The following is a 72,089-nucleotide window of genomic DNA, read 5'->3' on the forward strand; positions in this document are numbered from 1 at the left end:
GCAACCCCTTAATCTGTTTACAATATAGACAGCAAACTGAACCAATCCACATCAGTGAGAATACAAATGTTATAAAAATCTGTCTTAAGAGTTGCACGTTTGATTTTTGCAGTCTATGTACATTATATCCATTACATTCACACCATAGCAAGCAAACAACATTACTGAGAAGTCATTGTTATGCCATACCATCCAAGTCATGGTTTCATGAAATAAAATGCACACATCCAGAACTGTGCTCAACACATTCATGAAACAAGCAGGAACAAACCTGAGTAAAAAGAAGCTTTTAGAATTGTGAAGAATGAGATTTTTGTGTCAATGCGCTTTTTAGACATGATTTTAATGAATAAGCCACTAATCACAGTATGCAAAACTGAGTCGTCTCTGATTGGCTGTGAGCTAGCAACTAAAACTAACTATAATTGTAGCAAAAATGCCCTTTGTCAATAATATCATATATGAGCTTCCAGGGTTAATTTTAAGTGTATTCATTTATTGGATTGCTGTACATTCATTCAGATGAAGTCAAACTTTGACTATTGTGGTTTACTTTTCTTTATTACACAACACTTAGTGACCTTTATTTTTGTATTGAACTTGACAAATACTCCATATAAAAAATAAATAAAACTAATACTAAAACTAATTAAAAATAAGCATTTTTTTGGGGAGTCAAAGTTAATCTAAAAACTACTGAAAACTACAAAAAATAAAAGTCTTAACATAAGAAAAAATATAATGAAAAACCCTAAACTCTCTTCCATGCTGCTGCTGGCTGCCCTCTGTCCCTGTCGGTCTCTCTCTCTCTCTTCCTCTCTCTCTCTGCTGCCTGCTGAATGGGAGGAGCACTTCATGTGCTCTTTGTATAAGAAGTGTGGAGCGTCCAGCTGAGGGCTTCACACAGCTACTCAGGAGAAACGAAATGATCTGCTCTGGAGCCGCAGCAAAATGCTGGATGGACACCTACTCCTGGGATGGTTATCGTTCACACTGGTAGTCCTCGTCTTCTACTTGCCACCGCCCAGCGCAGCCTATTTTGGGTGAGTGAAGCTGCTGTCACCTTGATTGTTGTTAATTAGTTGGAGTGGCATCAGAGTTGGGCAATTATGTTTGACTAGAAAAATGCCATTTGAAAGTAATGGCAATATTGCTGTCACTGACATGTAAAGAATGACATTTCTTTTTAATAGATACATTGTTTGGTTTCTATGATGAAATAAAATGAATGACATTTCTTTTAATTAAATTTTTTAAAAAAAGCCCTCCTCAATATGGACTCTAGTCGATGTGTCCCTAATTGAATGAAAAACAATTCAATAAATATGAATAAATAACATTTATTTGCCAGGTGTTAGGTACTTGACATATACGGGCACTGAGTGACTTTTTAACCAATCAGCGGTGCTGCTTTCGTAATCAATTTTGGCCCAGTGGCTCAATACCCAGCCAGTAATAAATTTAAAGAGAAACCCAAGTAGCAGAGAGAGGAGTAACGCATGCTGACATGAGTGAAATTGTTAATTTGTCGCAAAAAGTCAAGAGAAATGGCAGTCATCGCAAGGTTACAGTAATGCCTTAAAATATTACTTTACAGAAATAGCTAAGACTGCATGCATGCGATAACATGGCAGCATTAATTGGATAGTCCAGAAAAGTGATCGAAGTATGTTTGATTGAGTGCCGGTTGGGACTTTTTTTGCTCGTAAAAAACAAACCAAACATATCGTCAGTCGAGTGCAAAAAGGTGAGTGTACGTACATACCCGCCTCAAAAGCAACAGCTGGTAACAATAAAGCCATCTGACTGACTGCGCTGGACTGGTGGTGGCCCAAACGTCTGCTGTTGGGCTTGCGCAAAAAAAAAAAAAAAAAAGAGAGAGAGAGAAATCCCCCCTGCCCGCCCACCCAATCCAGCATAAACATCACACACCTCAGGCAGCAGGAACTATTTTCTTTCTCAGCCATCGCTCATATGAATGAAAAATAACACTCACGGAACATTCACGTCAATGTTTCATGAGAGTGGAGGGCAAAGGTGCGTGTCCGAGCATGAGGAAAGTAGGCTGTAAGAATTGTGACCCAGCGTGACCTCTGATTTGGCACTTGTGTGAACTTAAAGCTGCCAAAATAAAAGTATATTGCTGTATTTTAAAGGACTAATCACCAGATTCTGTGATTGTACCATTAGATTTTTGTAGCTCGGAAACACATTAATAAGCAGTGAAGACTGTAAATTGACTTTGCCAAAATCCTGTTAAAATAAATTCTAAAGTCTTAAAAGTGACAAAGAGACATTTGATTTGAAGCATGAGCCGCCATCTAAATGGTTTCAAATACAGTATAAGTGGCTCTGGTTTGATGTGGTCAAAAATAATAATAAAAAAAAAACTCAGATCTGATATAAAACTACCCAAAAACATTTAATCTACAAAATAATCATTTGATTGATCATATTCTTTAATAAATTTAGCACAAAATGGGCCCTGGAAGATTTGAAAAGTTTCCCTACCCCTAATCTATCTCATAGGACTAATCACTGTCTGCGTCTGTTGTTACTTTCTCCCCCGCTAAAAAGTTAGACGTATATTTTAAGTTTGAAAAGACAGCGTTTGAAAATCAGCAACTTAGAAGGTGCAGCTAAAAATGAAATTTCCCCAGAAATAAGTTGCTGGTAAAAGTGTTGTAAATAAAGTAAATTTGACTCTATTTAGAGTGGGACCCAATAGACTCAGTTTTCGAGTAATATTTACACTTGGAAGAGAGTAAAATGAAGAATTGAAAAAACTAAAAGTCACTCAAGGGTTGAGTAACAAACTCACGACCTTCAGCTTGAGAGACAGCCTATCTACTCCCTGAGCCACGCAGCTCCTGCTGTTAGTATATCACTCATGTCAGCTGAAATCCTCCTAACTCCAAGAGACCAAAAACAATGTTTTTCGTCTCCTCTTGGAGATAATAGTAGGAGGGGCATAACTCGGGTGGTAGTGTGGCAGTCTAACAAGCTGAAGTTCATCAGTTAGTTTCTCAACTCTTGAGTGACTTTTATTATTTTTTTCCCAATTCTTTATTTTCTTTTCTTTCAAGTGTAAATATTAGCCTACTCTAAAACGGAGTCTATTGGGTCACACTCAAAATAGAGTCAAATTTGTTCTACAGTCAAATTTACTGTGTATGGTATTGAAAATGGAGGGGTTAGTTAGACTTGTTGGTTTGCTAATGTGCTTTAAAAGCTGACATATTACACAACAAAAAAAAAGCCTTCTGTATGCTCTAGCATAAAAAAACACATAAAAAAAACCACGCATAAATATGTCTTTGGGACACCTAAAACATTTAAAATAGAACGTATTTATACGTTTTTTGGGAGCAAATGAGTTAATAACATAATGACATGCTTTTGTTAAAATACCTCAAAAATCTAATATTGTAGCACACTTTACACACCCTATTTCTTGTCTTGCTGAAATTAGCCAGGGCAGCCCGGTCTCATTCAAGTGAGTCAATGAATTTCGCCCCACTTGGTGGGTGTGACGATCAGTGGTACTTTAACTTTATACTCCGCCGGTGAGTCTAATTTCGAAAGAGGGCGGCGCTGGAGAGGCCCGGTGAGCTTCCTCACCTCTCGACATCTCGCCGGCAAGTGTATTCCAAACAGCGGTCTGAATCTGCATGACTGGACTTTGTCAGTGAGTGTTCATACGAATGCCTTGCAGTCTCCTACTCCGTGTGGCTCAAATGTGCGTTGCAGATGGCTGCCTGCTTGCTTCTAAGCCAACTAAAGCCCTCTTGGAGGCGGCAGTTCATACCCTTCTGGCTTGAAAGCAGGAGTTCTGAGTATTCATAAATTGCGCTCCCCCCACTCCTACCAACCGCCACCCCCCTGGTGCGTCACTGTCTGTAATCCCGCAGACACACAGAAGACACGTGGTATCCCAAATTCCCGTCTTCCTCGCCTGTTGGAAAGTGGAGCTTGGCAGGCCAGCCAGCACTCGCGTCTAATGGCCCTAATGCTCATGTATATTTACTCGCTCTGTTAGCATTTGTTTTCAATTGCCTCTGTGCGTCTGCGAGGGGAAGCGCGTGGTGTTATAGCGCTGGGTTGAATATGAATGAGTTTGAGTGAATGATTGAGCCCCGAAGCTCAGGAACATGACACAGAAGAAAGAGCTGGCGCAGGTGACTCAGACCCCAAAAGTGGCCGACTGCCCAGAAATTCAACACCGGTGTCACACCGGCTCAGTCCGGGACAAACAACACCAGCCTGCTGGAATAAATATTCCTCCACATGGGGGCCTCCCGGGTACTGATTTACTCAAAATAGAGGGTCAACGTTGCATACCCAATTTCCAGAGTGCGGTGGAGCGTAAGTGAAACATAAACACAATCGTCTACCGGCCATGGTCTGCGCGGCCGAGGGCGGGGAGGGATTCCTGGCGTAGTCGGCGCCCGCTTAAATTGTCATCCTTTGCCACAAGAATGCGAGCGCTAGTTTTCTTTCCCCCTGCGCCTGTTGTGGCAGGTGCTGCCTCTCCCACTGAATCCGTTATCATTTGCAATCGGAAAAAGTCTGCGGGGGCTTCAACACTCCGAAGGACGTGAATGGAGCCTTAAAGACGTCTGGTATTGGTTTAAAAGTCCAGAAAGGCATTTTTTTTTCTTGTAAACTGCGCTGGATTGCAAGGAGGCAATGGTTTGTTTTTATTTAGTTCATGTGAGACATGTAGAAAAAAAAATCCACCCACAGCTGGAATCACCAATCACAAGAGAACCACAGTATCCGGCATGAGTAAAAACACAGGTCTCTGTTACTTGCTATTGGATTACCTTTAGTAGATTGACACTGCTTAACGCTATGTAAAAATGTTGTAAATAAAGTTGATTGAGTATTGAGGACAGGGTTTGCTCAAAGATAAAATTTCTACGGTGGGAGAGTATAATTCATCGCTGTTATGTGAAAAACACTTCCGTCCCTTTTTTTTATTTTTTACATTTTTATGTTTTTGCGATGAAACTGAATGCAGACATCCTCAAAACGGAACCATGACGATATTAAATGTTTTCTATAGAAACGAAAATCCTGTGGGGCAAGATGGTGAAATAGTGGTTAGCACGTCTGCCGCACAGTTGAGAGGTCTCAGGTGGTAGACTTTGCATGATATCCATGACGTGCCTGTACAGGTGTTCTCTCGGTGCTCCAGCTTGCCAAAACATGCATGTTAAGTTCTAACAACTCTAAATTGTCCATAGGTGTGAATGTGTGCCGGGATCGTTGTCTATATGTGCCCTGCAATTGGCTAGTGATGAATCCAGGATATGCCTTCAGCTAGGATAGGCTCCAGCTCAACTAAACCCTAATGTGGACAAGCGCCATACAAAATGGATGAAGGAAAAACTGGTTTCAGTGGACCGCATCTTAAAAACACCTGATTGGAGAGTCAAATGAAACAACAGAAAACGTGGCCTAAAAGTGTTGAAAATATTTTTGCTGTTACAATGGCTTGGCAAAAGGACAAGAGCTAGCAAAAGGACAAGAGCTAACAGGGTTAGCATGGTCTTTACCATGCTAACCCTGGATCACCTACTTATGGGCTATTACATTGGTAGTAGTTTGTTAGCACAAGCGTCGCATGAAGTCAAGTTATTTTATAAAACTCTTAATCACAAAAGAGTCTCAAATGGCTTCACAATTCCACAGTTGACAAATATTAGAGGCATCCCCTAGCGTCGATACCAATGAATGTTCCTCATAGTTGTAAGCAGTGTTTTGTAAAACACATTTCAAATGGCATTTATCCAGGTATGACGTTCCAACTCGGATGATATAAAAGTGTACACTCATTAGTTGATGACTGTTGAAACTTGATAATGGCTCTTCAAGCTATTGACGTTTTTTTTTCTTCTTCTTTTCTATTGCTTGTAAAGCAAATACTACCACCCTTTCTAGTACCTGGTCAGCCAGGGTTCTAAGAGTGCCAAGCAGATATTATATGGCTGATGCTAACCACTGCTAGTTGCTTAACGGGCTAGCCAATTCGTTATCTGTCATCCTTGTAACATACAGAGCCAAATATAAACACACATGTTAATGTTAGCTTAGCGGTGGATGCAAACGTATATTGCCGCATAGTTTCCACTTTGTTGAAGCTGTTGTTGTTCTGTCCTAAGCATTGCTAACTAGACTAGTCTAGTCAAGCTAGCTATCTCGAGCTTGATAGTGAGAGATACTTTTATTATTGAGTAGGAAATCCTTCATCCACAATTTTATTTTATTTTTTTAAGCGTCTTGTCTTTGTTTTTCACAATTTTGTTCAAATGTTTTTTTAAAATTAGAGACAAGTGGAGTACACTTAAAAATGTTGGGGTAGTAATTTCTGGACTACAAGCCGCTACTTTTTTCACTTGGATTCCACCCTGCGGCTAATACAAACAGAACGAGAGCGTCCTCATTATGGAAAAGAAAGTAGTGGGAACCCGCTGCGGTAACATCAAAACACCTTCGGCTTGCAGTCGGGTGCGGCTTATATGTGTAACAAACTCAAGTATTCCCCAAATGTAGCTAGCGCGGCTTGTAGTCCAGAAATTACTTTATTTCTTACGAGCGAGTTTGAAAAACATTCTGTCATCACTTTGGGTTTTTTCAATTATGTCCCAAAATAATAAGCTAACAAATAGGTCAGGAGTTGAATCTGTAGTATTTTCATCACTGCTCTAAATCAGTTCCCGCAGTGTTTAAAAGTCGCTGCCATGTTTCACGTTGTCATTTAATAGGCTACATATAAACATTTCCCGAGCCGGGCGTGCATGCTTGCCTGCCGTCCTTTTGCCTTGCAGTGGTTTCGCGGGGAGCTCCTGGATGATTACGGCTCATTAGGAGCAAGCGGTGTTGCCGGGCAGACAGTGGTTGGTGGATGGCGTCTCATTACTGGGGCCTTAAGGGCTGATTAGACCTGACGTGTGGCAAAGGCGGGGAGCGCGGTCGATAGGCAGGGATTTCCCAACTTTATAGGATATCCTGCGGTTTGGGCCCCACCTCAAGGGGTATCGCTTTACACAGCAGATAGGACTCTCTCAGCACTCGTGTGCTGACATCACACCGACACGAGAGCTTTGATAGCTTATGACTTCTTCTTTGACACAACCGGATTCACATTACGCTTTGGATTTGGATATTATCCCAATGGAGTAGCCTACTACGCTACACTGCGCTACTCTACTCCTACTCTGCGAGGTTGTGATGCCATTCAATAGCAAAACGACGGAATATTTACACGATTACATCTTTCTTGTTACTTCCAGCCATGGGACGCATTTGGCCCCTGGACCGGACCCCTGCTTTTGAGTAACACAAGGAGAGTGGGAACCCAAATGAGAAAACAAGGCAGCTAGCTCTTGTGTAAAAGTAATTTGGCCTCAACTTAAGCTTACAAGGCATGAATGTAAGAATGTGAAACATGTCTCACTGTTGACTTTAAAGATTAAGTCAGGAAAAGCACAAAAAATACTACACACCTTAGTTTTTTTAAAATGTGGGTTATAAAGAGGCAATAAATGGCTGTGCTGAATATTTTTGAATATGACATTGCTCGGGAGGGCTTGTAAATGCGTTTGGCCGTGTCACATCAGAGAAAGTCGAGCGTCATCGGCCCACCGTAGAGACTGCGGCAAGGTCTTTAAAAAAAAGGCAGCTCCAGCTGTTGGCGGTGTTTTGCGCCCGTGCAGCGTCACATGACACGGCGAGGAAATTCCCGTTGATGTCAAACTCTCATTGGGATGACGTTTGATGCTGTTTGCAGACCAAGTAGTCACAACTGTTAGAAAATAAGTAATAAAGGCTAAGGATACTTTTAGCACCAGGCTAACAATTTTCTCATTTTTGACCTTCTTTAAGTTGTTTTGCGTACTCCAAATTAAGGTTTTATATATGGAATGTACTCACTAGGGTTATGAGTGAGCTGACGCTTATTGATGATTTACAGTCTTCGATGAACAGAAATAACTTTCAACTTTTTTTATAACTGTTTTTGGAATGTGGGAAGAAGCGAAGTACCTGGAGAAAACCCACACAGAAACAGGGGAAACATCCAAAATCTACATGTTGGAGATGAAGCAGATGTGCTAACCACTAGTGCATCATACTGCGCTAAAACAATTTATTTCAGCTTTGATGCACATATTGATGCATTCCCATAAACAAAATGCAGTGCAGGGTTTTTCTTGAAAAAACAAAACAAAAACAAAACTAAGGCCCTTTGACGCGATCTGTAAAACAAAGTTTACCAACATCAATAGTCAGGATGTAACGATATCCAAACATCACGATACCATATTACCATCAGATTTGAAGCTCCTGATAACAAAAAGGAGGTCACAATATTGTGAAAAAATTTGTTCATACTAAAAAAAAAAAAACACACAACGTTGTGCTTTTGTACATGACAGCAACGCATATAAACAACCTACAATCGCTAATAACATTTATTATTGAGACACTTACTTGCTAATGCACACATTAAGTTCCTCCACACATTGACTCGCTTCACAAGCATATTACGTTCCCCTTCATCTGACGATTACCATGGATTTTAAACATAGAAGGGCCAAAACATGCCTTGTGAAAATTAAACTACACTAGAAAGCCACCAGAGGGTGCTAGAACTGCACAAATGGTAATCAACCTGACTTTTTTTTAACAGATGTGCTGCTTCGTGACACGACGCCGACGATATTGTGGCAGTTTTATTATCGCGATATTACAATATTGCAGCTATCGTTACATCCCTAGTAAAACATCATCTCTCCAATAAACAACGATTCGATACGTACTGTATTCGATACATGGGGTGAATACGATTCAAAGATGGCTCAATCTTACAGATTCAATTTGGTTAGATTCTACAAGACTATGATCTTATTCAATATGGTATGGCTGAGTATCCTGTTGCTATTTACATGCATCTGAATGAACTTATCAGTACTGTAAATGTGGTATTTCCTTCAAAGATATATATATATATATATATGACTTTGTAATGTGGAACGACTCAATTCTAATTAGATTCACTCACATCTTTTTTAAATAATTTTTTGTTACAGCCCTACTCTAAATACTAAAAAGTTGCACCTTAGCTTACTCATATTCAGTATGATGACATGGAGCCATAATTTATAATTATGGTAAAAATTTTAAAAAGAAAAAGCAAACCAGAGAATTAAGAGAATTTCTCTCTAAATGCTCCGAATTCCTGCTTCCATGCCAGCGTCAGACTGAGCAGAATAATATTCATGTCATAGGTCAATCTCACATAGTCAATGCCATGTTCGTCCGATATTGCCTTCCTTAAACAGCTAAATAGTTGTTGAAAGCACTTTTTTTTCTTTGGGATTTGGCAGGTGGAAAACTCTCCTCTTTCAGCCACTGAGGAGTGACTGATTCAAACAGCTGCTGTTTTGTTTTTAATTCTTGTAGTCTTGCCTTTGAAAACGAGAACACGGCGTTCCGATCCGCGTCGTGTTCACTCAGCAAAAAACAGCCCAGTTGGGGAGTCTTCCTTCTGGTGTCGGCGCTGCGGTATGCTTGCGCGCCTGAGGTGCGTCGGTGCGCTGGTACAGGCCTGCCCTGTGCCATGGCGTGGGCTGGAACACATGGAGGGTTTGGGGGGTGGGGGGTCATGAGTCACGGGGGCCGCTGCCGCTCGCCCAATCTGTGCCAGTCACACAGTGACCATAACAGAGCCGCTGACCTTAGAAGCACACAGCACTTAAACCTCTTACTATGCCACACACTCCCATTCCCAAACTACCACGGCTCTGGATTAAACAACCAGCCTCTGCTCTGACTTTAACTACAAAATAACTGAGTTTGCCAGTGCAGGCTCGGGCGTGAGAATTTTTGTATTGAAACAAGAGCTTAGTGGGGGTGGTCTGCCGAGGCCTGAGAGAACCAGTGGGGACAGCAGATGACATAACGTCGGGTCACATCCTGTTAAGTCATACGAGATAGCCGACTTCCACTTTGTCTCACACTATGTCCTGATCATGACTCAACTCATCGTGACACATAAGTTGTCATGCTACTGCACTCTCAGGGGGGGCCAACCTCGGATGGGAACTTCAGGGGTGCTCAGGCTCCACATCGCACCCCAGTAGTGGAAAAACTGTTCACGGATCGCTGAGGGTACATAATGCCTAATAGCTAGTAGTGCAACAGATTTCAAAAGTCACGGTTCGGATCGGACCACGGATTTGAGTCACGGATCGGATCGTTTTTTTGGATCAGCAAAAAAAAAGGATAAATACTACTTTTTATCCAATTATTTTGTAAAAAGCTTTTTCCCATAAAAAAAAAATCAATTCAAAATGTTTAAAATATCCGTTTAGGATTTATTATCTTCATTTATTTTTTAAAACACTTTTTCCCATAAAAAAAAAATATATATCAAAATGTCTAATATAACCGTTTAGGATTTAGGAACACGACTTTTAAGTGCAATATGAGGCAGAAACATTCTTATTTCACACACGGTCCATGTATAAAATAAGGTATTAATGGCTTAAAGCTATGTTTGACATTTTGAGTTGAATGTTTTTCTCTTTTTATTGGGCAAAAGTGTCTAATAAAATAAATAAAGTTCTATTTATCTTTTTTTTTATAATGAAAAGACCTCAATGTGCAATTGAAGGCACATTCCCTTCCTTTAAACATGGAGAGTGAATTACAAAGTAGCCTTGGTCCAGAAAACGAATTAAAGTAAGCCAGGTACCAGCTGTCAAACTCATTTACAGCTACCAGCCAGACACTCGTTGCTAATGCTAACAGCTAGCCGCTAGCCATTTACCCCGGAGACTTCTGCCGTATCGCACAATGACGGCATAATTAATTAGTGGTTTCTTAGCGTCCTTAATTAGCGATCGAATATGAGTACGGGATTCCGTTGTGTTGATGTTGCAATGACGAAGTCAATCAAAACTACGATGAAGAAATCCTAAACGTCTGAAAGGGAAGTCAAGCTAGCCATCACGCCACAGCGTGGGCCAGATTCAAAGTAAAAGTCTACTAAGGCTATTTGCATTATCGTCAATGTATTATTTGGTAAACTTTAATTTAAAGTTAGCCTTAGCGTAGGCGGCGTGTTACGTTGAGTATGTTTCAGCTTCCTTGACATGTCTGAATTGTGTCGACTGAATGTGCACAATGTTTTTGTTTTTTTTTTGTGCGCGATCCGAACCGACCACTGGTTAATGAGAATCCGTTGCACCACTACTAACAGCGCACAACTTTCTTATACACAACAGTCTTTCCTGAACGTTTTAAGCCAAATGGCAGCGTTAATTTACACTTTCAATGACACGCGCCCCCTGGCCCACGTGCAGCATAATGTTGGGGTCTCTGCTTTTGGTTAAAAAGCATTGTCTGTCACCACATTCCTACAAGCTTTGGCATGGCTCGTGCTGCAACACACCAGATGGCACTTGGGTGGGCAGGGTGGTTTGAAGTTCATCCAACATTTTCATGATTTGCGTGCCACCCAAAAGAAGGCAGCAGCGAGAGCCATCTCGAGGTCCGCAAGTTTTTAAACAGGCACAAGCATAAGTGCCTCGGGACACATGTGGACGTCTGTCGTTGTTTTGGCAATGATGGTTTTGTCTGGAGGAGGCTTCGTGTGGAGCCGACAGCTGGGTGGAATGATTGACGTTCGTTTAGAGTAATTGACCAGTGGGAATACAGGGAGAGCTGCGAGGAGGGGGTGGGTGGTGGCATAGAATGAGGAGGAGGAAGAGGTCTGTTCCCTGTGACGAGACCAAGGTGAGTTGATGGAGAAGTTGTCGCCTTTGTGTTCTTAGTTGAGTTTTCTTTGGCAAAGCGCAATCAGACGGTGACTGATTGGCTGTTGATTGAAGGCAGTAAGTGCTAGTGTGTGTATATAAGTGCAAACATAAGCATATTTAGCTCAACATATTTTTTTTAGTCTCCAGCTAAACTACTAAAAAAATACTACCACTAAAAAGTAAAAAATGTATAAAATATCACCCAAAAATATATGGAAAGGTTTTTGATATATTATGTCATTTCCCCCAAATAATATCAAATTTATAATGAATAGGAGTAATGTTTTTAGTTGAACAGTACACATTTGATACATTTTGCGTTTCAAAAATAGTAAATACATAAGTTAATGTTAGATCAAGTATGATTTATTTATTATTTTGTTCTTTATTCTAATAAGATTTCGATTTGAACATGCATTAATTCAGTTATTTATTTTTTTATTTTTCATATTTTGGCTATTAGCCATAGATAGATAGATAGAACTATATGAAGATTGATTGGATGATCAATAGCCATCTAGATTGATTAATAATATATCACACTGCAAATCCGGTCCTTGAGAACCGAGTTTGCCCACCACTGCACTAGATCTATCTAGATTTTTAGATCATCTAGATCTATCTATTGATCTAGATGGATATTGTCTATATAATCCTAGATCATCTAGACATGTCTATAGATAACCTAGATCTTTCAACAGTAGATCTATTTGTCTGGATTGATGGATAATCTGTCTAGATCGATAGATAATCCATCTGTCTAGATCAGAGGTGGGCAATCTCGGTCCTCGAGGGCCGGAGTCCTGCAGGTTTTTGAGGTTTCTCACTTCCAACACAAGCTGATTCCAATCAACAGGATCGTTATCAGGTTTATTTAGAGCTTGCTGATGAGCTGATCATATATCAGCTGTGTTGGAGAAGGGCAACATGCAAAACCTGCAGGACTCCGGCCCTCGATGCCCACCTCTGGTCTAGATCAATAAATAATGTATGTAGATTTATATAATATCTATCTAGAATGATATATTATCCATCTGGATTGATAGATTAGATAGAGTGATAGATAATCTCTCTAGAGAGATAGATTATCTCTCTAGATAGATAGTTTTCTAGACTCTGGAATCTAGACATATTGATAATCTAGATAAAACAATAGATAATCTAGATCTAGAGTTTAGATGGAATCAAGAATCTTGATCTAGGGTGACAGATTCCTAATCTAGATTGATAGATAATAGATAATCTAGATAGTTCGATAGATAATCTAGATCAGGGGTAGGCAACCCAGGTCCTCGAGAGCTGCAGTCCTGTGTGTCCTCCTCCAACACAGGCGAGGATCGTTATCAGGCTTCACCAGAGCTTGCCGATGAGCTGCTCTTTTGAATCACCTGTGATGGAGGAGGGAGACATCTAAAACACGCAGAACGGTGACGAGGACCTGGGTTACCTACCCCTGATCTAGAGAGATAAAATTGATAGATTCTCACTCTAGACAGCTCAATAGATACTCTACCTAGATAATTAGTCTATCTTACCTGCCTACCTTCCTACAAGACATTATATACGGAACATCACTGATATGTAAAAATAAATAAACGGAACCAAATGATGTGGAACAGGCTATGAAACCAGTGGTGCTACCAGAAGTACCAGCCGAGGGTGACTTCCAGAGAAGGAGTGATGATGGCGAAGGTCAATGAGAGGGATGGAAATGGAAAATGTATGTAGAGTAAACGTTAGCTGATGGGAGGTGCTGACATGCCGAGAGAAAGAACTAAACAAACTAGCGAGTGATAGACTGGGGAGGAGGTGCACAAGGAGTCTGTCGAGGCAAGTGTGTGAATGGAAAAACAAAGCTTCACCAACTTTTTTTTCCTTTTTTATACGTCGGTGTTATATTCCATGTGTAACTTCTGTTGCTGGGCCAACACCTCAAACAAAAACACCTGAGGGAAAACGCTCCGGGATGTGAAAACACGGCGAGATGTTCTGAAGATCTTAGCAGGCAGCAGACGCCACTCTGTTCTAATCATGTTAACATGTCTTGATAAGAGGCCGCGTGTGTTTTGAGTTGAATTTAGCTGTCAAACGTGACACGCGGCGGCGTGTTTCGATTCTATTCTGTTTTTCCTCATGACAGGAATGCTAATTGCGGTGAAGATTGTGTAGATTAGAAGAAAAAATGGGCAAATTGCATGTGATAGATGATTGCTACGATGTATAAAATGTTTCTCTTTGGGGAATGCCGTCCCACAGCAGTGTGTGACTAGCATTAACAGAAGGTGTCAGGTTTTTGTGGCCCAAAAAAGTTATATTTGGTAGATGATATCTATTTTGTAAGAATGCTTCTTGTCAATAAATGTATACTGTTGGAAAGACTGTTGGTTTCTCTATGTGGGATACCATCCCACAGAAGACCAAAAAAATTTGACATTTGTGCTTGGTCAATTGTTTCTATGTTCAAAGAAAACTTTGAGTAATTTCAAAACTTTAAGATTTATTTTATTTCTATTTCGAATGCCGTCCCACAATAAATAGTGTCTGACCAGCAGGAGAACTAGTTGATGTCAGAAAATGTAACCTTTCCCCTGCATGAGATGCCAAACTTCTAGGAGCTTTGTAGGGTTCTTCTACACTGCACTCACACTCCTGACTCTTTATTAAAAGAATGGAGCAGAGAGAAAAGCCATACCACAGCAGTGTGTGACTAGGATTAACAGATAACAAAAAGTAATTAGTAGTTTTCTTTGTGAATAAAGTTTAGACATTTGTGCTTGGTAGACTTCTATCCTCAAAAGTAATTTCAAAACTTTTTTATTTTAATTCTGTTTGTTGAATGCCATCCCACAGCAGTGTCTGACCAGGACTAGTTGCCAAGGCTGTTAGAAAATCTAATATTTCACCTGCATGAGGAGGAGATGACAGGCTTTGTTGTAGTTTTGTATGGCTCTTCCACTCTCAGGCCGTCTACAGCAGTGTGTAGCCAGACTGGTCACTTGCATGAGGAGGTGCCAGACTTCTTATAACTGTGTGTATGGTTATTTAACACTGGATTGAGACTCCTGACTCTTTCTTAAAAGGGTGGAGCAGAGTGACAAGCCATCCCGCAGCAGTGTGTGGCCAGACAGGTCACCTGCATGAGCAGTTGGTGTCAAGTTGTCATTGTTCAGTAGACTTCTACTGAGGCTTCTGACTGTTTCATAAAAGATCACTTGTAAATTTGTCTGACAATATGTCTTGTTTCTTCCTTCATGTTGATCTGTCAACTCTAAAATGATGTAGATTCCCAGAAATTTCCAGAAATTCCTAAGGGATCAATAAAGTATCCAAACGCCAATTTCCGAACTTCCGAAGTTTATATATGTGCGCAGCAAGCCAAAGAAGTGTCATCAGAAGAAGACTTCTTTTTTTTCTCAGCGTTACTGCTCATTTGAGCGCCTGCTACCATCATACATGTTTTTCCTCTGTAAGTATGTCGCGAGAGCAGCCGGTGTCAAGACGTAGCTTGCCAGGTTTCCATTTCAAAATCCATAGCTGTCAGACACGTTACAGCAAGGCAAACAGGCGTTGTAAAAAGGAAACCGTTTGACCCAATCCGAAAGCCGATCCCCGATGCCCCGTCCGCTTTCGATTGGGCCGCTCGCATTCCCAGGCATGCAGTGCACACGCAAGCCTTAAGACAATATCGCATAGCATATGGAAGCCATTAAGTCCGTTGGAATGAAAGTGAGGACTCCGGGGGAAACACTTCAGTCGGTTATTTGACTTAATAAAACAAATCTCTTGTTAAAGAACCCTGGTGACTTTCGCCCGAGCGCTGATAGTCTCGTCTGAAGGGCGGTAATGACATTGCAAGTGGATCGGCGTGTTGCTTTGGCATAGTATTTAGGAATAATGTGGTCAAGTCTGTGGCCTGACTTCCTGTTTGCTGGTGTTATGCTTCGCTTCATTTGATGTGTACAGTATGAGGATGGTGTTGTGAATGGTGGTAGAGGTGGCAGATAGGGGGCCACAACAGCAGTTTTATCAGAACAGGACATGTCTGTATTGGATGAATGGCAAATGGAATGGAGGCTTTTTCCTCACCAGAGTCCATTGAGAAGCTTCTTGTTAAGCTTGTTGATCTGATTGGCCCATCACAGATTTGACAGGCAGAAATATTCAGCCAATCTCCAACTTCACTTTTTTCAGAAATCTTTAACTTTTTTGTAATTAGACTGAAAATGTCATCAATTTTTTTTTATCTGTTGTTATGCATGATGTCATTATCACATGAGGCTTATCTCTGACAAATCTGCTTTTGTCATTAAACTTCGAACTATTTTATTATTTTTTTCACTTAAATGTATTTTTCAACTCTATTTTTTTATATAGGGGATCCAAGCCTTTTAGTGGTAGTGCCCCACCAGAAGGCTATTTTTCCATTTTAATTTTGAATCCAGAGCCTTTCAGTTGTGAAATCAATGTGTATATTTAAATACAATTTAAATATTGTTTTTTAAATATTTTGTATACTTAGTGTACTTATTGTACTTATACTATACTGGATATCCATCCATCCATCCAAAATGCCTCAAGGTGCGGTTCTCGTTTACGACGGAAATCAGTTCACATGACGCCAATGTAACCTGAATTTTTATGCAAGTCAGGACATACTGTAGGCTATCACTACCCCACGTTAACAAAGTAATGAAGACACAATTAAAGTTTTTTGTCATAAATATAAAAACAATCAAATGAAAAACAGTAACAATGATGGTGACTTAGTGTGTCTTCTTGTGCTGTACATTCTTAATTTCATACGCCAACTCGTAAACTAGTTAAAAGCATTCATTAGCTCAGTAGATACCATGAGTTGATTTTTTGCTGAGTACATTATCCACTTAGGGGAAAAAATAATTTTTTTTTTTTCCATCAGGACAAAAAACACACATATTTGTCATTAAATGCTTTAAAAAATATATATATTTCTTAACTCTTTGACTGCCAGACGTTTTCAGAAACGGGATGTCGCCAGTGCCAGCCGATTTAAGCATTTTGAGTGATCTTTCAAGGTCCACAGAAAATGTTGTGTTTGGACTATGGAAACACACATACTACCAAATGAAAGATTGAACTCTCATCTTTTATCAGAAAAAAAAGTTTGTTTCTACCTTATTCCGTTCTTCAGTAATCAACAATAGAAAATGGTTAGTTTCACCAAAATGCTCTGTTTTGAAACAAAAAGCGGAGAAAAATAGCTTTTTGTGAAACAATGTTATTTCATGCACTCTAGTGAATTCTACACTTCTTTTTGTCCATGAATGATGCCACAAACACCTAAATAGTGCTTTACTTCTGTAATACACCACCACCAACAATGAAAAAGTGTTTTTAGATTGCAAAATACGTTTATTTCCATTCAACAGTGTAACAATTTGACAAAACAATTTCGCAAACTATTTACAAATGTGTGCAACTGTGGTACTATTTACAATTGTGTGGATGTTTCAAATACAGTTTTTCTTTTTGTAACGCTCCCATGCGTGCCCAAGGAGACGCAGCAGGATTTGCACAACAGATTAGTTTCACTTGCGATGGCTCCTTTCGCGTGCAGATGTTACACTTTCTTGACGGCCTTTTTTTCCGGGGAATAGCAAGTAGCAGACTGTACACACTCCTCCGATGAATATGCATTGGACTCGGGGCACTCTTCGTCGTCCGATTGAACGTCCGCCTGAGCGTGCTCGGTTGTGCTCCGTGTTTTCCGGTGTTGGCATCGCTAGCCGGTGAACCTTTATGACGTCGTCATAGCTGCCGCGTCAACGCTTGCAACTTCAGCGTCAACCTCGGAGTCACCATCATCATCATCGATGATGATCATCGTCGTCATCAATGTGCTCTTTAGCGTTGGTCGATGCTTTTCGTCTTTGAAAAAAACTGCTCGACCGTGAGCTGCTTGCAACCGGTCGCCATGTTTTCTTCCCTTCCCCAGCCATTGTCCCCTCTAGCTCCGCCTCACGTCTTCTACTGACGCTTACCCAATCTTGTCAAAAGAGAGTCATTGCTGCCATCTAGGGGCCAAAAATAGTCATTAGGCTAACTAGATCTGCTTGAAACTTTCACAGCAGCTGGCCAAGGCTTTACTCCACCCGTTTAAAAAAAAAAAATGATGACGTCTTTTAACGTCATTGGCGGCCCGCCGTAGGTTTTTACTTGACGTCTTTTAACGTCCATGGCAGTCAAAGAGTTAATAATTTCCCACTGGGGGAAAAAACAACAACATGAATTGAAAGATAGAGGGACATTTCCCATCCACAAAAGGTGAAAATCTGTGATATAGTCTCACACACTTTAACACATTAAAACGTATTAAAACATCCTTAAACTTATAAATACACACTCTTAAAAACAGTTGGGTCAAAAGTAACCCAATTATGGAACAAAAATGGACCAATCCACTTCATGGGTCAAGAAATGGGTCTTTTAGTGTAAAACAACTCATAAATATTGGTCAAAAAATTGGGTCATTTTGTATAAAACAACCCGGAAAGTTGGGTCAAATTGACCCAAGTAGAAGATCGGTCCATTTTTGACCCAAATGTTTTTAGAGTGTACAGTTTTCTTAAACTCTAAACATACGTATATTAACCCTGGAGAACCCAAGAACCCTTTTCTTCTTTGGAAAATTATGAATTATACATTAAATGACTGCTATAAATTCACTGAACACAAAAATATATGTTTTTTTCAATGTTTTTTTTCAATTTATTCCCTAATTTAGGATTAGGGCGAAATTTGACCCTTTGGGATTTAGGGGTATCATTTCGAAAAATCTGAATAGCAAAAACTGTCAGTAAACTATTTAGAATTTAAGAAAATAATCACTCAAATACACAGCTACATTGAACAATATAATTTTTTTGTTTTATTTGTTGCATTTTAGCCATCTTGTCACCACCACTCTGGCTCATGCAAGTGCAATATTCATCCACTAGATGGCTCCATGCAGGGGTCAGAAGTGGCACTCTGGACTTTTGAAGTTAAATTTGTAAAAAAAAAAAGTCATTGTTATTTGAGTAGCAGAATTTATAGGGGCCAAATTTGACCCCGTAGGTTCTCCAGGGTTAACACACACACACAAAAAAGATTGTAAGCATAAAATGTGTAAAAAACTTTCTATTGTAGGAGTTAAACTGATTAGTCGTCAAGTCAATTGTCAAGTTACACTGTTGAATGGAAATAAACGTATTTTGCAACCAAAAAACACTTTTTCATTGTTGGTGATAGCGTTTTACATAAGTAAAGCACTATTTAGGTGTTCGTGGCATCATTCATGGACAAAAAGAAGTGTACAATTCACTAGAATGCATGAAATAACATCGTTTCACAAAAAAACATGCAGCTATTCTCTAACACACTTTGGACTGCATTAGTTGTCATTGATCTGCAAAGGTTAAAGATACAATTAAGACTTACTGAAGTGTATCATTTAATTCATTGCCGTATTAAATGAAGCGTAAAAACTCCCGCAGCGGCACTCAGTCCCAACACGTGCGCCTTTATGACTCCCTGCAAATCCATTTATTCTTTGGTTTCACTCTGAGGGTGCGAAGGCTGCCAGAGATTAGACATAATGAGCGGCTCGGCTGCCAATCCTGTCAGTCGCCGTGACCAAAACGGTCACAGGGCGACTGTCGCTGTCCCCTCGCGTGCGTGTTTACGCAAGCGGCGCTGCGCTCCCGCCATGGCGACCTCGGAACGCTGGTCTTCGGGGGCCTGCCAGCTCTGCGGCGGGGCCTCGCTTGTTTGTTTTTGTATACGCTTCCCTTAAATAAACTGAGGAGAGGAGTGCGAGCGCGCCACATGTTCTGTGTGCAGCTGCAGCGTGAACGATCTCGAGTACCGTGAATTCTCTGTGTTTGTATGGGGATTCTATAATGAGAGTGTAAATCCTGCGGTATGGTCCTGTTTAAATCTGTACAACTCAGCTGTGATTGCCCCCACACTATATCATAGTATCATACATCATATTGCTTGGTTGCCGTTGTTTTGAAAGCCTGTCCTCAATTCTGTTTCTTCTTAGTATGTAACAGAACCGTCATTTATTTTTAATGCAAAACAGTGATGAAAGTGATTTCCTCAGATAGTAATAATAGACACTGTGCGCTAATTTGCGATCGTCATCCACTTCACCCTTCTCTTATGGTTTATGTCAAATTGACCAATTCAAACAGCTAGGGGGAAAAACTAGATACATAGGCTGTCAGAAATGCATTGTTTCATTATTTTCCTTTTTAAAAACAATTTAAAAAAATATAGTGTTAGTAACTATTCATTTAATTGTTTATGATTTAACATAATAGTACCACCTCCCTCTAATAGATGCATCTGTATTGGTCATCATGAAATAAACTGGTAGTAACTGTGGTTAACTCTACCAAGACACTATGAAAGCTCCTTTGCTAACCAAAACAGCAGCCCCTAAAAATAAACAGTCACAAAGGGGAATTAAAGTGTCAACCGAAAAATGTTCTTTACAATAATATGTTGTATGCACCCCAATTAGTCTAAACACGGCATTTAGATTAATATTGTGTTTGGGAAACATGAATTTAGCTGCAAAATTGACCTGTTTTAATCCATCTCAGGGGGCGGCCATTTTGCCACTTGCTAACAACTGAAAATGACATCGCAGTTGCTCAGAGCTCAGGGAACGACAAAACATGGCTCAGCTTGCCAACATCACATGACCAGGTGAGCCGTGATTGGTCAGGAAAAATGACATCACTGATGCTCTTGGCTCAGGTAACGGTCAATCACTGCTCATCTTGCAAATGTCACATGATGACCAAAAAAGAGGTGATGGTTACCTGAGCCCCGAGGAACTGTGATGTCATTTTAATCGGAAGGTAGTGGCAAAATGGCCACCCCCTGAGATGGACAAAAACGGGTGGATTTTACTGCTTAATTCATATTCCACAAACACAATATTAATCAGAATACTGTGTTTAGACCAGTGGGGGTGCATATGATTTATTATGGTAATGAAAACTGTTGAGTTGACTTCCCCTTTTATAGATGATCCCATGTTACATGTGTCTCTAGCGATGATTAGTGTTCGAGGAGAGTATGGCTTATAACTTCTCCGTAAACATCTAAATAATATCCTAACTTTAGACAAATACGTGACTTCTGAAATGGACTCCAATCAGGGAAAATATTTTAGTAACTGAAGTTATTTCAGTTTGCTATTGTTCACACACGTACATGAGCCCATCTGAACTTCGTTGCTGGATGTGACTCTGAAGTGCATATTTGTTCTTGTTCCGTGGAGCTACACAATTTATTTGTTCCACCTAGTCTGGATATGTTTTTCTCTGTAATAGTGCTTTTTCATTTTTTTTAAAGCCTCCTCTCATTCTGCAATTGAGTAAATAAACACCGTGGGCCACTAATTGCAGAAGAGATAAACAGTAGATTTGCACCTGCCTCTAATTTGTCATTTAAAAAACCTTTTAGGTGTGGTGAGAATATACATATTTTATTATATTATATTCTGCCTAGCAGCAAGTGCCTGAAAATACGTGACGCATGTCCAGGAAAAAGGATCGACGTCGCAGCGTCTGCTAGATAGTTACCCTTTTATTTCTCTTATAAACTTTTATATTGAGCCTCTAGTGATTTGCTTTGTCTGAACGATTTATGACTCTGTCATTGGAAGAGAAATTGAAATTTTAAAAGGCATCAGAGCGTAAAAGAGCGTACTGGAGTGTTTATGGTATGCAAGCGTACCTAATCGGTTGGTACTTCGCCAGTTTCAGATAAGATAAAAACCTCACTGGCAGGAAGCGATCCTACTCACTTCCCACGTTTTGTGTGTTTTAGGCTGACAGGTAATGAGCCGCTGTCCATCCTGCCACTGAACTCTCTACCAGAGGAGAGCGTGGGCCGGGCCCACTACAAGCTGTGCGACCGGCTCAAACTGGAAAAGAAGCAGCGCAGGATGTGCAGACGTGACCCGGGCGTGGCCGAGACCTTGCGAGAGGCCATCACCATGAGCGCCCTAGAATGCCAGTATCAGTTTCGCTTCGAGAGGTGGAACTGCACCTTAGAGGGACGACACCGAGCCAACATGCTCAAGAGAGGTACGAGATTGGTTCCTTCAGAACCTTCATTTCCAAAGGCACTTTTCCTCATTAGGGTCACGGATGAGCTTGAGTCGATCCAAACTGACTTTTGGGTGGGAGGCAGGGTACAGAGTCCACATATAGACAGACATTCACACTTATAGACGATTTAAAATATTGAACGACCCTAACGTTCATGCTTTTAGGTTGTGTTCGGAAGCCGGAGTACAGAAAAAAAAAGCCACACATAAGGATTTGAGAAAACATGCAAACTCCATAAGGGAGGGGCTGAGCCAAGATTTAAACCCAGAACCTCTGAACTGTGGAGCGGACATGCTAACCCGTGGCTTCACCGTGCTGCCCAAGGCAAGTTTAAATTAGGTTGAATTTAAATTTGTTTGAATTAAAATGACATTTAACAACCCAATTATAAATTTGTAATCTTTAGAGTGTATCAATGACTAACTTTAATGTCAATTTGAAAAATACTGTATTTTCTGAAATAGCGTCAATCCAGCCAATACACGCCAAACACTTGTGTTTCAAATAACTGCCTCCCTTTTCCTGTGAGGATAAAAAACAGGTAGAAACACTGACATTTCTTTTTTTGTTTAGATTTGACTTCTGAGTCCATTTGAACTTATTTGCTAACCAAAACAGCAGCACCTGTTATGGCATGCAAGCCTGTCTAAGTTTTCTGCACAGAGTTAATGATCTTGTGCTACAACATTTTAAATGGCTAATGTTAACCCTGCCGCTACGTTGCAGGGCAATTTTAATTCTAAAAACCTAATCTTTTTTTTTCAATGGTCTAGTTTTTGTTATTTTTGTCTTAATGTACTGTAAAATCACGTGAACAAAAAAAAAAAAAGATGCCAAATCAACAGGGGTGTATTATACAGGAGGCAGAAGCACAACATTTTCACATTGTTGAAATGTTTACTAGGCAGCAACTACACTTAAAAAAGGGACCAATCCACTACAGTGCAGTACTTGGCTCAATTTGACACAACTTAGGTTGTTTATAAAATGACCCAATTTCTCTGCGATTGGCTGGCAACCAGTTGAGGGTGTACCCCACCTACTGCCCAAAGCCAGCTGGGATAGGCTTCAGCGCCCACCGCGACTCTTGTGAGGAAAAGCGGCCAAGAAAATGGATGGATGGACCCAATTTCTTCGGTTGTTTTGTGTAAAATGACCCAGAAAATTGGATCAAATTGACCCAAATAGTGGGGGGGAAAAAAGTAGAATGAGTGATTTATAGCCCGTTTCATTCACAACGTAACTCAATATAATACATACTGTAATTAAAAGCACAACACTGAAAATCAGTAACAAGCAGCGTTAAAGAGATATTAAAGCAAAGTAAAGAAATACAAAACAAATAGCTTTTGAAAACATGATTTTAAAAATACTTTGAAAGTCAGGTGTGGGGAAAAGAGGCTAGTTTTAAACCTGGATTTTAAAGCATTTACACTTTATTGGTAAGTTTTAAATCTTAATTCATTCATATTATTCACTCTGATAATAAAGGATCCCAGCAAATCGGGGGACGTATTCTACACAAGTATGGAGGAAAAAAATCATTTTAAAAGGTGATTTTGGGGGGTGTATTAAACATGGGTGCGTACTTTACATGGGATTTTATGGTAACATATTTTAAATTTTATTTCCTTCGACCTTAGTGAGGATAAGCGTCAATTGTATTACTCAAAAACTATGAAAATTTTTGTTGTACCAACGAAACCAGATGGTTAGCAACTGCATAAAAAGTAGAAATCCTTTACATACTGATAATCCATTTGCTTTCCCAAGGATTCAAGGAGACCGCCTTCCTGTATTTCGCCCTAATACTAAATTAGGGAATAAATTGAAAAAAACATCGAAAAAACATATATTTTGGTGTTCAGTGAACTTATAGCAGTCATTTAATGTATAATTCATAATTTTCCAAAGAAGAAAAGGGTTCTTGGGTTCTCCAGGGTTAATATACGTATGTTTAGAGTTTAAGAAAACTGTACACTCTAAAAACATTTGGGTCAAAAATGGACCGATCTTCTACTTGGGTCAATTTGACCCAACTTTCCGGGTTGTTTTATACAAAATGACCCAATTTTTTGACCAATATTTATGAGTTGTTTTACACTAAAAGACCCATTTCTTGACCCATGAAGTGGATTGGTCCATTTTTGTTCCATAATTGGGTTACTTTTGACCCAACTGTTTTTAAGAGTGTGTATTTATAAGTTTAAGGATGTTTTAATACGTTTTAATGTGTTAAAGTGTGTGAGACTATATCACAGATTTTCACCTTTTGTGGATGGGAAATGTCCCTCTATCTTTCATAAGCGTCAATTGTATTACTCAAAAACTATGAACATTTTTTTTGTACCAACGAAACCAGAGGGTTAGCAACTGCATAAAAAGTAGAAATCCTTTACATATTGATAATCCATTTCCTTTCCCAAGGATTCAAGGAGACCGCCTTCTTGTACGCCATTTCTTCGGCGGGCCTGACACACGCCATGGCCAAAGCGTGCAGCGCGGGCCGCATGGAGCGCTGCACGTGCGACGAGGCGCCCGACCTAGAGAACCGCAAGGCGTGGCAGTGGGGCGGCTGCGGCGACAACCTGAAATACGCCAACAAGTTTGTCAAGGACTTCCTGGGCAAGCGCTCCAACAAGGACCTACGCGCGCACGTGGACATGCACAACACCAACGTGGGCCTGAAGGTGAGCGTTTGTATTGATCACTAAATTGGGTTGTGGAGTTCAAACTGATCAAGGGGGAAAATATCCCGACATGGTTGTAATCGTTTGGACCCGTCTCGATCTAATCTGTCTTGTTTGAGCATCCTAAATACAGGCACGCCCCTATGAGGGTCCGCATCCCCCCCCCCCCCCCCCCCCCCCCCCCCCGGTGACTGTGATTTATTAGCTGATAAGATTAAACAAAAAATAGAAAAGATAAATCATAATTATACTGTACGATGACTTGGCTGGGGTGTTTTAAATCGTAATCATAAAACAGTCATACAATAATTTTATCGCAAAAGCCTCAACTTGTTTTATTATAGCATTTTGTTTGTATTAATTGAGGAAAATAGGGACAGCATAGCGGACTAGTGATTACAGGTCTGCCTCAAATTGGGCTCATAATTTGCATGAAATAATGTAATTCATACATCATAGTACAGTATAGACTGGGAAAAGTAATACAAAGTGCCAATGTGTTAAAGAGGTGTAACAAAAATGGACTTAAATCGGAAAAAACGCTTTGATTTAAAAGATGTGATTACGTTGAATCGACCCAAATGAAATCATTCCACTAAATAGGAATGTCCTTGAATCGCACCGCTTAAGATGCTTATTACCGGTACATTTACAGTACTGACAAGTTCATGCATATTATAAAATGACAACAAGAAACTAATTACGTCAAACACTCGCAAACTGAGCCGTACTATAGCACCATCGAACCGTAATTCGTCAGAATTAGACCAAATTGTTCTGCTTTACAAGGCTAATGCTAAATGTTAAGTCGGTTGAGAGTTCCACAGCGCTAAACAAGCACTCACCATCAACCAAACTTTTTTGCTCTGTCCCGACAGCTAATTGACCCTGGCCGAGTGGCCGTGCCGTTTACCTCACGCCGGTCAAACGTTGTCTGACCAGCAAGTGCCGATTGCAGTGGATAGTAGGACTCAATTTCCCATGATTCTTAGATGCGAAAGCAGGAAGTAGTTCTACTTAAGGTCAATGCCTATTACCTGCACAGAACTCTTTCTGGAATTAATTAAAGGAGCAAATATTAATGCAATTTTAGATGGAAAACAGCAAATAAACGCTACGGTTTATCAAGACTTACAAAAGCAAACTCGTATTACTTCCTGTTTTTCTTTTTCTCCTTTTAAATTACTCTCTATGGTGTATACCGCCACCTACAGGCCCCTCTCAATATTCGCAAAAGAAGAACCGATGGAAACGGGCATAAATTGCATGTCCGTTTTGCGCATTTTCTGTAAATTCGCCCCAAAAATTTGAAACAATTTGATGGAAACCCCACTAGAGACATACAATGAAGGAAAAAAAAAAACAAGATGCTGGGACAGGACCTGCATAAAAACGGGACAAAACAATGAGGTCATGAAAGGCTCAAACGGGACAGTCGAAGCTTACACGGGAATCTGGTCACCTTTTAAGAATATGCAAACTCCACCACAGGAAGGCCCTGAGCCAAAATTCAAACCCACAACCTCTCAATTGCAAGGCAGAGATGCTAATACTATGGTGACTGTTCAAACTATGAACACTTGTTGAGCTTTGTGGCATGTTTTTCAAACTGTTGTCAAATTTTTTGATGTTGTTGAGAAGTTCTAACTTTAAGGTACTACTATCCTGACAGTCGCCCAATAAAAACGGAGAAGTCTTGGCCCCTGATACATGCAATAAAAACTCAGCAAACTCAGATTGAAAACAGTTTGATTGTAAATGTGCTCACCCTTTCAAAGCGCTGATTTGTCAGTATTCTTCTTATCAGATGTACCGTGTACAAATATGTTGGCCGTAAAAAGTCGACAGTTTGGATTGTAAAATACAAGGACAGTTGGAATCGGTGGAGCCAAAGCAAACTCAAGTATTGGAATGTGTTACTTTCTGCAAATGAGCTTGAAAAAGAACGACACTATACCTTAAAACAGGTGGCCCAGACACCTCATTTCATTGAGCCCTTCCTTTGCAGCTCGCCTCTCCCAAATATGATCCCCTGGGGAGATTCTATCTGCGATTAGCGATTTACAACATTGTTTTTTACCAGCTTTTTTTTTTTGCTACCTAAGTTTTAGGATCAATTCGCAAGAGGACCGTAGTGGAATGTGCCCCCCCCCCCCCCACCACCCTCAAAAAGCTGACCTATCGCATTTTCTTGACCGGTTGTCGTGATGAATGTGCACTTCCTGATCTCTTTCGCAGTCGCAGCAGAGAAACTGAGGTGCAATCCAAAATCCCTTGGTCTGAGACAATGTGTTATTGTCATTGATTCCGAGACGCTCATTGCTTTTGACGGCTTGCGGTCTGCCTTTTTTGGCCGGGGTGCGAGGATGCGAAGGCTGCGCTTTTTTTTTTTTTAGCCTGTGACCATTTTGTTTCTATAGATGAGGGCGTTTTTTTTTTAAAATTTATTATTATTATTTTTTTATAGTTGATCGACTGACTACAACGCTCAAGGTCGGCTCGCACCTTGGCTTTGAACGCGTAAAGCAAAAGTGCACGTATACTGTCAAACACGCTGGTCTCTAGAGAGCTCCTCTAACAACCATTCTCTTCTATCATCATAATAATAGGTATTGACTTTTAATTAAAATACCACGTGTATGAACCCGGAGCCTTGTACCAATAAAGAGGCACCTTGAGCTTTGTAAACCACAACAGTTCACCCAGTAATGACATACTCCTTTTAACGTCCAATCGATTCTATGCACTATGGTGCTTATCCTGTTTAGGAACCTGGAACCAATCATAGCTGAGCCAGGCAGTCTGATTTAAATCAAATCAAATTGATCAAAATACTCCAAGGATTAAGAATGAACACAATATTTTACACACCCGACTTTTTCCTCTCACTCACTGTAATCAGTAACTATAACCATCCATGACGACCACAGGCAGAGCCCATAAAGACAATAAAAGCATTTCACTCAAGGGGGGAGGGGGGGACCACATTGTAAACTTTCTTGAACACACACAAATTGCAATATATATTGCATAATATAAAGAAAGTACATATTGTTGGTTTTTGTTTTTTTCCAGGCTCACACTATCACACTATGCTGTATAGGATGGCTCAAGTGGGGTGTGCCACCACCCCCCCACACACACATCTTTCGCATCTTCCGTTCTTAAAGGGGAAGTCAACCACCCCAAAATTTCTTGACAATAATATGTTCTATGCAGCCCCACAAATCTAAATACGGTATGTATTTTGGTTAATATTGTATTAGTGGGATATGAGTTAGGCAGCAAAAGCCAGCAGTTTTTAATCATTATCAGAAGGCAGCCATTTTGCCACTTGCTGTCGAATGAAAATGACATCACAGTTACTCAGGTAACAACCAATCACAGCTCAGCTTCAGAAAACAGGTGAGCTGTGATTGGTCATTGCCTGAGCCCTGGGCAAGTTTGATGTCGCCTTCAATTGACAGCAAGTGGCAAAATGGCCGCCCCCTGAGATGGATAAAAACGGCATCACCTACCTTGCTGCATAACTCATATTCCACAAATGTAATATTAATTACAATGTCATGTTTAGACTAGTGAGGTCACATAGAACATGTTATTGTAAAGAAGTGCTTAAGGTTGACTTCCCCTTTAACCAAGATGTCAGGCCGCTGAAAAGCGAGTTCTGTCTTGTCTCCCTCTGTTGGTCATTGTTTTTAATGTTATTTGGACGGGTTGTGCTGATAAGTCACAACGGGTGCACGGCCAAGATCAAAATCAACACCCAATTCCTTAATTTCGGTGATCGGTGATGGGCCGATCCCTTTCAATCTTCTCCAGCAATCACAGGTCTGAAAAAGTGAGCCACTGTCCTCTTCGGCTGTGAGATGATTAATACAATTGTCATTTTTATTTTAGAGAACTACTTTTATGAAAAAAATCTGGATCGGAAAAAGTGGGATCGGCAGGTTCTATAAATGGCAGAAAAAAAAGATGCATAAAAAAACATCATTATAAACCACAGATTTCCGCGATACAATGAGGATTTCCTCAACAAAAAAATGGCACATTCCTAATTCACGGTACCACTGTACTATTTCTGCCGTGCAGGTCATCAAGGCTGGCGTGGACACCACCTGCAAGTGCCACGGCGTCTCCGGCTCCTGCACCATCCGGACCTGCTGGAGGCAGCTGAAACCCTTCCACGAGGTCGGCAAGCAGCTCAAGCAGCGCTACGAGACCTCGGTCAAGGTGGGCAGCTCCACCAACGAGGCCACAGGGGAGGGCGACATCGCCCCCTCGGGCCGCAGCCAACAACACCCGCAGCAGCAACCGCCTCCGGTCCTGCAGCTCAACGAGCAGATCCCCCGTACCATGAACCTGCTGCACATCGAGGACTCGCCCAGCTTCTGCAGACCCAGCAAGTACTCGTCGGGCACGGCGGCCCGCAAGTGCTACAAGGACAAGAACTGCGACACCATCTGCTGCGGGCGGGGCCACAACACGCAAAGCCGGGAAGTGACGCGGCCCTGCCAGTGCCAAGTGCGCTGGTGCTGCTACGTGGAATGCAAGCAGTGCACGCAGAGGGAGGAAGTGTACACCTGTAAGGGCTGAACGCCATCACGGGAGTGGTGACACTGATAAGCACTTTGAGGGATTTTTTTTTTTTAATTCAAAGACAAACTTCTTCTCAGACAACTGGGTGAACATCTCAAGCCTTGACCAGACTCTCCTTACTCAACAATTCTTTTCACGTGCAAGCATAGCCAAGACTGAAGGAAGAAGGACGACCACGCATGTGTGTTTGTATCCGGCGACGACTTCCAACGAAAACCAGACAGGGTGTAAGAATTTTACTCTACACGCACATATCTACGCGCACACACATTGTGTGTTTGCATATGCATGTAAATAACTTTATAATAACGTTATATATATTGTAAAGCCATTATACAAGCCACTTATGTCATTTTATGGTAAAACAAACCACTAACTGCACAGACGCTTTGTTGTTTGTGTGACAGTTCCCGCCTTTTGGAAGCTTTAAACAAGGACTTCTTCATTAGGCGCGGAAAACAAATTGAACCTTTTTTTTTCTTTTCTTTTTTTTTCTTTTCTTTTTTTTTTCTTTTCTTTTTTTTTTTGATAATTTGCAGCTGTAAGTTGCGTTATACACATAACTGGACACTTTATTAGAGACACCTGCGTCACACATAAGATACAATTCGGGAGCTTGATCTACAATTGTGCTGTTCTCCGATTCAAATTCCCCTGGTCACCACCTGTCCAAAAACAACGAAAACAACAATGACCAATAGCGGGAGACGCAGCAGGAAGCCTAGCAGGTCGCCATTCAGTGCCCCCAAGTTTCAACATAAAGAAGGGGGAGGGGGAAAAAAAAACAAGGCTCAATGTCTGAGTACATCGTACATACAATATAACACATGATCCCCACACGACGTGTAGCGTCTCTGACATTGTAAAAATCAGTTAAGATGTTAAAAATGTACGTGTACCCCACTTTACCATGTTTAGCTACATGATACGGACAAAATATTAGAAACAGCTCCTCAATTGTGGCGCAGTGCAGTTCTACACCACCAACTGCGATAGTAAACAATATAAAAAAAATACAAAATGGGAATTATGGTCGAGCTTGATATTTTGGACAATTTTATATTGGAAAAGTTAGGTGTTTATGTTCCATGGGTTGGATCGGCGCAAGTGTACCTAATATTGTGACTGATGGGTGGATGCAAATGAGGAATACAAATACAGTACGTCCCTCTGCCTTCATCCAAACATTGTTCAGGGAATAACTCAGACCACTAAGAACCATCAATCGTGAAGACGACAGCGGCCTTGCTAGAAAAGTGCGGACGGACGTAGCCACCGTACTATCACCGTTGAGCCATATTCCTCATTAGCATAATCACCAAATCGTCTGATGCCCTTAATGTCGACCGTGAAGATAAAGGCTTCTGTATTGTCTGCACTTAGCTTCTGGTAATCATCCATAAGATATCCAGTATATAAGAACTTGTGTATGCCTTGTTTGTGACTACTGAGTGAGGGGGGGGGGGGGACCCAGTTTTGTATGATAGCATTTATTCCCACACTGAAGCCCAAAAATCTCTTTAGAGTATTTTTTTTTATCTATATTTATGGATCCAGCGCAGATTTCTCTTTCTTTTTTTCTTTTTTTTTATAAAGAAAACTGTAAATAGGTTTCTTCTCCTGTGGTAAGAAGGCACATGTTCTACTATTGCAAGAAGTGAGCTACAGTGGTACCCTGTAGTGCGTCTGCACCAAAAACTGTACAAACAAAGTTTGACGTCACTAGTCATTATTAACTCATGTACAGTTAACCAATCAAAAGTTAGAAACAGTAAAACACTCTTTAAACTCTGCCTACACACGTATCACATGAAATCAACGGCTAATGTCATGTAAAACAAGGTACACAATAATAATTTGGCAGCTAGCAAGAGACCCCAATGTAGCAGTTTACTGTCCACATTTACTTAGCGCTCCTTGTTAAATGTTAAATCTATGTTTAAAACACAAACACACACATGAATAACACCTTTTGAACACGTGAGAAGCAGCTAGCATTAGAAGCTAACATAGCAATTTAGATGTTTGCCCACTGATCTTAGTCAAATGTAAATTTTTTAAAACTTGTTTTTTTTTATTTGAAATTGTTTAAAACCTAACACACATAACATTTCACCTTTTGTTTACAAGTGACAAGCATGTGGCAGATAGCCAGTTGTCAGTTAGCATAAGGAGCTAACGAAGCAGTCTACAATCTACATCCTTAGCACCATTTCTTGTCAGATTACACAAACAGATGGACTCAAAAGCACAACACCAGTCACACAATATCTGAAAAGTCCTTTGCTCACAAAAAGGTAGTCAATACAGGCTCAGGCTGAAATTCCTTTCAAGAATATGTAAACAAATACGGAAGTAAGGACTTGCCAAAATAAAACCAAGAATGGCACAAATGGACTCAAATGCAAGATATCAGTCACAGAACATTCAAATCAAACTCATTTAACATACAGTTGGTCAACAACAACGAGAAGTAGAAACATAGCAAAATAAAATGGACAACTAACCACATGACGCTGACACACTTTTAAAACAAAATCTAAACCAAAGTTGTTGCGCCTGAGAAAATATTCAGCTGAGAGTCAGCAAACAAAAACAGGAAGTAGAAATTGACCAAAATATAATCATAATATAATTTAAAAAAAACAGAGTATAAGTACATTACAATAAAGGCAATAACGGCAAAAACAACATAACACATAAAGTTGGCTAATGGCGGATGAGAGTACTACTGTAGTTTGGTAACAAAAACCCAAAGTAGAAACGTAACAAAATAAATCGCTAGATAATCACATGATGCTATAGAAACTTATATCAGATAAATTCAAAACTAAAGTTATTTGTCCATTAAAAAAACAAAAATCGTCTGAGAGCTCATGAATCATAACAGAAGTAGAAAACTACAAAAATATAGTCGTAACAAACCTAGAGCCTTAGTTCGGACAAAAAACCTCCAAAATAAAACAGGAATTACATATCTACTCAAATAAAACCATCAACATAACAAAGAAATTCAAATGCATGTGATCAGCCACATGAGCAAAATAAAATTTGTTTTTCCCCCAAAAAGTTTGACAATATAGCTGTAGTCCTAGTTTGGAAACAAAAACGGAAAGTACAAACCTACCAAAATAAAATCGTAACTAGCCTAAGCACATAATGCTGAGGCACACCAAATCTAAACTAAAGTGCTTTGTTCACAACACAAAATGGCCAGTACCAGTTGAGAATCCTGACGCAGAACAAAAATAGGAAACCTAAACCTATAAATCTTTTGATGATGGATAAAATTAGGTCTGGTGATGTGTTTTACATTGAGAGTGTTTGAAGTCCATATGTTTCACTCAAATGTCAGTTTGGGGCGTTGGAACTTCAGGGTACCACTATATAGATTCTAATCATAGACACTGTGACTGCACCATGCCACCGTGGTCCAGAATTTGAAGCATTTCGATAAGCAAATAAAAGACACGCGGAAGTTTGCACGCTACATGCAAACCATAATAACTATGCAGCGCAAATGCCTGCTTGCCACAGCACACTTTTGGTATGTGCTCGGCCCCCCTCCACCGAGAAAACACCACGTTTTCTTGGCTGGTGAACCCGTTGAAGACAAACAGGAATACCAAATGCCCACTGAGTGCATTCTTTTGGCTTTGTTTATAGATTGTATATAAGGAGAATGATGACGCAAGATGATGATGTCATACCACATTCTGAAAATCCAAAACTCTGCACTGTTTAGTTAGCAGAAGACCATGTACAAAAAAAAAATCTATTTTGTAGAAAAAATAAATTATTTTTAAATATATTATGAGCATGTGTTAAGTGTAAATACGACTAAATTGATTTTATATCCTGTATTTTGTATTTTTGGTTTTCAAGAAGCATGTATTCATATGCAAACTTGCTGTTTTTCAAAGCACTAACAAAATCCTAACAAATGTGTATTCATGTGCACCATCTCCACAATATCTCCATTGGATTTGATCTGTTTGTATAATCTACTATTTTTGTGAAAAGCCTTTATAAAATGTTGTCACTTTTACAAGTACTTTATGTTTTTGTTAGGGTTTGTGCAGTGCGTGTACAAACACACCCCCCGATATCAACACACCAACAAGGTTTTTGTCATGTCTTATGGAAACCCTAAATTATTGTCCTCTACCTCATGTGTATAGATCGTAGACATAAGCAGATCACAAATGACTGGTAAGAATGTATTTAAGTTATTTAACTTCTTTGTATAACAAAGGCGAGACAAGAAATCTGAAATAATAAAAATGAATTTTTAAATTATATCTGTATATTCCTGGTGAGTCATTTGGGTTTGAGTGGCATGGCATGATGACAAAAGTATATTTATATATATAGGCCAAAATAATAGGCCAACTTTATTTTTTATTTTTTTTACTTCTCAGTACTCTAACCATGTACAGCATTTGTACACAAGTAACAATGGTTTCATTATTTATTACACATAATTTTGTACAATAACCTTGTATCCTTAACTATAATTAGGGGTGTCAAAATGAGTGTGTTAATTTTGAGTTAATTTAAATTTCCTTTAACGCCACCAATTTTTTTAACATGCGATTAATCACCGCCCCTTACTTGAAAAGCCTGTAGTGGGGGACACGTCCACGTCAAAATTTAGCAATAATAAACTTAATAATAATGCATATATTTGTGGAGACTGGGGTCAAATTGTAGGTTATTTTACAATGTTAAAAATGTGCAGAATTTCACAAGTTACTTCATGTCAAAGATTAGATCGCTCTTTATATGAAAAGAAAAATGCACTAAGCTGTCGCTGTCTTACAAATGCAATTATGCCATCTAGTGGCAGAAAAAGTGACCTCAACACAAATCAATAGCACACTCGTTTTTTACAGTAGAGTACAGTACATCTTTTTTTTAAATCAATTTTATGAATTATTATAAAATTAAACTATCAATGACTAAAAGATGCAGCCATATTTCTATTTGTGTAAGATTTTTCTCCACTTTTATGTTAACAAGAGTATGAAAATTTAGAAAAAAATACTTTATTGTACATTTGATTGTACATTAAGAACAGATATTACATTTGTGATTAGTCGTGAGTTAACTATTGAAGTCATGCAATTAATTACGCTAAAAAATTTTAATCGCCTGATACCCCTAATAATGAAATTTGTTGATAAGGTCATTTGCTAAGGTCATTCAATCAAAACAAAGGAAATCTTAATTTTTTACAAACAATGCTTAGGTGAACAATCCAAGTTGTGCACAGAATTGACTTGGATGTCGCTAATTTACACACAAGCCAAAGTCACAGTTTGTTAAAAAAAAAAAGATGAAATAATAAAAACCTAATGTGACATAACTCAAACATAAATGTGTTAAATATGACACACGTTCAAAACACGACCACACACATGACAAAGACTAATGTCCTTATAACTTCATTCATAAAATGCATTGTGCATTTTTGGGAACTGAAAAGTAAACATTTTTTCTTAACAATATATTTACAGTTGACACCTGCTATTTACGAGGAATAGAGACGACAACAGTCCTCGAATAGCAAAAATCAGCAAATAATTGACACCCATTGAAATGCATTGGGTTGTGGAAATTGAGGATTATGCATTATATATGTTATTTAATTTAATCTGACGATTAATCAGGAGTTTGTATTTTTTTTTGCCAATAATCTGTATCTCATTGGCCCCAAAAAATTATAATCCATTTTGGTTGGGCCCTAATATATATATACCGGTATATGTACGTATGGGTTTGTGCTCACTGAAGGCCCAGATACCAAATTCCTTTGATTTTCAGCTGTGCACTATTACAATATCCCCAAAAATAGGACTAAACGTTACCTGTAATATGACAGGCGCAATTGTTGGGTTTTCACAGTTTCACGCAAGATCACGATTGCTTTGCTTCAACATATTTGTGTAACACATCACTGCGGTCTCACTCCTAAGATTTTTCAACCTCTGCGTCAAATAAAGTCACCGTGAAATCAAACGCATGACTCAGCTTTGGCTTTTTTACACAGCACTCAGACATACATTATATTACTATGCCGGCTGGGAATTACCCCCACGCTGGAGCGCTATTATTAAATTCAACATTCCCCTCCTCAGCGGGCGAAGGGGAGATTTCAGGGAGTTTTCTCTCTCAACAAAACGTGGCTTATAGGAATTGAAATGCTGAGCTTTACCAAAGCAAAACATAATTATTGGATATCTGCGCTAATACGGGAATAGCAAATCCCCATGACACGTGTAGCGAAATTAGCAGCTTCGGGAGCGTCTTCGGCGCTCGTTTCCTGCCCCCCTTCTGGTACCAGGCTGCTAATACGAGCTGCAACTTTGCGGTACGCTGTAATCCGACAACGTTTTGACAGCTGTTACCATGAAGGAAGTGGGTGCAACTCAAACACACACACGTGCACACACACTTACACATACGCACGAAGAAAAAAAATGGAGTCTTCAACCTCTTTCTAACTTGTGAGATAGTTTTATGAAGAAAAAAAAAAAGTGGTATGTTGTTATTCCAGTGCAAGATATATGTGCAGCGCTTTGCTCCGCTGCACTTTGATTGCGGTCTTGTTACCGGTGATGCTCAATCATAACTGTAAAGTTGGAAAGACCAAAGATATAGCTGCGGACAGGCTACATTGCTATTTTGACAAATAACTTACTTTTGTACAGTAGAGTTATACAGGGAAAAGTAGGGTTTTTTGTTGTTTATGTAGCTCATATTTGTGAGCATTATCATAACCAAAACCTAGGGGATTGTATTTCTCCCCAGTGTCACAACCCCAGTTACAAATACATGACCTCCAGTTATGTTTGAATGTAATGTTTTTTAGCACACATGCCATTTGTCATTAATTTTAATAAATATCTTTTTTTATGGGTTGTTTCTGTGTGGTCTGTGTGATGTTAGCCCTTCTCACTCCAAAGATTGTCTTACAAAAACCATGTTGGTTGGAAATTAATTGAAAGCTGCTCAATGCAGGAAATTGAATTTGTAATCGCTACTGCTACGTGTGGCCGAAAAATGAAACTGCACCCGCCCTTCTTTGCGTACACACTGCATGCATGGCATCGCATTCGCAGGCAGAGGGCGGGAAATTCAAAACCAAATCTAGGTGATTAGTCACAAAAGAATCTGAGAAAATAGTAGTAGAGTAATATCAGATTTTTTGTCATCATTAGTTTAGTATTCTAACAAAGTAAATCTTTAATTAGCTTATTTAACTCACCTTAGCATGGCTGTTAGTATTTCTAGAGAAATGTCTGATCACAAATATGTCAGCTTAACTTTTGACTTAATCATTAGCACAAGTGATTTCTAAAACAATATTGTGCATTTAATTGAGGTATAACGGTATTGTAGGCCTATATTGTTTGTTTTTGTTGTAACATTAACCCTGATAGTAAGAAAAATCTTATATTTTTAAAATTTTGCCAATATTTGCCAGAATTGGCATTAGTTAACATTAGATAAAAACCCACAAATATGTCATACCATTGGCAAGTTTTGTCTTAACTAGTTAAGTATTTTGACAAATTATAGCGTTATCTTTCAATTTTGCTAAGCATTTGCAAGTCCCAAAATGTTAACTCCTGCAATTAAATCACCTCACTGGTACATTTTTGTTATTTATTAGCCTAAGTCACATTTAAAACAACAATGGGCCATTCATTTTGTGTAGTCAAAATCACCACTTTCTGTATAGCTCATACGATGATAGCTTATTTTTCTTATTTAGCTTACATTTACTAACGTTAGCAGTAGTAGTTTCTAACTCCAGTCACAAATATGTCACTTTGCAGTTATTATTATTTTATTTTCCAAATAGGTTTTTTGTTTTGACAAATGATGTTCTTCATTTACATATTTGGTTACATTTACTTGCATTAGCATTAGTTAGCAAAAGGGCTAACCTTATTCCTCTTGAAAAGCTCAACTTTTGTTACAATTACCAGCAAGTATGTTAAGGTTTATCTCATTTATTCATGTAATTGATGTTAAAAGCAGCATATTGCAACTTATGTTTGATAAAGACACATTATACAGTACGCTGTATAGCTACAAAACCTACACAACCAAATGAAGGGAAAGTTACTTGAAATACAGGTGCAAATAAGCATAGAATAATCATATGTAGGTCGTATATGGGCCAATACCAAACAAATGTTGCTAACACATAGCAACATGAAGAAAAACATGTCTACTTTCGGGCTGGGAGTACATTGTGATCCCCCACCCCCAGGCATTATATTGCTTTATATTGTATTATTATATAATTGAAGTTTATATTAGCATGATTTTGACTGTTAAAAACAATTGATATCATGTGAAAGTTTCCATCCAAACAGTTATGACTTTGGGCTTCAAAAAGTCAATCCAAGCATGAGCTAAACTCTCAAGGAGGATGAAGCATATGTGCTGACCACTATGAAAACACCTTAGCTCATGCTGTAGGTCTTTTGGAACTCATTTGTCTTTTCTTTTCTGAAGGCAGGGAAACAAAGTGAAAAAAAGTTCCCTCTCAGGAAAGAGTGCAAGGAGTCCAGCGGGTATGTCGCTTCCTTACCTCCTTCTTGTGCCCTGCCTAGAAGCTTTTCCATGTTTACGGTTATTTTTGATTGTCGTCAGGCACCTGTCAGACAAAAAAAGAATAGAAGTGTAATGCATTATAAGTGACATGATGACCATAGAACAGAACTTCACGATTAAACATATTGACAACACATTCACAAATTAATTTTATCAATTGAATGCTAATTTAAGTAGAATGTAGCAAAATGCTATATGTAGCCTAATGGGTACCCACGAGCATGACAACACCCAAAGTGGCATGCCAATCGCAATTCCCTGTCCATTATCTTCCCAGGGTGAGTACTGTAGTTTCACTTCATTTTAACGGTGCTCCCTTTAGTTTGAATAACTTTGGAATTCGACCAGCAACATGTTCAACTTGGAATGTTCCACTGTCATCAGGTTGTATGAATTTAATATGTCAGTCTGTTAAGGTTTATATAACTCCGTTAAAGACTGTGATTATGAAATAGCACAGCACTAAATCTTAAGTGGCTTCTGAGATAGATGATAGGCCATAAAAACAATTTCTCACTGGAAGAAGCGAACAGCTCCATTTTGGACGCCGCCCACGAGGGACAGCGTCTTTAAGGGCCTCCCTGCAAGCCGGGCCGGATAATGGAGGTTTTCAACACTCACTTGGAGTCATAAAAATGTCCGCTTCGCATGACAAAGCTCGTTTTTCACAATGCTCCATTCCAACTGGAGCGCTCCATACGCGTAAATCGATGGCGTCCGTTGAAACACGACAAACAAAATCAATAAATAATAATACAGCATGTGGGTTCCTCACATGGGCCAAACATGCCAGGAGAGGCTCCAGAGACCCCATTGTGGTCTTCCAAAAATGGGGGTAGGACCAGAGCAGATGCCTGTGATTTTGGCAACGGAGGCTTTGAGAGGCTGCCAGCAGAGGTGCAGGGTTAGAAACATTTGTATTCACTTCCTCCTATTACTCCATTATTCATCTTAATCTCCATGGACGGGAATGCTTTAACTTGTCTAACAGAGCTAGAACACAGAGAAAGAAGTCTTATGACAGATCCGTCGGATGACACCCCTCTGCGTCTCTTAAAAGTTAACTTCTTCTTCCTTTTCTTCTTTTTTTGTCTTCTTCTTCGGCTTCCTTAACCAGTTGGGATGACCCAAAAAAAAGGAACACGTTTGGAGAAATTGGAGCAAGGAAGTTGGCATATCAAGTGAGTGTAGTGACTTGTTCAGATGTTGAACTTTTGACCAAGATAGTATGTAGCAGCCAAAGTAATAACACAACCACCAAATTGACGAGCAACTCTTGTCTGTCAGAGGAGGTGCCCCTCCTCCTCTTGGTGATATTTCACTTTTGGTCTGTGCCTAGCATTAGTTAGTCATCAGAGAAATTGGAGTCCATCAGTGACTGACGCAGAAGGTTCGAGGTACTGATCTAGTTAGTAGGGATGTAACAATAACGGCAATATCGTGATATTGCGATATTAATTCATTTGCTCCCAAAAACATATAAAAACCTTCTATTTTAAATATTGACATGGTCCCAAAAACGTATTTATACGTTTTTGTTTTTGAGTGTTTTTTTGCTTTATGCTACAGCATACAGAAGGCTTTGCAGCCTCTGACCCAAAGAGGTCGCTTGGATGGAAATGGATAAAAATACACTTTTTTTCCTAATAAAAGAAGAGACTCTAATCATTCTTTTGGTAGGTTACATATTTTTATAGCAATTTAACACAATATTGTGTGAGCCATGAAAAATCTGTCAAAATCCAGTAAATTAGCTGGAGCGAAGGGGGGTTGCTTCAGTGAAAATGGCTGAGAGTGAATGAGTTAAAATTGCCACAATATCGTCGTTGTCATATCAAGTTATTTAAAAGCAGCAATCTGTTAAGAAGGAGAGGTTGTATTTCATTTGTGCAGTTCTAGCACCCTCTGGTGTTTAGTTTATTAGTGCAGTTTAATTTAATTTAGGAATGTTTTTTGGTCGCTGTGGCGGTTATCATTGTCGTAGCAGCAAATATTTTTCAACAATCTCCGTCAAAAAACATTACACTTTTGGCCCGCTTCAGTCAAGCACAACATTGTGAACTACACAGACCATGGTATTTTAGTTTTTATACAATATTGGGAGCTTTTATACATTATCGTGAGCTTTTGTATATTGCCAACCACCCTACAATATCATGAGAATTATCATATCGTGGGGTTCATATCATGATATTCATCGTATCATGATGTTTGGATAATGTTACATCCCAACCGGCTAGTGGCGATTCCGATGACGGACAAACACCCGTTTCCGTCTGTGCTTAGTTCGTCATTTTCCTTCAAGTTTCCCGTCACACGTCAACAAAGCAGGCGTCCGTCAGTGACGGATTGACGGAACTTCAGCAAGTGCTGACGGAATGCCCACCTCTGCCAAAGTGACATTTCCATCAACACCACCCGTTTTATGCATCGGTGATGTATGACTTTTTAATTACCTGGATAAATCTCCCAACAATGTTGATGCTAAAACAACACATGAGGGATATCGCGGTGTGGGATGACCTGGAAGTTTCTATCAGCAGCTGCACTGACCCTCCAGCCACCGCACACGCCGTCTGGCAGGAAAATAAGTTGCACGTCGGGGCGGGCTGGTTGATGAAAGCCTGCGGGGGTTTACAGAGACAGCCAGTGATGTGGATGTCCAGCTCATGCCTCAATTGCGCAGTAAAGATTCCCCAGCTGTCCTCAGGATTAGCCTGTGTTCTTATGTGATTAGGATACATGGCACCGGGGCTAGACCCGGCGCCTCTGACCCGGCGTCATTGTAGTGTGTGGTTGGACGGGAGTACTAGAGAGTGGCGGGTGATGCTGCGAAAGGCAGAGCATCTACGTTAAGAATGTTGAAAAGAAATTAATAGTACCCAATTTGTTTTTTTTAAATGGACAGACAGATGATCAAAATTAAATACACAAAACACGCAATATAAACAAATCTCAAATCTTCTGCATTATAGAATTAAGAATTTGATCTCTTACAGGCTACAGCTCAATCAGAATTCTGGCCCATGTGGCACACAGCTGCGCACAATCAAACAATTACCAACACCTGGTAATCTGGTCATGTGTATAAACGACCCCAATCTAAGAATCAAGTTCTTAGCTTTCAATTGTTATACCACCGTGAGCAAGACTAAAGCTTTTTATAAGTTGTCAGTGACAAGATTGTAGTCATGCTCGAGGCTGGAATGGGTTACAAAACCATCAGCAAAAGGCTTAGTTTTTTTTTTCTCCAGAAAAAAAAGAAGAAGAAAAAAAGCAAAAGGCTTAGTGAGAAGATGAAAACGACTGGCCATTACGCCAAAGTGGAAGCAGGCAAAATGAAAATCAATTGCTATCTTGTCTGGAATTCAAGATCTTGCTTCGGGGGTGAGGATAATCATGAGCAAAATATGGGAGACGCCTCAAAGGACAACTCCACAACTTGCTAAGGATCTAAACGCAATTGGGACCTCAGTCACCAAGAAATACATCAGCTGATAAAGAGGACATGTCACAACTGTTGGTTTGACATCTTCTGAGGAAGGCGGCAGAGGACGCCAAAACTACTTAAGGTAAGACAAAACCTTTTTGTCTTTAAAAAGAAAAAACAGTGACTGACCAAGAGATACATTTGGTCACGCTATAATGGACTGAAATCTTGGAGTGCCCATGAAAGGTCCCACATGGACAGGCCCCACTTAAGGTTGCTATTGAACATCTAATGACTCAAAGGTTTTACACAAAGTGCTGTGGTCAGATGAGACCATCAACCGGACCTCAATACAGAATGTGAGGATTACGCCATCAGCAGATGTGTGAAAGTCAGCTCTGTGAAACACTGGGTGCTCGACTTAAGAGGTCCCACTTCACTTCCTCTATTTTACCTGGTCACATCTTAGCATGTATATAGCATGGACCACCAAGGAATGCTTAGTGGGAAACTGCAATGCCAACACGGGAAGTGTACATACTTCGTCCTTCTTCCTAAAATACGCTCGTTGGCCTGGCAGCGCTGAACATGAGCAACGATGTTGAATGACAAAGAGTGTGTCAGCCCTCGCACAGCTGCACATTTGCTCTGCTCCACCGTCCCAGACGCTGTGGCAGGGGTTCAACAGTAAAACTGACCTCATGCGTCACATGTGAACGGCCCGTTGACTGCAGGCACTGAAATGACTTGCACATAAATAAGGACATGTGCACGTCAAAGCAGGGTACACACATACAGACAAATTTGAACATTTTTGAAGGTTTTTTGTTTTGTTAAAATGCCATATAAAATTATTATTAAATTCAGTTTAGTTAATTTAGTTGTTTTCAGCAGTCTAGGTCAACTTCCATGTATTTGTTTCATTTTTTTAATTTAATAAATAAATACATTTAGTGTAAATGTTTCATTCAAATTGGTATGAATTTAATTTTTGTGTTAATATATTGTAGAATTTTAAAAATCATCAAATGTTGTATAAAGTAAAAGTTTGCAAATTTATTTTTATTTTTACTCAGATTCTGGTTCTTTCAAATACAATAAATGTAATGTAAAAAAATGATGTATGTATTTTGTATAAAAAATGAAAAGGGGTTACATAGCTAATTATTTTGTTCAAATTTTCTTACGTTTAGTTAATTTATTTTATTAGTATAATTTTATTTATATTAAAAATGCTCAAAATTGCGATTACTATAAGCACATTTTGAGTCAAATTTACAAAATTTTAAGATTATCTGTGAATTTGTATATTTAATTAATTTAATAGTGTTTAGTAATTTGGGTAAATTTGTGTAGATATTATGAGTATAATTGTTTAATTTGTTTCGATCAGATCAGTAAAAGCACTATTGCTGTATGTCTCTAAAGTCTTATCCTGAGCTATTATTTTTAGTCTGTTTAGAGAAATTTCCCTCCCTGATAAGCTTAAAAACACGGGCTATATTTATGATGGGAAAACCTGAGGAAGTCAACACCAAGTTTTGCTGATCCACAGACAGGTTTTTGTCACTTGTTTGGAACCACGATCGTGGGTAAATATTCATCAACAGGGCGAGATGATGGACGACATGCGCCATTTGTGGTTTAAGTGGGCAGCGACCGACATGGTGACATGCGGCGATTACTAGTCGTCAAGCCAGATTGCAAGATTGGGGGATGCGATCGGCTCCGAAAATAGACCAGCCGTTCGAGAAACTCCCAAAATTCCCAATGGCCACCCCGTCCGTCCCTGGACACAAGCACGCAAACGACATTCAGAAGTAAACAGAGAAAATGTAAAAGTAGCTTACCAAAATGTATGGTTTTCAAATGAATAACATTCAATGATTTATAGACAGTAGTAGCAGAATTATTATTATTATAATTTTTTTTTTTTTTATAAAACTCGGAATGTTCTACAACTTTTTTTCCCAACAGTGTGGATACCCGGTGGCATCATACTACCTCTAGATAGATATATTGACTGGGGAAAGAGACTCTAGTATCCTGTATTGGTCATATTGAGTTTAATTTAATTCAGTTTAGTTTCATTTTCAAATGAATAAAATGCCATACTGTGAAATTGATTTAAAAATGTTTCAAATACCTTAAATAAAGGTATGAGGAAACAAGAAAAGTTTTTAACCTGGATTTAAAAGCTTTCACACTCAGGGCTGATTTCACTTGAGTTGGCATCTTATTTCATTTGCGTGCAGCATTACAGCTAAATGCAGCTTCACCATGTTTGCTTTGAGCTCTTGGATCCACTAATTGACCCGAGTCTGCAGACCACAAAGCCCTACTGGGTTTAAATAAATGTATTCTGGAGCGAAACGACTCAGTGATTTATAGACAAGTAGCAGAATTAAAAAAGAAAAAAAATAATAAAATAGAAATCTCTCCGAATGTTCTACAACTTCTCTTTTACAGTGTTTTTCCGGATGCCCGGTGGCCATACCATACTATCTCTCACAGGTCAGTCTTTGTATTACGAGAGACTGACTGAGGAAGGATGCGATGCGTTATGTGTAGTACTACTAGTACGTATGCAGTATTGGTCGTCTCTAGTTCAACCCACACTTTAAGAGTAGTGAACAAACATTTTTTTTCCCTTGTGGGGGTCTTACATTTAAAAAAGCATTTAAGACATGCGTACACCGTGAGGGAAAGCAATTTGCTCATTCATTCGTCACCTCTAATGTTGCATTTGGTGTGTGGGAATGCGAGCTGAGGAGATAGTTTAATCCTCTCCGTAAATGCAAGAACGTTTGCCTCAAGTCGATTCCCACCCTTGCAGCCTTTGTGATGGGCTAAATTAAATCTCCAAAGCATGGCAGCATTTCATCAAGGGTCCCATCAGCGCATTCAACAGGCACCTCTCGGCGGACCCGCGACAAGGACTGACCATTTTGTGAGAATCTGGTCATTTCTTGGACCGAGTCTCCAGATTAGCGGTGGCAGCGGGAGTTGTATCGATGCGAGTGCGTGAGCGTGTTTGTGTAGTGGGGTTGGGCTAAATAGCTAATCCATTGATTTAGTTGGAGTTAACACACTGGCCTGGAGCCAGAAAAGACTTAAGTTTCAATTGGAGTCGGTCAGATGCATGGAGGGGAGATTGTGGGAAAGTTGGAATGTCGCTTTTATTGGACAAAAGGGGGAACTGAAGAGGAAATTGAAATAACCAGCTACGGTCCTTAACTTCTTTAGACTAACTTTTGTGTATGTTTTGAGATAATCACAAATAAAACATTCGATCTTTTTATTTGGAATTTGAATCATTTTTTTCTCATAGGAAGGCATAGAAATAAATTGTCATCATCAAACTTGTACAAACAAACAAGGCTTTTCAGCTACAGTACATTTTAGGACTACTTTGCAAAAGATAGGTAGAAAATAAAGACGCTTGTATTAGGATGTGACAACTTGAAAAAATGTATATATAATATTAAGTTTTATGCCTGCCCCACTCGACTTAACACAAATTTCTGATTAATATTGCGTTTGTGGAATATGAATTACGCAGTAAAAATGTACCATCTCAATTTTATCCATCTCAAGGGGTGGCCATTCTGCTCCTTTTTCTGGAAGAAGTGTTACAAAAAAGGCTAAAGCGAAACGCATGTTATTTTTGTGCGACTTTTCTCAAAAATTATTTTGGAATGTTGCATAAAAGCCACAAAAAGTCAAGGTTTTGAAGCTTGTTTTTGACTGCCATTTTCGGGTCCAATTCCTAATTGTACACTCCAGGGCCTTTGGAGTCTAGAGATTCCACTGTATATAAGAAACAGTAGAATTTTGTAGCTAAACACAAATTAAACTAAAGAGCATTGTTGCCATGACGATGTAAACGCCAAGAACATCAGCGATGAGCTCATTTTTTAAGATAATGGAACAAGGGGGCACATTGTGAAACTGCTTGACCCGCGGACACGATGCAGAAATTCTTGGAGCGTGTTAAAACACGACAGCGTGAGCGTAGTCGTCCAGGGACAAAGAAGCATTCCTTGTGTCAGTGATACTACTGTTTTTTCAAGCTTGTGTTTTCAATTACCTTCGCGGGGCTCGTTGAGAGAGACGAGCGAGATTACCAGGAGCCGAGGAGAGGGGAGACGACAAACACACACATCGCGCAGGGCGGATATTTGCCGAGTGGCGGGAATCGGTCCTCAAGCTGGACTTATTGAATTATGGAGGGGCTGTCGACAAGTTGAGTGAGCGCGCTCTTACGTTGGTGTTGTTAGTCAACACGTCGTAGCAGCTGTCAGTGTGAAAGTGTGCTGACGCTTTAGGGTAGACGAGTGCACCTTGCAGGGTCACGCCCCCCAGTACAGCCCCCTTCCCCCCAAGATGCAGACAAGTTTTAGCCCAAAACATTCCAAAGCACCACGAAACGTGTTGACGGATGACTGTGATCTGATAGATGGTGTTTCCTAATTAATCCCCGGGTGCACCTTTCACTTAGAGAACTAAGCACCTTTCGTAAATATAGACACTTCCCATAAAAAATATAAATAAATAAATAATCGTAGTAAGGACTCTGACAGTAAAAAGCTAACTGGTGAGCCCATTTGAACACTGTTGCTAAACAAAACAGCAGCACTTACCAAGGCATGTTAATAGATTATTAATTGAAAGGTAGAAAAAAACGGGTATTTAAAAAAACAAAAACGGTTTGAACGGAAACATATTTTTGGAAGTAAATTTATATATATATATATATATATATATATATATATATATATATATATATATATATATATAAATAAAATTGTATTGACAAGTTAATTCAAATGTATGTAAAATGACAACAGAATCGTTGCATCGTACTCTCTCAAACTGAGTAATACCATATTGAATCGCCGCCCTCTGCTTTTTTTTTTCCTCCTCTCAACTGAAAATCTTAATGATCAAATGGCGAATTTGAACACCGCAGCGGCTACCCATAGAGGAAGGACGGATTAAGTTGTGTATGCAGATGATGGACTGTGATGTGAAACGGTACCGTTCAAAAAGATAACTGTCCAAAAATGCTAGCATATCTATGCACGGTCTGATAACAATCTCTCGACGAATGTTTAATTCCTTGCGCAATAATACGGCACCTTCATCCACAAGGTCATTGTCAAAAAAACATGCCATGTTTGTGACAAAAGTGGACTTTACGCTATAGACCAGAGGTCCCCAACCCTGGTCCTCAGGGACCGGTATCCAGCCTGTTTTCCATGTCTCCCACAGCCAACACGGGTGGAGATCGTTATCAGCCTTCTCCAGAGATTGCTGATTAGCTGATGATATGAATCACCTGTGTTGGCTGTGGGAGGCATGGAAAACAGGCTGGATACCGGTCCCTGAGGACCAGGGTTGGGGACCTCTGCTATAGACTTTAGGCGTATTTACGCAAAAGTCGAATGAATTAGGAAATGAAATGTCGTGTGTGACTAAAAGGGGGCGGGTACAGGGAAAATTCGAGGTTCATTGAGGAAAAACCTGCTACTGACCAGGTAAGGTTCATGGACGCTGTTACTATGGTAACTGACAGAGAGCTTAAATTACTTCTTTTTATGAAACAGGCTAGAGTTAGCTGTTTTCCTCTGGTTTAAGTTACTTCCCTTTCTGAAACGGAAAATGCAGGTTTTCCCACATTTCAGGGTTTCTTGACACAGAGTTCTCACTAAACCTGCTTTGTGAAATAGACCCCAGATCAACAAGTGAATGAACAAACAAATATGTTGTGATAGTGGACTGTGACACAAGGGGCCATAGTTTCAGGTTCACCCAAGTCTAGGGGAAAACACAGTTTATCTTACGTTGTCTTTCTTTTGGTATTTTGCTTGACCAGAGCAGGTAGAAGAAGGTGTTTGCCCACTTGTGCGCCGTTGCTGGAGGGAACACAGCCGACTTGTTTGCCATCCAAAGGAAGCGGCTCCCCTCATGTACACCACATGTAGATCCAGTAGATCAGCACACGCAAAGTACATTTTACAAGTAAATGCAGGAAGATCTCCACTTGGATGATTTAAATCTGACCGCTGTGGAGTGGAAAAAATAATAATTGTATAATTAATAATAATTTTAGAAGACGTACCTAATGAATTGTCCGCTTTGGTCAACCTTTACCCAGATTAATATACAGTACATTAAAAACATAATTTCTCACTTTTCACAGGGGAAGTGACACTTTGGCTCTTAACTGGCTGCAAATGAATAAAACAAACACACTTTAGCACACACCTGATCCGCCTGCATGTAAGCTGCAATTACTCCACTTGTCGCTTTGGCCAAAGAACATAATTCATTATAAAGCAGGTGTGTTTTTCTCTAAAATGACCTATGGCACTTGAGTTCAATGTACACACACATGCACTTACACAGACACACACACACAGGTGTACGTATTGCCTCCTTAAAGCGTGCACAGCTGTCCACTGACATGCTTGCTTTTTTTTCTTCGCCAGTTTGTTGTTACAGGTTTGTTGATTGAAAAAGCAAGACACTCCGTTCGGGCATAAAGCAGGTTTGGACTTTTTTTTTTTTTTTGCGGAGTAAGTGTTTTGTTTTATTTATTCATTGATAGAAAATACGTAGTGGAACCCCAAAGGTTGACACAAGTTATCCTGTGTGGGTATATATACTGTATATATACAATTGATAAACCTATATATAACCTATATATTATATAATATATATATATATATATATATATGTTATATATATATAATGACTTCCCCACCTGGTGCATTCCCAGCCACATGATTTTGTAAAAATAAATAAAATAAAATAAAATCCCGAAAAGCTGTGGAGAAAATAGGGCATGGTACCTGTGGAATGGAATGGAATGGAACGTTTGCCACGATGGAAGCCTTCTTTTTTTTTTTTTGCGCTAATGTAATTCCATACGTGTTTTGGCTTGTTGAAGTGATATAGAATGACTTGGCAGGAACTATGAAATAAAAAAAAAAAATCCTGACTTTGTTCTACTTAATCATAAAAAGCTGTGGAGGGTTTGGCTTCCTTTGTTGATATAAGACCAGCATGAGCCAAGAAATACAATGAAATATTCTTGAAAAGTCCGCTCTTGGTGGGCAACACAGCCAGGACGTCACCCGATATTCTGTGATGTCTGGATAATGACTGCTGACCCTGGATCTTATCAGACTTGAGCTGATAAAAACTTAATGAATGTAAAAGTGGACACAAGGTTGACTGGTGAAATGTGCTGATATAGCAGCTTTTTCCTGAAGTTTTATGCCACTTCCCCCCTAGGATACACAGTATTGGCACACCCCTGTCTCACATACACCTCTCCACCCATGCCAACCAAAAAAAACATACCAACATAAAAACATGTATTTTTTTTTTGTCTTTTCCCTTTCCCCAACATTCGATGCCACACACCCTACCAACACCGGAGTTTGTGCACTTATCACAGATGGCTAATCTCTGTTATAAGAAGCAATTCCAAAAGTTCATGCCCCCCCCCCCCCCACAACAACAAAATAAAATCGTATTTTGGGAACAGTTAGGCAATCCCTGCTGCAAGACGCTGGTAGGCACATTTTTAACACTTTGGGCTGATCAATGTGCGAGTCTTATCTGACTTAACGGCGATGTCTGTTTTACTCCGTAGCCTTGGCTTGAGGCCCTCCCCGGCTATCAGTGTCCAGGCCTAAGAGGATCATGTGTTAGCTGATATCTTAGCTCAGCGGGGTGCTGAAATGGGAAAAGGGGGGTGGAGTCTGGAAGAGGTAATGATGGACCACTTTCTCCTGAGAGGACAGGAATTCAGACTGAAAGCAAGCATGGCAGCGTTGTTTCAATCATGTCGTAGTTTGCGTGTAGTGGCAACAAAGCTTTTTGAGCTTCTATATGAAGATGTTTTTTGAGGGTGTGCACATGGCATGTCAGGCTTTCCAGAGTCATGGATGACAGAGCTGGAGAAGCGGCTAATAGCTCCTTCTCTAGCCCAGTGTTAAGCACTCCCTCCACTAAAATGATTCCTCAGGGGAATCAATGGCTCCATTCTCTTATGGGCTGCAGTTTTCTCGATGGCGCTCGACCTCAATGTGAAACACTAGACAGTGATGAGGGAAAACACAACATAATACTTGTGTGACCACATTGCTCAGTGGTTCTTCAGTGCAATGCATCGTACTGAGAGGTGTTTCTAATATTTGGGCTACCTAGCTTTAGCCACTACAGCTACAATGATAAATGTATTGTTAAACAAATGCCTCTATAACAGTGTCAATCAAAACATTGTTATCTTTTTATTTTGATTGTAGGTATACGGATACGATAGGTAAGCTAGCTAGCTCGCTGCGAACAAAATGGCCTCTAGATAGTTTGATAGACCTTATAGGCTAGATAGGTAAAAAGCTAGCTAGAAAGCATGCGGGATAGCTCAGTATGAGCAATCAAGCTAGCCAGCTAACTCACAGACAGTGATATAGACATATCACTCGCTACATACTGTAGCAGATATACTGTAGATAGTTGGACTGCTCACAAAAAGTCGTGATATTTTTCTTTTGGGTGAAATTTCAGGCTAAATTTGATCTTGTCGACTCTAAACCTTTCGTGTCCAACTGTTCAGTGTTTCAGTGCTTTTTACACAACTTGCTTTTCTCGAACAGAAAACTGTTTTTGTTTTTACTTTCGAAGTTCAACCACTTTTGGGCCTTTCTGTGACATATGTGACATCCTATACGTATGTATTCAGCCTGTATCTGTTTACTTGATGACACTGTGACACTCTAAGATCAGTGGCCACTAACCTTTAAATATGTTTTCTTTGAAGCCTTGGAGGCCCATTTGATCAATTGTTGGGTGTCATCTTGGTCTCACGATGTCAATATGTGAAAAGCATGATGAAGATAATAATACCATTTTTGAATGAAATGGGAACTTTATTGGTCGATTCATAGATCAAACCCTTGCTGTGAACTTTGCCGCTCAGCTCCTTGTTAGAGAACAGCAAGTTGTACAAAAAAAAAACTGAAAAATTGAGCAGTTGGACAGGCAGTTAGATAGCAGTAATACCTTGCTTGGTAGATGTACATTTTTATAAAAAGCTAGCTTGATCAGTAGATGTATCCGCTCAAATGCTTGCTAGCTAGTTCAAGGCTCGCTTGCTTGATAGCAGATATACAGTATGTGTCACATTCTAAAGACGCTCACTTTAGTCACATGATGACGAATATGATTTTCTCATCCAAAACTTCAAAACACAAGAGCCAGCTGGCAGAACGGTGGCGTCAACAACCATTTGAGCAAGACCAATAGTATTTGAGACTACCATATTTCGGTTTTGATCTGTGGCCCACATTGTGTTGGTGGTGTCTAATAAATGTCTGTTGGCTACACATTATACTTATCAAACATATCGGCATGATCGTTAGTGGTCCAAACTGTTAGCTTTCCTGATCCGCAAGCATGGACATAAACTCTTTAGTCTTCATTGAAATAGATCAAATCTCTCCTTTGCCTACAAATGATCCGTAATCCTGGTATGAAACACACCCATTTGGGTTAATTCTGTGATAGAATCCAAGTGTGAGCCAGCACCTTGGGCTCGCCATCAAAGACGGACCACAGTCTATTTGTCTGCATCCTCGTTTTGATGGAACCCCACAAAAATGTCCAAAACCTTACACAGAGCCAAGCGTTTAGTGGAAAAACAAACGTCTCTGTTTCAACTCTTCACAGCGCTCATCGTGCTTTCTCCTTTTTAATCTTCCAGTAATTGTTCTCTCAGGGAACCGCAGGGATGACTCCACTTCACCCTGAGAACGCAGCCTCGTCCTTGGCCACAACATCTCCGCTGTCTGGCCACAATCGCTTGGCATCGCACCGCCCGCTTGTCCATTACTCGCAAGTGCCAGGGGTGCTTTGGTCCCGGGCTTCCCAAATCAATTATTACACGTCTTCGTTTCAGTTATCAAACGGATGACGGAAGCCCCGTCCTCGAGCCTGCACGAATAGCCGTGTGAAATTCGAAGAAAAAAGGCACGGTGACGTAACCGCACAATCGGGCACTTATATTATCGCGAGGGAATGTGAAAGGCGCGCGGGGTGGCACCGTACAAATTAAGCAGATTGCGACTCAAGTGCTCATGGCACAGCAGCAGAGTAAAGTACCCAAATCAGCTTAATGTAGCTAAGCCTAAATATTTATAAAATCAGTTGTAATGGGCTTCTACCCTGGCACTACCATTCTGTCCGCTCAGTGCGGGTTAGAAAGTGGTGACTTTTCATATTAAGGGGTTGTTTGTTCATTGGTTGCTCGATAGTTGGCTGGTTTATTGATTGGTAAGTTGTTCGTTAGCTTGTTGTTCGGCAGTTTGATAGTTAGTTTGATGAGTAGTTCATGGGTTAGTAGTTTGGACGACTGGTTGGTAGATGGATGGTTAGTGGTTAGTTTGTTGGTCGGTAAATCATAGCTCATTCATTGGCAGATTGGTCGGTAAGTCGGCCGTTGGCTTGTTGGTTCGTATGTTGGCCGTTAAGTTGTTGATGAATTTGTTGATCAAATTCTTGGTCTGTTGGTAGTCGTTACATTGGTCAATAGTTTAGTAGGTCATTGGTTAATTTGGTTATTCCGTAGGTTGGCACACTCTTGGTCCATACGAGTCTAGGTTATTGCTTACATTTTTGGGTCTATTAGTTGATCTTTAGGTTCAGTATATTGGAAGGTTCTTGCTTAATTTGTTGATCATTTGGTTCTGACTTGGATGTCAGTTGTTCATTCTACCGTAGATTTGTAGATTGTTGGTTAATTCATTGGCCAAAAAGTTGGTAGGTTGTTGCTTAGTTTTTTGGTCAATTGATTGGTAGATTGATGGTTAATTTATTTGTTGGTAAGCTGGTAAGTACTTGTTTCATATTTTTGGTCAGGTGGTGGTTGTTTGGTCATTGGTTAGTTCATTGGTGGGTAAGGGGTTACAGTATTAATTTTTTTGGTCATTGTTGAATACTTTGGTCTGTAGAATTACAGGTAGCTGGTCAGTTTGTTGTTCGGTAGGTTTGTAAATCTTTGGTTAGTACATTGGTTGATAAGTTGGTACGTTGTTGCTGATTTTTGGCCAGTTAGTTGCTTGGTAGATCGTTAGGTTTGTTTGTTGATCACTTAACACAGCATGGTTGGTTAGATTGTTGGATAGTTTGTTGCTCAGTTCATGGGCTTCTTCCACGGCAATACAATCCTGCCTACTATACATTAGTTAAAAATTGGTGACTTCATATTCAGAGTCTGTTCGTAACGCTGCTAATTGCTAGTTTTCCCTTACCAAATCTAACCTGTGTTCAGTGACTATTACTGTTTTTGTTTGTACTCCAGTGGAAGTCGATACGAATTGTAAGGAGAGCCTGTTGCTACAAGAGTCTGAGCAAAGGTCAAACATGATTGCTTGTTTTCTTTAGGATTCCTCTGGGATGTAGAGCAAATCAGGCTGGGAGGCTTTTTACCTGCAGACAATAAGGAGTGATGGCACCCCTGGAATCTCAAGTACACTTACCAGCCACATTACTGACAACCTGCAAAATGTAAACAAAAAAAATCCAATACTCCGGCTTTGTAGAAGTAAGCGCAAACAATCCTATTGCTTGGAATTTGTAATTACAAATCAGGCATCATCTACTGAGACTTACCAATTTATGCTGTATCCATAAATATATTATTAGCTGCCAACGAGCTAAAGGTCAACAGTTCAGCTCATACCTCATATCTCGACTTTACCACAGTGGAACACACGCCTTCTCCTCTCTTACCTCGCCAGCAAGTGTACATTGCATTGGGATGTGACTTATTCGTCGGTTACATCAGGCATGAGAGTGACGAAAAGTACATGTGGAATGTTAAGTGCAGAAACCATCAAAGAATGCACCAGGCCTCGGGGGGACCAGCCAATGAAATTAATGATCCAGAGTGACTTCTGCACAACACAAAGAGTGAGGAGAGAATAGGCCACTGTATGAAATGACACACCTCAAGTTCCAGTGTGCTTTTTTTTTTATGGTCCACTAAACCACAATATTTAAAAAATGGGGTTTTACATCCTGGATGTGGCATCATCCTGGGATGAATCTGGCCTGCTAGGTTAATAATTACGGGATATGTTGCGAATTCTTTCACAAGAACACCACAATATTGTGTTTGCTATGAAGGTTTTTTACCATTAGTCATAAAACACTGTCAACTCCCTTTTAATTGAGTATAGCCGCATAGGAATGGTGATAAATGTTCATTAACCACAAATCCCCGTTTCCTATAATGGGATGTGATCCAAATGGTTTAAAGTTTGACGTTTTTTCGCCCCAATGCTAGCCTTTTATAAAAGGAAGCATAACTGATATAATGATGATTAAAGACATGCACAATTCTTTTACATGACAAATTCACATTTATTTATTTATTTAGATAGTTTTAACACAAACCTACCAAATAAACCTTATTTGATACACATTCATTACTCTAATAAAGCCTATATGAAATGCATAATCCTCATGTTTATGTATTTAATATTAATAAAGTATAATTACTTTTTTAAATATATTTAAGTTTTTGTGATGGCTGCATTCAGTTTCATCCCAAATACATAAAATGTAAAAAATGAAGAAAAAAATGACATAAGTGTTTTTCACATAGCAGTATCTTCATCGTGTAAAGGTAACCTGATTATGATGCAATTCAAACAATATACCTAAATTACTTTAAATAAATACCCTCATTATTATTTATTTTGAGCACAGGTGCTCAAGTTCGGTTTTCCATGTTTCCCTCCTGCAGCACAGCTGAATCTAATGATCAGCTAATCAGCAAGCTTTGCAGAAGCCTCATAACGATCCTGATCATGAATCAGGTGTGTTAGTGAAGAGAAACGTGGAAAACTGAAAACCGAACTTGAGCACCCCTGATTTAGAGTAATTATAATTTATTAATACTAATTGCATAAACCTGAGGATTATGTATTTCAGATAAATAGGTTTTATGAGACTATTGAATAAATAACTAAGTCATGTAAGGTTTATTTGGTAGGTTTGTGTTAAAATTATCTAAAAAGAAAAACAAGTAAAGTAAATTTGTCATGTAAAAAAATTACATAAATCTTAAGTTAGGCTTAAAATATTTCTGTGAGTGTGATATTTAGTTAGTTAGTCAGTTGGATTTTTTTTTTAATGAGTTTATTGTTTAGTCGATTGGTTAGGTCTTTGCTCAGTGTTTTGGTGTATTGGAAAAGTGTTGGTAGGAACACTCAGCTAAATGAGTAAGACAGACTTATTTCGGATTGTTCAGCCTTGGTGGAGGTCTGTGCCTTGTTTTGCCATTTTAGTTGTTTGCTGTGATGTATAAAAGTGAACGTTGCAGCATGTCGCCTGAGCCTGGACGACATACAAAATCCAAGCAGCTGACAAGATGCTTCTGTGCTAGACCAGCGCCACTCGCATCCACGGTGACAATCTCTGTTCCACCGAGAGCGAAGGGAGAAGCCATTCCCTTGGGGCACTGCAGGGGAGGCATGGCTAGGGGAGCGCAGTGCCACTGGCGCCTGCATTAGTGCCATATAAATCCTGCTCGCTTTGAAAACAATTAGTGTGGGGATCAAGACTAGCTGGGCAGTCTCCCCGGCCTGGCGCTGAAGAGGAGACAGGTGCCACCAGTGGCCTAAGCCACCGGCGCTGCACACTTATAGTGTGGAATGGGCAAAGGCTCGGAAAGCAAAATTCCCAAGCTAAATCGAACAAAAGAGAGAGCCCCAAAAGGTTCGACTGGTGTTTTTTATTTCCCACGGGCATTTCGGACTTTGTGTGGCACTTGTGTAGATCTTGGCAGAAAATGTAGAGATAGGATTGAAGTCCCGTTCCGACCCTTATATGACCTTACAACAATGAAAGCTATTTTTACCTCCACAATGGATGTTATGTTTTTCATTTGTTTGTTTGTAATTATGTTACTGCGGAGGGAGTCAAATCAAGTCAAATTGAGATTATCTGGCCTTGGTGGGAGACCTCTACTGGATGACATTGTAGTCTAAATTGTATTGGCACATCAGTGAGTCAAATGCAGATGGATTAAGACACCAAAGTCATCAGAGTTTAGGACTGGAATATGGAGCCCTATTCAACCTGGTTTTTGAAGATTCCCAGGGACTAAAGCTCTATGGAACCTTTAACCCAAAAAGAAAGTCCTCTCTCACTATTGAATCCTGGTTCATCCTATCGTCCAAGCCCTTAAGACCCGTTCCGACAGCATGATGTAATTCTCCCGGACACAAACGACTCACTATTCAAATGTGATACCGAGAATAGGACACCAAACAAGTTGCCACCAAAAGATGACAATGACTTGGCACAAAGATAACAATAGATTAAACAGTGGCCTAATCTATTCTAGTACTACACCCTGTAGTCATTTATGCTTTATCGACTACACTAAGGCATTTGACAAAATTAGGCACGACAACATTATCCACATGCTAGAAGACCTTAATATTGACTGGAAGGACTTAAGGGTTATTAAGAATATCTACTGGGACCAAACTGCTGCAATAAGAATAGAAAAGGATATCAGCAAAATTCATACAGATTAGACAGAGTACTTTCACCAGACTTGTTCTGCCTGTATAGCGAAAATATCATGAGGCACATAGAAGAAATGCCAGGTGATCTTGATAGGAGGACATAATGTACCGGTAAACAATCTAAGATATGCAGATGACACGGTCTTTTTTTTTTTTTTTTTTTCTGGCGATGACACGGTCTTAATAGCAGAAGAGGAAGAACACCTACAAGCTCTATCAAATGTCATCGTACAAGAAAGTGACAATATGGGTCTAAGCCTGAACATCATGAAAACAATGGTGATAAGCAGAAAGACTTCAAACCCAACCTGTAATATTAGAACCAATAGTACCACCCTCAAATGAATGCCATTTAAAAATATATATATATTTAGGGACCTTTATATCATCAGATAGGAGATGTCACACCGAAGTCAAAAGCTGCATTTGCCAAGCAAAAATGACCTTCCACACAATGAAACAAATACTTACACACATTAATCTGTCACTAGAAACAAGAAAGGGAGTACTGAAAAGTTACATCCAGCAACAACAACAGGCAAGTTTGATGGAAAGAGAAGTAGAGGCAGACAGAGGGAAAAAAATCCTGGACAGGTTGACAACATGGCTGGGAACAGCAAGAACGACAGACGCCACCGCTGCAACGCGAGACAGGGTGAAGCTGATCCATGATTGCACCGTATGATGTATATTAGACTGTAAATCTCATATTAGTCAGCGCCAAAATGTTCTTAAGTGATACCATATTCTATAAAATGAGCAAGACTAAATTCCGTAGTCTGCTTACTTTCATGGAAAATTTATTTCCTTTGGAGTATGTACAGAAACGAACATTGCACCGAAATATGATACGGGACCATCATTTTTCCACTTTTGAGAAGCTGGGGGGAGGGGGGGGGGTCCCTGGTTGAAGGGGCACAGGAAGGAAATACAGGATGAGGGGCAGTTTCTTCTTACAGGTTCTAATGGGGATTCCCTCCTTGAACTCCAAGCGATGGAGAAGCAGATAGCTGTTTCCATGCCATGTTTTACTATTGTCTTTTCCACTCGTCACGGATTTGCTTTCCACGCCGTGTCTGGCGGCTAGGACGTATGTTCATCAGCTGTCTTTTCAGGTGGGCAGGTTTCCACCGCACTGTGGAATCCTTGAGGATGACATTCAACCTTGCATTGCTGACTCGACGCTCTGGAGCCAACACAGGAAACCCAGAGGGCAGACATTTGAAAATGGGAGTTTTGTTTATAAACTAAGGATTGCCTATGCATGAAGTGACAGAGCTAGCTATTGCCTGCCTTACTATTAGCTAGCCCTTTGTACAATTTATACATAGAGTTGCGTAGGGATGTTCGATACCACTTTTTTTTTTTGACCAAAACCGATATTCAAATTTTCAGTACTCACCGATACCAAGTGCCAATACCATTAGTACTTATGATACATAAAAGAAAAAAACAATGACATATTTTTTTGACAGTTGACCAGTATGCCTAATTAGGCAGATTAAATAGGGTATTTTTAAGGCATTTTATTCTTTCGCGTTACAGGTAAAAAAAGAAGATGAAGATAAAAGTAGCTTGTGATAAATCTGCAGACACAAAATACATTAGCTACTGGAGTATTGCCCTACAGCCCACATCGGAAGCCAGTAGCCTTCGCCTCACGCAAAAATAACATAGGACCTATACAACATATTCATATATCGTGTTGTTCGCTCCATTCATGGCGCCAAATGCTGGAACTTGCCCCACGCCAGCCGCGGCCCCGCCTGAACCAGGTTGAGTGGACATGGGGCGGGAGCGGACCACTGCGGTGGTGGCAGCTTCGAGCCGGCCGGTCCGCCGCCGCCTACCGCATGCGCCACTTCCCGTCATCCCGCAGCTTTGAACCGGCCGCGCGGGCTCCCGCCGCACCCTCGGCCTCGTTCGCTGCGGGTGCTCTCTCTCTCTCCGGTAATTATCCTTCCGCAGGTTCACCTACGGAAACCTTGTTTGTCATCGCCAATTCCGCATTCCGCTCGCACCTTCGATTTATTTTTAATTCCTTCGTTCCAGCTGCTTGAATCAAATAAGTAACATCCACTTCTTCTTCCTTCCTCTGCGTTGGTGATGTAAGTGGCTAAATTAAAAGTAGCCTGTCTGCTACGCTAAAGCCTTAGATAAACGAGTACTCGAGGCAGGAAAAAGCTCTCATTTTTCATATTCGAGGTACCTGTGGCGATCAATAAATGCAAAATAACCATTTCAGCCTTTAGTTCCTGACCGGAAAACGGCCACAAGAGTGGGGACCGATACCAGTATTGACTCCGTTGCGAGTACCGATACCATGAAATATGTCTGGTATCGGCACGATACCAATACCATGTATTGATACTCGCCCATCCCTACAGTTGAGTATACTGTACATTTGCGACAAATCTACAGATTTTAGATTATCCGAAACCTGGCTACCTTCTAGTTTGTGGAGAATTCTGAAATGAAATGATAGAACACAAGTAAAAAAAAAAAACATTTAACAACTAGATCTTTATCTTTACTCTTTCTGAAATCATAGTTAATTTATTTATTTAATCATTTTAAATCCTTCCTTTTGTCTTACATCAGACTTTGTAAATTGGTACAGACGTTTTGACACTATTATGCTACACCTTTCCTACTATATTGTGGCCTACTATATGTCAAAAGAGTGTTTGAGTGTTCTTTAATTAGAATTTGGGTTTATGACTACTACTATTGCTAAGAATTTATGAATTAGCGTAATAATATTTTGTATGTTTTAACCTTATCCTGTGGCCCAAATAATACCATGCATGTTAGTCCAGTAATGTAAATGTGCAGTAAGGTAGGCCTATTTATTTATTTATTTGTCATAATCATCATCATAATCATCACACTACTGTCGGTCCTAAAGACAGATTATAATATGAGGGTTGCGTCAGGAAGTGCGTCCGTCGTAAAAAAACTGTGTTAAATTAATCATGTGAGTGTTTCACTTTGATAAAGTAACGACCAATCACGGCTCAGTTTGCTGACCAAACCCAGGAAACCGGTGAGCCGTAATTTGTCGCTGATTTCCTCAGCACAGGTGATGTGAACAGCAAGTGGAAATACCGGTATGCGTTTTAAGAGGTATTCGTTTTACATAGAAAAAAAAACAATGAAGTTATCAAATTAATTCTAGACAAAATGTGAACTTTTTACTGCTGAAATCGGTTCAATGAGTCAAGTATCCCTTTAATCAGAAACAAGAGGAGGGGTGGCTTTTGTGTAGTCCGAATGGCTCTTCCCAACTGCACAAAACTGGATGTATGTACCTGAACATATCATATATGAGAACGAGTGGAACAAGCGGACCAATCTTAACATCCTTTACGTCACGCTCGTTTAGCCCATGACTACATCTACGAAAATCACGTCCGCTGAGTTCAAGCTCAATTTGGAACCAGCTTGCGTCACGCCAAGAAACACTCCTTGTCTCAACAACAGACTACCGGCATCTGGCGAATCCACGCAACACGCCATGTGCCAAACACACTTTTCTCTCATTATCCGTTGAGGGGATTGTAGTACATTTTTGTTTATTGAAATAGTGAGGCCGGATTTATTATTTCCTCTCACGGAGGAAAAGTGGACACTTATTAAACACCTTATACTCGGGACACTTGAAGACGGAAAAAGCAATAGGAACTGGGAAAAGAATAGGTGAATTGGGAGTGTGTGGGATTTTATCTGGAGGCAACACCCTGCGTGTAGCCAGGGGCTTCAATAAAGGTCATGACGCCGACTGCTGCCATTTGTAATGGTAGAGAAAGCACATCATTCATCAACATTCCATCAATAACTGACAAAAAGCAAGGTGGACTTGTACAAGGTATTCGTCTGGCGGGTTGTTCCAATCACCTGCCTGCACACAGTCTTTGTAGCTCCCCGGCCTTCTTGCCAACACATTTTTTTCCTGAAGTAAATATTTCACATTTTTGACTGTAAGCAGCAGAGCACCTGTTGCCATTTTTCTGTTGACCCGTTCTGGTACTTTCAGGCTCCGGCGAGGCCGTTTGGCTCGGTTTCCGCATAGTATGAAGGACTCGGTGTCTGCACATACGCCAGAGAGGTTATTTATGAGCGGCGCTGTTGACGGATGGACAAAGAACCTGCTGCTTCCTGGCAGCTCGGCAGGACATCTTCAGTTTTCAAGGTCTTCAAACTGCTGCGCTGGGTTGTCCATCAGTCGGGTCGTCTGGTTCTTTGTATGCTCTTGAGTTGAAAGATGTTACTGGTGACCGGGTTTTCTGTTTTTCAACAGACTCGCCTGAGTCTGCTCATCAGGTTTTATAAACATACTTTTTTTTTTTTTTTTTTTTAATTCCTGGAGAGCTCAGTATTGTTCATTCGGTAATTTTACCGATTTGACATGTCATCATCATTGCTCTCTCTCTTTTTTTTTCTATGTGTGCGAGTGTTTGTGTATTCATTAGTTCGCCTAAAACCTATTAAAAAATCCCATACCGTTCACCTAAACCGAACACTACCAGCCAGAGTCGTGAGGCCGTCAGGAGACCCGAGGAAGGACCAAAGAAAGGAAAGTGAAATCCAGCACCGACCAGACACCACCCACCAGGCCACCAACCAGAGTCCTTCACCAGCCCCAGAGACATCTAAATTCCAACAAATCAGGGAGACCTCAAGAGACCAAAGGAGAGACTGAGGAAAGGAAGGAAGGACAGATGAAGCGGTTTTATATACATACTTATATAATATCAACCCTAACTCACCTCTAAGTCCATATCTCAATGAGGGATGAACGTTTGCGACACTAGCGAATGAATTTCATCAAGACTGTTTAGAGAACGTTTAGGAAATGTTGCAACCTTGAAGAAATCCTGACATAAAATCAACATTCCTTAGCATTGTAAATGTTCACCCCTCAATGGGATAAGGGCTTAAACCAATCCTAACCATTACCCCGACTCCTAACCCCAAACACGACCCTACACTTAATAACAAGAACGAGAGGTATTGTGTACAAATCCACAACCAATTTCCAAACACAAACCATGAACATAATCTGAAACCTAACTGTAAAGGTAAATACATGACAACAATTTCTAAGAAACTTGGGTTAGGGTTTGTTTGGCCTTAGCAGTCTTGCGGAAAATCCTCAATTTTGTGCGATCTCTCTAGCCGCTTTCAAACTGGCCATGCAAACTGGCATTTTGCCAACGCGTGTGTAAGGGACCAATGCAGGGTTGCAATAAACCCAGGAAGTTGTTAGTTTCTGACACCCGAACAACCGCAGCCGTGAGCAGAGTGCGAAGTTTAACGCCTGAGATTTACCGTCCGCACCCTTTTGTGTTGAAAGCAGCTGTAACCGTCACAACCTGTGCGAACGCAACATCGGTGAGTTCTGTCTGAAAGCCAACGGTGAATAAAGCGTGGCGCGACTGTTTCGCATCTGATCCAATTTATAGAAAGAGAGTCTGAAAGAAGCTTGTGAAAGAAAAAAAGGATGGAAAATAAGATCAGGGCAGCATGGTGGACTAGCAATCACTGTTCTGGAGTTCTTGGTTCAAATCTTGGTTCTGGTCATTCTGTGTGGAGCTTGCATGTTCTCCCAATGCTACTGTGGGATTTTTCCAGGTAGTCCAGTTTCCTCCCACATTCCAAAAATGCATTCTAAGTTCATTGATGACAATAGGTGTGACTCTAAGTGACTGTCTACTGTATAAGTGCCCTGCCATTGGCCGGTGACCAGTTCAGAAAATGGATGGCTGTACAATATATCACTGATTAGGATTTCAATAATCTGTTTGAGGGAATCCCGTCATGTTAATATCCTGCTTTTGCTGGGTTCTGTGTGAAAGACACTGAGAATAAAGTTTCCCTCTGCCCACAACCACATTTTGTCTTGGCAAATCCTAATCGGAGATGTTTCCTTTGAAAACATTTATTTCTTATTATTACACACACACTCACACGCACACACACATAATCAACTACATACAAAAAAAAAAAAGGGAGAGCAATGATGATGACATGTCAAATCGGTAAAATTACCGAATGAGCAATACTGAGCTGTCCAGAAGAAAAAAAGAAAACATTTATTTCCAAATTAAAAACAGCAATTAAGTATCCGCATTACAGAAATGATTCCGCATCTCACTTTTTATTACTCAAAGTGAATTTCTCACTTGTCTGAAGTACTCCCGGCTTAGTGTAATGATTAAACATTGCATGTCCTGGAGGCGCGCCACATTTTTATATTGTGGGATTTGCGCAGTAGCAGACCTCTCGCTGGTTTCCCGCGTTCTTAGAGCAAAGTCGGCCCCAAGTATGTTCTGACATCAGCCGCTGACCAAGGCTGTCAAACAGACTTCAAAACATGCACTTAGGCAAAAGTGCACACTCCCTTTTCCCACATCCCATCCCAGAGACCTTTATGTTGTCCACACAATGGAAATCCAAACACACAAGAAAGCGTTTTTTTTTCCCCATGCAAATGTGAAATCCATACAGGAAGGAGCAAAAATATGCCGTTCGAGATTTGCCATGCGCCCAAAGAAAACAACATTCTGCAAAGTGCTCAAGCCTCGACATCCTGCGGCCTTTTCGCTCGCGCTGCCAGCACTACATCAACTTGACAAATACTGAAGGATGTGACCTCCTGATCCGAACCCAAACTTACCTTAAAAACCGTGGCTAGCTCGAGTCTCATCACGCCTACCGTCACTTGCGGTTTGAGTCTAATCGACAAATATCAAAACCACACAACACTTTATGGGCTCCATCAAACTTAACACTTACAATTTGCCGTAAATTTGGTTTTGAGGAACGGACTGGTCGGAAGACTGTGTGTAATTACATCCTATCACAGGGCGGGTCACTGTTTGGATTAGCTGTATCAGTTGGTAGATAATATGGACTTGAGCGGTATTTCATAGTCATCTCAAATGAACACGAAGAAGAAGAAGGAAAAAAAGGCACCTGATAGGTAACAGATGACAAATGACAAGGTTGGCTGCCGCTCGCTCGCATCCGTCTCCATGCGCTCGAACCATCATTTCAGTTTTCTGCTTGAAGTTTATCTTGTGACGTTTGAGGTAAACACTTGTCAGCAGATAGCATCGGGGGTCCCAGCGGGCAGGGGACAGGCTGTGGGAAAGTATATACAGTCTGAGTGCAATGATGATCACCCCCCCCACACACACACACACACACACACCCATCTTTGGATGAGACTGTAATTGTTGCTTGTCCGAACACCTCCTCCCAGTCTGACAGACACTGTCGCCTGAAACCGATCACTCGGAAAAAAGGGATACACTAAGAATCCATCCTTCCATTTTCTACAATGCCCGTTCGCATTAGGGTCCTGGCAGACTGCGTGAGAGGTGAGGCGGGGCACACCCTTGACTGGGCGACAGTCAATCATAGATCCTTAACACCTAGGGACAATTTATGCGTAAGGTGTACTTTTGTAATGTGGGAGGAAGCCATAGTAACTGAAGAACTCCTAAAACAAGCACGGAGAGACCATACAAAGTCTAAGATTAAAAGGTAGGGATAGACGATCATCGGCGTTTTGAAAAACCTCGGCAACGGCCTTTTTACGAATCTGAAGGCCTATACTGCTGGTCTCTCACTGAGCGGTGAATTTTTACTTGTTGTAAATAAATGGTTCAGACAATTTATGACTGTCTGCAAAGATCTTTTGAAACTTTTTACGGACCCTGACGAGAACCCATTAGTTACATTTGCATTTATTTGTTGCTCAGTGAGATACAGGTAACTTTTCATTTATGAATTATTTAAACACTTTATAAACGATGATGCTGACACTGGAAAGTCCCTACACGTTTTATTTTTTTTAATTAATTTAAAAAAATTAATAAGAAATATGTTGAAATTGTTGCCTTCACCTATGGTCACGAGCTGTGGGTCGTGACCGAAAGAACAAGATCCCGGATACAAGCAGCCGAAATGAGTTTCCTCCGCAGGGTAGCCGGGCTCTCCCTTAGAGATAGGGTGAGAAGCTCGGTCATCCGGGAGGGACTCGCCGTCGAGCCGCTACTCCTCCACGTTGAGAGGAACCAGTTGAGGTGGCTCGGGCATCTGGTTCGGATGCCCCCTGGGGAGAGGGAAGTCTGGGCTTCCCTGCTAAAGCTGCTGCCCCCGCGACCCGACCCCGTAAACTAGTATTAAAGGTACAAAATAAGTGCCGTTTGCACCAAGCAACTAGCTTCATTGCAGAATTTTCTCACCTGCACCATTCCACTTTTCAGCACATTTTGTTCATGTAGTGGTTCCGATTTGCTTGTGTAGAGAAGCTAGACACAATGTTGTCCATGAATTGGTTGACAGAGAAAAATCGTTTCCACACGGAAGATGGCATCATGGCATGCTTTCTAACTTGCCAAGTGACTTAATATCATGATTTTGTCAAAATATCCAAATCATCATCATAAAAAATTACAGTACACTTTTCACTTTCTTTTTCGAGTCTCACTGAAATCAGCCTGTTTAAAGGGGGCAGTCCTATTTTGACAAACCCTCTACATCAGGATGTGGCAACGCAACAATTTGTCAAATTGTCATCATGATTACCGCTTGCTTTCAATTGAAAATGACATCACAGGTATCCAGGAAGCAGGCAACGACCAATCACAGCTCACCTGTTTTTCTAAGTTTGGTCATGTAGCATTAGCAAACATTACCTGTTTCCTGAGCACGCATGATGTCATCTTCAGTCGACAGTAAGTAGCAAAATGAGTTTTTAAAGGTATTAATTGTATATAAAAAAAAATGAAGTTATTACATTAATTATAGACAAAATAATATCTCCTTACTGCTGAAAATGGCTAAATGAGTCAAATATCTCTTTAAGAAGATAACAATTGTGGATGGCCATGTTTTGAGCAAAGACAATTCTCAGTGCATACATGTTAGCAGCTATTTCTTTAACTATAAATGGCAAATAAATATTCACTTTTTTGGGTAAACTAAACCATGTATACTCAAGCATTACAGCTCTTGCAAAAATAAAGCTATTAGTTCTAGCATTAGTCATAAAACGACCACCCTTCCTGCCTCAGGGGACAACTTGAAGTAAATTGGATATTACTTGTGGTCGGAAAAATATAGTTGTCGTCAAATTTTAGGATACAGCATCTTCCCGGTCTGGTTCTTTTTAAGTTCTGGTTCAGGTGATCTGGGATTTCTCTTGTAAATTTGATTGGCGGTTGTTGTAAAACTAAAAAGGCCTTATTGGCAGGGGAACCTTTGACAAATTGTAAAGCTGAATTTTCCTTTTTAAAGCCGACATGTAACACTTACGAATGAGTCACAGAGCTGCAGCGTGGATCTGGTAAACGCATTGACATGCTCAGCACTCGCTGTTCCTGACTGATCTGTCTTGCTCATCCACTCTGGGATGATAAAAATAAAATAAAATAAATAAAAATACATCACTTATATTCTGCATGACAAATTACGTCCGTTACAGAAGGTGCCAGCCATTCAGGGACAAGTTTGGGTTCTTTCCAAGACGCTCCCTCAACATAACTAGCTCTCATAATGTCTAAAAATAACATCAAGTTCCTGCCACTTGTTGGTAAGTGGTACCTTCGATTTCCATATAAACCCATAGAGGAAAATATAGCAATGCAGATGACGTGATGTCCATAACAAGCAATCCTTGATTGTCAATGAATAATTTGATGTACCGCTTTCAACAATTGGCATGAAATTGTCTGGTCTTTTCTATCAGAACGTCATCCATGAAAAAGTCTCAGGGAAACTGAACACAAAGTCGAACATTTTGAATATCATGATGATTTCTTTTCTTTTCTTTAGTCCTTCCTCGGGTCTCCTGACGGCCTCACGACTCTGGCTGGGTTCTGAAGTGTTCGGTTTAGGTGAACGGTATGGGATTTTTTAATAGGTTTTAGGTGAACTAATGAATACACACGCACGCACACACGCACATACACATACTCACCCACATACAAAAAAATGTATTAAAAAAATAAAATAAAATAAAATAAAGGAGAGCAATGATGATGACATGTCAAATCGGTAAAATTACCGAATGAACAATACTGAGCTCTCCAGAAAAAAAAGAAAAAAAAAAGAATATCATGATGAACTCCTATTGGGAATTTGTCCAAAGAAGCCCCAAATGGAAGCAAGTATGCAGATGATTCTCCAAAATAATAATAAAATAAATATTTAAATGTCTCCACGTACCCCCTAGAAAAAGTTAGTTACCAGTTTGAACAAATATTAGCTTAACAACAAAAAAGTCTGAATGACCCATGCCTGACAATTAAACAGGAAGCGGCCCGTTTTGGTTTAAAGCAGCCATCATTGGGCCGTTCCAGCACTTGTACTTTGGCGAACTCGAACGAGGGAATTCACTCAAATGATCTATCACAATCACAGAGTTTAATCAAACTCTGGGCTTACCATACCCATGAGGATTCATGATTTTATATATCAGATAGGTTTAACATTGAGTGTTGGCTGAGTCGATCGGGGAGGGAAAAAAATCTTGCCATCATTTTCCACGTCTTCTGATCTTAAACTCAGTTTGTTGTTAAACATACTTTTTTTTTAGTTTTTTTCTGGAGAGCTCAGTATTGTTCATTCGGTAATTTTACCGATTTGACATCATCATTGCTTTTCTTTTTTTTCTTCCCTATTTTTTGTATGTGCGAGTGTGTGTGTATTCATTAGTTCACCTAAAACCTATTAAAAAATCCCATACCGTTCATCTAAACCGAACACTTGCAGCCAGAGTCGTGAGGCCGTCAGGAGACCCGAGGAAGGACCAAAGAAAAGAAAGGAAAGTGAAATCCAGCACCGACCAGACACCACCCACCAGGCCACCAACCAGAGTGTTGTTAAACATACTAAATGCGGCCTGCTTTTTCTAGCCATACTGGCCCACGATATGGCTTGCAATGAAATTGAGCTTGACACTCCTGTTTCACAGAGTGGAGAAACAGGCCTTTGATCAGAAGAGAGGAAGAATGCTTAGGCCCGATTATCAGAATGCGTAATCTCCGCTTCAGATCGGGGAACCCAAATAGGTCGTGCATGTAATGGTAAAGAGATGCATGGCTTTAAAATAAATGTGGGCTTTATTAGATGTTCTGAGCATAAAATGAATGGGAAATGGACCACAAAAAAACAGCCACTTACTTGTGACGGCAAATTAAAGAGATTTTAAGGAGCGTGGCCTCAAACTTGGCACCGGAGACGGCAGACAGTCACGAAGCCGATCGCGGGCAATAAACAAGGAGTCACGCAAATGTACACTTCACATGCAACGCATTCGGTGATTCACTTAAGCGGCTGGCTGAAATCGTACTCCCCTTGGCCCAACTCTTACATATGGCATCATTTCTTGTTGCCGACAAACACGTCGCTGCGGCCTAATGCATGTTATCAATATAACCCTCACAAATGACACCATGCAGGGCGGATCCAAGTCAACTACTCTCACCGCCAACTGTATTTGAGACAATGGAAACGTTTTTGTACCCCTCCCTGTTGTGGCGTCAGACAACTGCTCCCTCTTTACGTCAGCACTGCACCACAATTAAAACAATCTACCCAAGACAAAGGCCATCGGCGAGCGAAGGAACGGGCCGCGCCATGTTGATGGTCACGACCACCGGCGTGACCAGATTGTTAAGATTAGGGACGACGGATGCCTTTCATCAAACAATTACGAAATGACTGCAGCTAACGCGGAACGAGAAATGGACTTGATGACATGATTGCATACGTTGGACAACTGCATATGTTGGACTTGGAGAAAAGTCTAAACTCTAAAATGGCCCTTTTCCTCAATCCATTATGGTTTATTGACGAGTAAATGATGAAAATCAATGTAGAAGACTAAATAATGCTGATTTTTTTATAAACAATGAACTTTCATGACAAGTAATTAAAGTAGTGATCTAATGGTATGCTAATGCTAACACTCCCCCGTTCAGTACTTAGCATTACATTTTCTTGTCCCTTGACCCATATTCCGTGCGGGAACATGCTACACCTCTGTAGCATACTGACAAACCTGAATAAATGCATGATTACTCCCTTAATTTTAGCCTTGCATTTAATTTTGTCCATTTGAAAACAGCAGAGGCCCTAGAATTGAACCCTGTGGAACATCATACGTTCCTTGATGCATGTCAATTCATATTGCACATATTCGGATGACAATTAGGGGTGTCAAAATGTGTGGGTTAATTTTGAGTTAATTTAAAGTTCCTTTAACGGCACAAATTTTTTTTTAACGTGCGATTAATGAATGATCACTTGTTACTTGGAAAGCCTGTACTGAGGCAATTCCAGTCGCAACACAGCAGACACGTCCATGTCAAAATTGAGCAGTAATAAATTTAATAATAATGGGTATATTTGAGGAGACTGGGGTCAAGTTGTATTTTGCAATTTTAAAGATGTGCAGAATTTCACAAGTTTCTTCATGTTAAAGATTAGATAGCTCTTAATATGAAAAGAAAAATGCACTGAGCTGTCACCAGCGTCTTACAAATGCAATTATGCCATCTAGTGGCAGAAAAATGACTTCTTTTTTTTTTACATCTTTTTCATTTTAACTAAATGTTCTGAATTATTATGAAATCGCCGTATCAATGACTAAATGATTCAGCCATATTCCTATTAGTTTAAAATTTGTTTCCCACTGTTATGTTAACAGGAGTATGACAACTTAAAAAAAAACATTTTTTTTTTTTAAATTTGCGATTTAATCGTGAGTTAACTATTGAAGTTATGTGATTAACAATGATTAAACATTTTAATTGCTTGACACTCCTAATTACAATACTAAAGAATTCACACAACGTACCAACACAACATCCACAAGTCGACTACTGCAGCACAGATAGGCCAAGCAATGTAGTGTGATCACCTGCAGCCAATGGTGGACAAGCGGAGCGTATCATCACAAATAATTTGAGTCGGGTGTGTGTTTTGACCTCCGAAACCCGAGACCACTCACCGAACCCCTAGGGTTCGATCATTACAGTGCTACAGTCATTTGATGCATTTACAGTGGGCTACGTAGCCCTAGTGAGGATAAGCGTTTCTTTTTGTTATATTTTATTTTTATGGCATTTTTACAATGTAAACACTTATTTCTACTTGCCTTCAGTGTAAAAGCATGTTTCACCGACTGCGTTGATGCTGCTTCTAAAATGCCAAAAATGCACATATTAGACTTTGCCGACCGCATACCCGTATCATGAGAAAGATTGATGTAGTGTTTACGATGGTGTTAGCGTAGCTCTGGCCCGCAGGTTCAAAGCGCCATCCCGAAACAAAGGGAGATGGAAGACGACCTACTCGACTGTGCGGTGTGAAATAGCTCCGGGGTCACATGTGTTTCTGTTCACCCGTCTCACCTTGAGGCTTTAGAAGACGGGCCGGATAACACGCGATGGTGCAGCGGATCTACTTTTGGGGCCACCTTGCCAGACCAGATGCAAGCTTTCATCCTCTTTTTTTTTTTTTTTTTAAGCCCGGTTGAGTGGTAATGATTTCTGCTTGTCTGTGATGGTAACGCACTTTTGCTCGAGGATAAAACGGCCTTATTATGCTTAAGTTGGAGAACATTTTGTGGCTTTGCAATAAAGCATTCACGCTGTTATTGACAGCTTCTCCGCAAAGAGCTAAGCCAGACGTTTTCGCACTTGAACCCGTGCATTTCACGTTGCAAAATACATACTTGATCCCGTTGCCCGAATGGTGGAATACTTGACGGAAGACAGTCGGATGCAGGTCATTCATGTGTAGAATTTTTCTTCTTTTTTAGTTTTTTCCGCGATAAGATGTTCAGAGTGAGGCTCTCCAGACCGGAGTTGCTGTCCCTGCCGAGATAAAGGCTTCCTCTTTTGAAAGGTCCCACTCGTCATCTGGCTCAACTGCTTCATCAGGAAAACGCTATACAGTAAAGTACACTGTAACCAACAATAGCAACCTCCACTCTAATACAGTAGACCCCTACTGTTCCATGAAATATGTACAACAAATTAATTATTTAATGAAATCAGAAAATGTCAAAATATATATATTTTTATACTATTTTTATTTACAATAAATAATTATTTAATAAAAATTCTGAAGTTTTAAGTATTTCTATAACATTTATTATTTTTTATTTATTATTGTACAATATATTAAATCTTTGGTAAAAAAAAAAATATAGATCAAATGTATAAATTATTTTAATTACAGTATATTAACCAATTATGTAATGTAATTAAACATGTTTAACATATACATTTATTTTTAATAATTTTTATTTGCAACAAATAAATTGGTTCTTTAAATATATTTAAGTTAAAAATGTTATTTGTTTATAAAATTATTCATATTACTAATTTTGCAAATTTCTGTGCATAAATTGACACTCCTGTAAAGTGATTACTATAATAACCAATATTAATACTTTCAAACCATACTATAAACCACAAACTATGATCCCCAACATCTTTCATTGCATTTCAAATGCTGACAAAACATTTTCAAACATTACTGGACCCTTAAAAATACAGCCAAAAACAGCCTACTGCTAACTGCACTGATCTGTTTGTCTTAGAAGATGTTTCACCTTTCATCCAAGAAGGCTTCATCATAGGGCTCGGCAATATGGCCAAAAAATAAAAATCTCAATTTTTATGGTTTAGGTGAACGGTATGGGATTTTTTAATCGGTTTTGGGTGAACTAATGAATACACACACACTCACGCGCACGCACGCACAAACGCACATTCACATACTCACCCACATACAAAATTTTAAAAATAATTAAAAAATAATTAATACATAAATAAAAAAGAGAGCAATGATGATGACATGTCAAGTCGGTAAAATTACTGAATGAACAATACTGAGATCTCCAGAAAAAAAATAAAAATAAATTCAGTCATTCAGGACGATTCTGATTTTGATTTTAATCCAATAAACCAAACAAACATTTATTCAAAGGTTTTATTTATTCAAAAATAATTCCTGTGCAAAATGTTCAGACAATAATGTATACTGATTCTAAATCAGTTGTAACAAACTAACATTCATAGTTTATGCTTATACGCCACAGTTAAGTAGTTGGAAGCTATTGTAAACATGTCTTGTAAACCACCCATCCAATATTCTACCAAAATTACAACTCACAATAACATTTGGATGTAACGGAACATAAGAACAGCTTTTCATAATCCAGAAAACAAAACTCGATTTCCCAATTTAACACATTTTCAAGAATTCAATTTTTAAAATGGTGATTAATTGAATGCATTTGATTTATTGCCCAGCCCTACTTCATCAGTTCAAGCAACAAGCTGAGTCTGGACCAGAACAGTTAGTCTGACTGTGTTGTGGCATGTGCCTGATCAGAGTGACAGACGCAACAATCTTGTCATGCCATAAACTCAGAAGGATTTTAAACTAACACACAATTTGAAGTGTACCAAAATGTTATAACACCCTGAGACAAAGGCTGGTAAACACACCATACTCAGAAAGCAATCTGGTGAATGCAGTCAAGAAAAATGAGGAAGGAACAGACAACGGTACGGTACGGTACGGTATCTGTTGCGGAAACCAAACAACCACTCAAAAAGGGCATGGCACTAATACCAATGAAGATTGAAAGCAGCACAATCTGTTGCTAATGTCCGCCAAGTCCAAAATGAGTATTATTTCATATTTAATGGATTTTGATTTATGTGTTGCTAACATATATTGTCATTGTCAGGGACAGCAACTATTGCAACTAGAAACATTTCCGCGGGCATTTTGAATAGGACTGCTGACTCTTGCAAGGTGGAAAGACGCATGTAGTACTTTTAGCAATAGTAGTAGTAGTAGGACTTTTAGTAATAGTAAGTACTTGTAGTAGCAGTACTCATACTTGTAGTAGTAATAGTAGTACTTTTAGTAGTAGTGAAATGGTTAAGATGGCCTCCGCCTAATAAATGGTTTGGTGTATTATTGGGCTTGCGCTACGCGCCGGGTGGCATGTAATTGATGTTGTGGCGCAAGTAGCACACATGGAGGAGGGAAGGTATGGGGGCACAAACGAGGTGCACATGAGGAGGACACACGCCAACACAAAC

General features: G+C 39.9%; 1 protein-coding gene across 1 annotated transcript; it reads left to right on the plus strand.

The window, feature by feature from the left end:
• Nucleotides 1-869: 869 nt before the first annotated feature.
• On the plus strand, nt 870-33,567 carry wnt9a (wingless-type MMTV integration site family, member 9A). The gene is made up of 4 exons (XM_077559165.1): nt 870-1,043; nt 21,696-21,955; nt 24,407-24,669; nt 28,762-33,567. Exons 1-4 carry the CDS (start codon nt 952-954, stop codon nt 29,263-29,265), a joined length of 1,119 nt encoding a protein of 372 aa, XP_077415291.1. The 5' UTR covers nt 870-951; the 3' UTR covers nt 29,266-33,567.
• The last annotated feature ends 38,522 nt before the right edge of the window (nt 33,568-72,089 follow it).

This window comes from Vanacampus margaritifer, chromosome 2, assembly GCF_051991255.1.
Source record: "Vanacampus margaritifer isolate UIUO_Vmar chromosome 2, RoL_Vmar_1.0, whole genome shotgun sequence".
Taxonomy (NCBI): Eukaryota; Metazoa; Chordata; class Actinopteri; order Syngnathiformes; family Syngnathidae; genus Vanacampus; species Vanacampus margaritifer.

What these genes read in the sequence shown, in the direction of transcription:
- wnt9a (XM_077559165.1), top strand. Translation starts at nt 952, where the DNA reads ATGCTGGATGGACACCTACTCCTGGGATGGTTATCGTTCACACTGGTA. An exon ending in AGCCAACATGCTCAAGAGAG is followed by an intron (nt 21,956 to 24,406) that starts GTACGAGATTGG and finishes TCCTTTCCCAAG; the next exon opens with GATTCAAGGAGACCGCCTTC. An exon ending in ACACCAACGTGGGCCTGAAG is followed by an intron (nt 24,670 to 28,761) that starts GTGAGCGTTTGT and finishes TCTGCCGTGCAG; the next exon opens with GTCATCAAGGCTGGCGTGGA.